General features: G+C 40.4%; 1 protein-coding gene across 1 annotated transcript; it reads right to left on the bottom strand.

The window, feature by feature from the left end:
• Positions 1-56,181: 56,181 nt before the first annotated feature.
• Positions 56,182-57,024, bottom strand: LOC145096327 (uncharacterized). Its single transcript, XM_079034076.1, has one exon. It carries the CDS (start codon positions 57,022-57,024, stop codon positions 56,182-56,184), a length of 843 nt encoding a protein of 280 aa, XP_078890202.1.
• Between the last annotated feature and the right edge of the window lie 15,065 nt (positions 57,025-72,089).

Below are 72,089 nucleotides of genomic sequence, written 5' to 3'. Positions count from 1 at the left end.
TTATTTTGAGTTGAGATATTTGACATATGGTTTCATGATATGACGATCAGTATATGATTTTTATTATTATTAAAACAAAAGATTTTGGGTCGTGTTTTTGGGACGTTTCAACTTCACTTGCTCCTTCCATCATAATGTCTTTTGCTTGCTCGAACCTGGCTCTGATACCACGTGTCACGAGATGACTCTTTTAGACTAGTCAATACCGTGTGCCACTTAGTGCTTCTCCGACTAGGTCAGGCTAACTTCGATGATCTAGATGTACTAATGAACTTAGGAAGCAAGATTTGCGAGAAGGGACACTTCAAGAAAGCTTCTATTATATAACTCAACTTCTCAATGGATTCGACAAATGAGTCCTCCCCCTATTTATAGGAACCTTACACCTCCTCAAATGGAAGTTTCTAGGTCCCGATCATTCATGACTAATCTAGACTCTTCCTATTATATACATGTGTTTTACAAGACTCTAGAATATGGTGAACTTGTCCACGATGCTCTAGAAATCTCTAGGTCGTCCTGACATTATCCAAATCATTCTTGTATGATCTAGTGTGCTCTAGATCGTTCCAAAGTCTTCAGGGTCGTTCCAGCTTCGTCTAGTGCCTTCTTGATTATTCCAGATCGTTCTCCATTGTTCCACGGACATTTATAATGTTCTAGCATCTTCCAGGGTGTCGTAGAGCATTCTTGATCTCTCCGGAGACTTATCGAGTACACTTGATCGTTCCGGTGTTCTTTAGTCGATCGTGGAATTTTCCAGAAACTTAATCTGTGACAGGCTGCTTCTATTGTTGCGACCTTCGGCTGTCGTCTGCCACTGTGTGGGTGGCGGTGTTGTGTGGGTCATTTCATGTATGGATGGGTGTTTCAGATTATGTCTCTCTGTGTGTATGTGTGAATTTTTTGGCCGGAGATCATAACGACCACCATGGAAGCCAACCATGGTGGTTGCTGCCATTTTTCTTTTCTGTCATCCCCGAACACCGCCTGTCGCCGCGGGGGTGGCTGTTTTATGAGTGTTTCTCGCATATGTGTGTAATATGGTGAAATTATGTGTGTTTAGTGGCGTGATGTTATAGGAGGTGGCTGCCACCTCATGCCACTGTTTTCCCCCACCAGCCGCCACTTTGGGGTGGCTATGTGTTTGTGTGTGAGAGTTTGGACCCAAAACAATTAGCTCCCTCCATAAGAATAGTGGTTGCCGCCTCCTGCCGGCAGAAAAGCTATGCCGATAAGCGCCGATCAGACCTAGAGTTCCAGGTCGGGGATATGGTTCTCCTGAAGGTGTCGCCATGGAAAGGCGTTATCCGATTCAGGAAGCGGGGCTAGTTGGGCCCCAGGTACATTGGACCGTTCAGGGTTATAGCCCGGGTGGGCAAGGTGGCATATAGGCTGGATTTGCCAGCCGAACTCGGTCATATACACGACACTTTTCATTTTTCTCAGCTACGAAAGTGCCTGGTGGACGACTCGGCAGTGGTGCCCTTGAAGGACATTCAGGTTGATGGCAGCCTGAATTACATCGAGCGGCCTGTGGCAATCCTCGACCGGAAGTCAAAAGATTTGAGGAACAAGAGGGTGGAGCTCGTGAAGGTGTAATGGAAGCACCGGAAGGGCTCAGAATGGACTTAGGAACCGGTGGACGAGATGATGGAGCATTACCCGGACTCGGCGAGTAGGTACTGTTCGGACAAAAACCCTAATCCGAGGGTTTACACCCTATTTAAGTAATGATATGACGGTCATATTGTCCCTTATGCTCCCAAAATACTTCTCATTGAAACCCTAGCCGTTTGTGCTTTGTTAAGGCCATTTTTGGTGTTCTTGTGTGGTTGTAAAGTTGGGAAGGAAGGAAGGAGCTTGGAACTTGAGTTGGGGACCGTAGATCTAGGGATTTTACTTCATTTTCAGTAGCTTCAAGGTATAATTCCCTTTTCTTGACTCATCTATGTGTTTATTCATCTTTAACTTGGGATCTCTTTGGATTTCTAAGTCATGTTTCGGAATTGGAAGTGTTGAGTGGGTTTTGACTTCAGATCTGGACCTTAAGAGGGGTCTCATGGCATAAAGGTTCCAACTTTAGGGCCATGAGAGCCCCATTCACATTGTAGGACACTTTATGTGGATTTTTGAGCTAAAAACCCCATGCATGTGCATCAAGTTTGGAACTTTACTTATAAAGTGGACATTTGGAGGCCAAATCTATGGTTTTGGTGTGTTAGATCTCACTTAAATCGACTGTATGGAATTAGTCAACACTGGAATCAGCAAGTCCATTCTTGGACCCGGTGAGTCCAAGGCAATCTTCTTAAGGATGAAGATGAACTCGACGAGTTGTTCATCAACTCGGCGAGGCGAGGACAGAACTTGTTCATCAGATGAAGGTCAACTCGACGGGTTGTTCATCAACTCGGCGAGTCATATGAGTTTTCATGTGATGTTCATATGAGAGAAGAACTCGTCAGGTTGACGGCCCAACTCGACGAGTAGGGTCATGGATGAGGACGAGTAAAGGGTGAGGGAATCGGCGAGTTGACGGCCCAACTCAACAAGTCGGGTCAACTTGAAGTTGACTTTGACTTGGACTTGATTGGGGGTAGAATAGTTATTTTACCCTAAGAGTAGATGTCAATTTTTGACTAAGTGTTGGTGGGGATTGTAGTCGGAGGATTTCCGGAGCAGCAGCAGGCAGAGACTTCCCACACGGATTATCAGCAGCTACTTGTTCGAGGTGAGTTACCTTCTAGTAGCGGTGGGTCTACGGCCACAATATCGGCCCACCAGTAGGAGTCGTATGTTAGATGATTGTCTTTGTGATATTCATCTAGGTTTGCTGCTACCTGATATGTTATATGATGGCATGATATGTTATATGTGATAGTAGTAGAGTTCGGTTGTTAGGACCGAAGGGTAGGTCATACAACCCATATATGTCTGACATTACGTGATGATATGTTTATATGCTGGAATGATATGTTTTATGCTGGCATGATATGTTATATGTGACAGTGGTAGTAGGCGGGGAATAGTCCCCAAGTTCGGTTGTTAAGACCGAAGTGTAGTTCGGACACCCCGGATATGTCTGGTAGTATGTTTGTGTTATGATATATGTGATAGTAGAAGTAAGGGGTGGAATAGTCCTTGAAGTTCGATTGTTAGGACCGACGGGTAGGTCAACACCCCATAATGGCTTGAGATGGGTAGGACGGCACCCCAGAATGGCCGCATGGGTAGGACGGCACTCCAGAATGGCCGCATGGGTAGGTCGGCACCCCAAAATGGCCGTACAGGTAGGTCGACACCCCAAAATTGTTGTACCTTGTAGGTCGGGCACCCCAGAATTTCCTGGCAGTATGTATGCTATGTGATTGTATGGTATGTGGTACGATGGGGGAACTCACTAAGCTTCGTGCTTACAGTTTACAGTTTTGGTTTCAAGTACCTCTTCAGCGAAGGGGAAGGAGCTGGGAGAGTACTTTAGTAATCATGTATATATGATCATCTTAATGATTAAGAGACCTTATCGCAATTCATTCTCTAAGTGCATTCTTGATAGCTAAGAATAGGAACTATGAATTGTTGAAGTGGTTAAATCAAGAAGATGAGTCATATTTCATTCCATAACAATTCTTAGAGTCATACTCCAAGATTGTAACTTGAGTGACATGTCTTAAAGAAGGTTAAAAAAAACACTTGTCAAATGTAAGAGTAAAAGTTTTCTACTCTTGTACATTTGAAATTGGTAAGTTGTGATGTTTTGGATAAAACAAAGACCAAATAAGGCTAATTGTGTTAAGTGTCTGTCTTGATTAGAATTCACACTATCTATTGAATATTTGGCAAGATAGTATTATATGTCAAGAGGACAGTGGGAGTCTTAAAGATCCTGAAAAGAAGTTCAAGATCTAATCAAGAATAAAAACTTGTAGTTTAACAGTAACACACGACGTGAGGTTTATAACCTATCGTGTTGACATTTCTGTGCCCGTTCTAGTTAAGTTGGCTATACATTTGAGTTCTACATGTTCTCAATTGTTTGCATAGCTACTTGGAAGCAATGGTAGGCCCTTGAGCTGCCAGGTGGCAAGAAGTAAAGATTGCACAAGGTCAATCCATATAAGTTAGGATTTGTCACTAACCTAGTCTTGTGATTATGGTTTTGACAAATTCACATGAATAGGAACACTTACACCATAAAATCTAAGTGTCATAAGGTTTATCTTCGATTCATGAAAATGATGGTAAGGAAACTCTTTCACTAAGTAGATTTTGAGTAGATAGCAATTATGGGAATGACAAAAGGTCTAAACATTATGATTATGACATCCCTTTTCATAATTGTTTAGACACAGCTGTGAGCTATCTAAGACAAGGTGTATGATTTTGATAAGTTTTATCAAAGCAATCTAGTATCAGAAATCTGAACTTTGGTAAGAAAGTCAGTAAAGTATTGATTTCTAGAAGTCCAGCTGATTTCTGAGTACATGTCAAAGCTAGTGGGAGTATAAGTGTTATTCTAATAATCATCATGTTAGTGGGAGCATGATAATTATGATAAAGGTTGCAAGTTAGCAATGTTAATTATAGAAAACAAAAGTTTCAATTCGTGAGGCTGCAGTGGTTGAAAAAGTTGTTTTGCTATAATTAAAGGAGAGGAAATTATAATTCATTTCAATTCTAAAAGCATAGATTGAGATTTTAATCAAATTTAGTCAAGAATATATATGAATTTCATGTTGGAATGGCTCAACATAAGGAAATTCTATATATGGGTTCATTATTTGCGTTCTAAAATTCGATTATGATTACGGCATCCTTTTTCATAATCTGAATTATGAGAACTTGGCAAATAGAAATGAAACTATTATAGCAAAAGACTGGTTTAGTCTTTATGTGAGACATCATGAATCATGTCCCATATGCTTCGGATATAGGATCGATTACATGTGCTATATTCATCCTGTCTAAAATTTTCCAGATGCCTGGGGCATTAAGAAGGGAAAAGGTCTAGAACTGGATATGACTAAAACAATTAAGCAATTGTCGAGGACAATCTAAGGTTTACCAAAGATTGGTTGCTCAGGGACAGTTGGAAGTATAGTGTTAATTGATGGAAGGACCATATTGACATATTCTGAAAAGAGGCAACTCCTGTTCAGAAGTGATAGTCAAAAAAGGAATGTGGAAATGATCCCATTGGTGGAAGTTGTTCAATAAGTCTGTATAAGATTAGGAAACTTAATGCAAGAAGGATGTTTCCAAGGAGTTGATCTTCTTTGGAATGCTCTGTAATGGTTGTTGTCAAATCTTTGTGACTTTGTGCATAATCATTACAAGAGAATCATTGCATATAAGTTGAGAATCTAACAGATTTAGGTAAAATGGCATGAATTTGGAATTCCTGCATTTTCCATAAGAATTCGGGAGTGTGAAATTAGAATCATTGAAAGTTTGGTCAATTGGTTTATTTCACAAAGTAAGGGTCATAGACAAACATAGTATGCATACTTGGTGTATGGCATGACTAGTGTTTAGAAAACATAGTGTACATGCTTGGAGCATGGGGCAACTTTTGTTTTAAATTCAAGAATAAAGTTGATAGCTGAAATAGTATATAATGAATAATGTGCAATCATATGGTGATAAATAAAAGGTGTTTTATTTATATTCGTAAGTTCTGAGACCATATTAGATTCATTTATTTTTGTTCTGAGACCATATTAGATTCAAACCATCCATAGTCGGTCATATGTTGGAAGTAGATATGAATCAAGACTGTCATGGGTTGGCTTGTAGAGGTCCAAGTTGGTGGACAAAGTTGTGCTACAACACTCATGGGTGCTCATAAGTTCTGAGTATTGGATTCAACCCGCGCTCATTTGAATCACTTCATGGATTTTATCACGAGTGATCATGAGACGATAATATCTTATATTCTTCAAACCTAGAGATATGAGTTGTTACTATGACTTGATAGTACATTGATTGCTCAAAAACGCATTAGTAACTCGATGTTATAAAACGTGCCTCTGTGTATGATTCAACAAGTAGCAGAACAAGCCATATGAGTCGAAGTTTATCCATTCCTTTTACATTCGGGATAAAAGCAATATATGTGGGCCCCTCGATGATTTAATGATGACACATGTTAGTGCTTGGCCAAGCCAGGATTGATTTGATTTGTTCAATCAGTCAGTCATCATGAATCGGAAATCGGGAAACAACAAATGGACAGAGAGAATGATTGATAATCCATGTCTCTGTCCATACGATATCCAGAATGGAGGAATATATGATCACTTATCTAATGGACATGTCATTGACAAAGGTCAGAGTTCATCGGCAAGGTCAGAGTTCGACGAAAGCTTTTGAGAGCTACGATTGCCAGTCGGTTCTTGAAGTCATACTTGCAATAACAGTTTTAGACTTATCCAAGTGGGAGACTGTTGGATTAATGTCTAAGTCCATAAATATAATTGGTAAGACTTGACCCGACCCGACATGGTCCATTTGGGTTGCATGGCATCATGCACTTGGATAGACTATAATGAGAGAAATAACACTTAAGGTTGATTAATATATTATAAGTTCTAATATATTAATAGGATTATTTAATTAGTATTGATCAAGAATTAATCTAGAATTAATTAAATGATCAAAAGAAGACTAATTAAATATATGGGTTGATTGTGTAAATCATCCATACTTGTATAGTGGGCTAATGCTCCATGGATAATCAAGCTGGGCTAAAACCCATAGGATGGTCCATGGATGCTCCATGGTGTATTTGAACCCATGGATCCAAGGAAATGGAAGGCCATGACAATTAGGGTTTACCCTAATTGTAGCAACTATATAAGATCATATTCTTTGGGAAAAATCGGCCACTATGAATTATAAGAAAGGGCTAGCCGATTTGAGGAGTGTTCAAGTTTCTCTCAAGTTATTCCAAGTGTATTTGGTGTTGTGTGAACCATTTGAGGTGTCACACTTGAGGCACTAGGCACTCAAGCTTCATGAAGACATTCTACATCAAAGAGGTATGTATTCTATCTTGTTATATTCATTATTTTGTATGCAAGATTAGGATAATACCTTGGATGTTCATAATTGCATGTATAATAGAGAAAACATAGATCCAAGGTATTTAGGGTTGCATGTACACTTAGGAGTGTTAGAATGCTCATAACCCAACAGTATGCTGGTACAGTTTCTCGTTAGGAGAATAGAGTTGCTTGAGTAGTTTCCTGTGTCCGAATGTTGCTTGCTTCATGCTTGTAGGGCTCTGAGTAATGGGAGTTAACCATTAGGTGAGTACGTCGCATCACATGTGATTAGGATTGAATAATCCCAGAGTGTTGGATTTGGCCCTATTGCGCAGCTCTTGTTTGAGTCTAACCGTTGTGGGGATGAGTCTTTTACTCAAAGGATTATCCGAGCCTCATTACATGTGTGGTATTCAGATAATGGCTAATTGGCATTACTAGGAGCCCTTCAGTAGCTAAGGATCGGTTGGGATGGAGCCAGAGAATTCCCTAGGGTAAGCCTAGGATGAGAATAAAAGAGATCAGCACGGGAAAAGGGGGACTTGGTGGAGCAAGGCAGTCCTTGAGTAAAGTACGGATAAATGTGGAAGGTAGTATGGGCCCGTACTACTAAAAGCAGAGGATCCGTACTCGAATTAAGGAGGTCTGAGGCAAGACCAAGGAACTTGTGATGGGTGTGATCCCTCTAGATGTACTAGTATCACTAACGGTTGTCATGGTGTATTGCAGAATGGTGGTACTACGTTCCAGGCCAGCAGTTGGCAGTTCTGGAGAGGGATCGGGTTCGGGTTCAGGCTCCGAACCAGTGGATGAGAGTTTACGCGAGTTCATTTTGTCTGAGATCACTAAAGGCGTCCTTGATGCGACCCCGATCATTTTTGGGTCGATCAAGGAAGGGATTGTTGAGCTGATGGAGGATCGCCTTAGGGCGTTCCGGAGCGACATGGCATCTGGCCAATCAGGATCCTGCATGCTATCCTTTAAGGACTTTAGGGGCAGTGGTGCGCCGGATTTCCATGGGGCGAAGGACCCCATTTCTGCCAGACGATGGATTGCAGACATTGAGTCCGCACAGCTGACCAACTTCTTCCCCGAGGGGCGGAAGGTGAGATATGCAGCAGGGTGTTTGAGAGACAGAGCTAGAGACTGGTGGGAGTCTATTGGTGACTCATTGGGAGCCTCGGCTGTGGAGGCTATGACCTGGTCAGACTTTGCAACCAGATTCAGGGCGGAGTTTGCGCCAGCTGTAGAGCTTCAGCAGCTGGCCAGAGAGTTTTTGGACATGAGACAGACTACGGAGACTGTGGCAGAGATCACTGCCAAGTTCCGGGATAGGGCATTGCTGGTGCCCCAGTATACGGGAGATGAGGATATGAGGAGGACCCGATATCATGACATGTTGCGAGCCGACATTCGGGAGCATGTTAGTTTTTCAGCTTGCCCTACCCTGGATTCCATGATTGTCAGGGCAAGGGAGAGGGAGATCGATCTGAAGCATGTCCGGAAAAGGAAGGTAGAGGAGGAGCAGACGATTGGGGCTTCGGAGAAGAAGCCCAAGAGATCAGATGGTAGGCCGAAAAGCCAGTCAAGACCAGGCCGCTGCAGGAAATGCGGCAGGCCACACGAGGGAGCGTGTAGATTGGGATCGTCGGACTGCTACAAGTGCGGCAAGACGGGGCATTTCAGCAGGGATTGTACCACCCCTGCACCGGTTATTCAGACGTCTGAGTTGTTGTGTTTCCACTGCAACCAGAAGGGGCACAAGAAGGCCAACTGCCCCCAGTTGACAGCAGCAGCACCGGTGAAGGCGCCAGCCGCAGCGACCCTACGGATTACTGATGGCCAGAAGGCCAAGACTGAGGCTCCAGTAGCGAGGAGCTGGGCCTCCCAGTTGACTACCGAGGAGGCACGCGCTGCACTCGATGTGGTGACGGGTATGACTTCTTATGTATGCTATTATGATATGCTGCTGTGATTTTGATATGTTATGTATGTGCTCTGTTTAGGATCGTTCCATGTGAACGGCATTCCAGTTCAGGTATTGTTTGATTCGGGTGCTACCTGATCATTTGTCTCTTTTGCGCTTAGCAAGAAGTTCCCTGAGTCTTCGGGTATGTTGGATTGCCCTCTAGAGGTCGAGATTGCGTACAACCGGTCAGTGCGAGCATCAAAGGTCTTCCGAGATTGTGTTTTGAGATTGTTCGAGGAGCGTTAGATGGTAGACCTGGTTCCTATTCCGTTGAGAGGGAACAAGGTGATTATCGGCATGGATTGGCTGAGCCCCAATGGGGCGGTGATAGATTGCGCACAACAGTTGGTGCGAGTCAGGACCCTAAGAGGGGGAGAGTTAGTGATTCAGGGCGAGAGGCCACAGCGATGGCCAGCCTTATGTTCAACAGCGAGAGCTAGGCGTTACCTTCAACAGGGTTGCGCAGGATATGTCGCTTATGTCATGGACACCCGGGAGGCGGGTAAGGTGAAGGTGGGTGATGTGACCGTGGTACGAGAATTTACGGATGTATTCCCCGAGGAGTTGCCTAGGATACCTCTGGAGAGGCAGGTGGAGTTTAGGATCGACCTAGTCCCTGGTACGGCTCCGATAGCCAAGGCACCGTATCGGTTGGCTCCTCCTGAGATGCAGGAGTTGTCTACACAGCTGCAGGAGCTGTTAGACAAGGGATTCATTAGACCGAGTAGTTCACCCTGGGGAACCCCGATTCTGTTTGTGAAAAAGAAGGAAGGGTCGCATCGGATGTGTATAGATTATCGGGAGCTGAATAAGGTAACGGTGAAGAACCGTTACCCACTCCCGAGGATTGATGACCTCTTTGATCAACTACAGGGAGCATCATGGTTCTCCAAGGTTGATCTACGTCCAGGATATCATCAGATGAGGGTCAGAGACGAGGATGTACAGAAGACTGCGTTTCGGACGCACTATGGCGACTACGAGTTTGTGATGATGCCCTTCGGGCTCACCAATGCTCCTCCCGCGTTCATGGACCTCATGAACCGCGTGTGTAGACCGATGTTAGACCGGTCTGTGATAGTGTTAATTGATGACATCTTGGTTTACTCCAAGACGCATGAGGAGCATGAGGAGCATCTGCGAGAGGTTCTAGAGACTTTGAGGAGGGAGAACTTGTATGCTAAGTTCTCCAAGTGTGAGTTCTGGTTGCGCGAGGTGCAGTTCCTTGGGCGTCTCGTCAACCAGAACGGGATTTCAGTGGACCCGGCTAAAGTGGAAGTCGTGATGAGATGGGAGGTTCTGAAGTCTCCATATGAGATTCGGAGTTTCCTAGGATTGGTTGGCTACTATCGGAGATTCATCTAGGATTTCTCCAAGATAGTCGTACCCCTGACCAGGCTAACAAGGAAGGTCGTGGTCTTTCGTTGGGGGCCTAAGCAGCAGGCCGCGTTCGAGACACTGAGACAGAGATTGTGCGAGGCGCCAGTCTTAGCCCTGCCAGAGGGAATGGAGGATTTTGTTGTATACTGCGATGCGTCCATCTCAGGTTTGGGCACAATATTGATGCAGAGAGGGAATGTCATCGCCTACGCGTCGAGGCAGCTGAAGCCTCACGAGGCGAACTACCTGACGCATGATTTGGAGTTGGGGGCTGTTGTATTCTCCCTCAAGATCTGGTGACATTACCTCTATGGGGTTCGTTGTACCATCTACACGGACCATAAGAGTTTGAGGTACCTCATGGATCAGCCAAATCTAAACATGAGGCAGCGTCGGTGGATGGACATGGTAAAGGATTACGATTGCGAGATCCTTTATCATCCGGGGAAGGCCAATGTGGTGGCCGACGCGCTTAGCCACAAGGCAGTGTCGATCAGGGATATCTGTCTGAGGATGATAGTGGTGACTCCGTTGTTGGAGCGGATTCGGGAGGCCCAGCGGGAGGCTATGAAGGAGGAACATCAGAAGAGAAAGCGGATAGTGGGGCATGTCTCCTCCTTTGACTATGAAAGCCGAGGATTATTGACACTACACCGTAGGGTGTGGGTGCCGTACCACGGGGGTGTGCGCCAGGTTCTGATGGAGGAGGCGCACAAATCCCGATTTTCCATTCATCCCGGGGCGACGAATATGTATAGGGACCTTCGTCTGGACTATTGGTGGCCCTACATGAAGCGGGATGTGACATGGTATGTGGAGCGGTGCTTAACTTGTAGGAAGGTCAAGGTCGAGCATCAGAGACCTCACAGCAAGATGCAGCCATTGGATATTCCGCTATGGAAATGGGAAGACATCATGATGGATTTTATCACAAAGCTTCCCATGACCGCGTGGGGAGTGGATTCGATCTAGGTCATCGTTGACCGATTGACCAAGAGCGCCAATTTTATCCCGATTCAGGAGAGCATCTCGGCCGAGAAGTTGGCCGACATCTATATCCGGGAGGTGGTGGCGCAGCACGGTGTGCCAGTTTTTGTGATTTAAGACAGGGATGTGTGGTTCACTTCCAGGTTTTAGAAGAAGTTTGATGACGAGCTGGGTACTTGTCTGCATTTTGGCACCGCCTTTCACCCGCAGACGGATGGTCAGAGCGAGCGGACCATCCAGACCCTGGAGGATATGCTGCGAGCAATCGTATTAGACTTCGGAGGTAGTTGGGATACCTACCTTCCATTGACAGAGTTCTCCTACAACAATATTTATCATGCGAGCATTGATCGTCCTCCCTTCGAGATGCTATATGGGAGGAAATGCAGGACCCCGATATGTTGGGGTGAGGTTGGCCACAGGGTAATGGGGAGCACTGAGGTAGTGCTCAAGATGACAGAGAAGATTAAGAAGGGCCGGAGCAGGCTTCAGACTGCTTAGAGTCGGCAGAAAAGCTATGTCGATATTTGCCGATCAGACCTGGAGTAACAGATCGGGGATATGCTTCTCCTGAAGGTGTCGCCATGGGCCCCAAGTACATTGGGCTGTTCAGGGTTATAGCCCGGGTGGGCAAGGTGGCGTATAGGCTGGATTTGCCAGCCGAACTCGGTCATATACACGACACTTTTCATGTTTCTCAGCTGCGAAAGTGCCTGGTGGACGACTCGACAGTGGTGCCCTTGAAGGACATTCAGGTTGATGGCAGCCTGAATTACATCGAGCGGCCTGTGGCAATCCTCGACCGGAAGTCAAAGGATTTGAGGAACAAGAGGGTGGAGCTCGTGAAGGTGTAATGGAAGCACCGGAAGGGCTCGGAATGGACTTAGGAGTCGGTGGACGAGATGATGGAGCATTACCTCGAGCTGTTTCAGGAACGAGCAGCAGACTTCGAGGACGAAGTCTAAAATAAGTGGGGGAGATTTGTAGCACCTGGTTCTTGGTTCGTATTTCCTTCATTAGCTATTTATATTTTTTCGCATTTTGGCCTTGGACTTGGCGAGTTGAAGGACCAACTCGCCGAGTAGAAGCGGGACAGAATGCGGGACTTAAGTGATGAACTCGGCGAGTCGGGTCCCAGACTCAGCAAGTAGGTACTGTTCGGACAAAAACCCTAATTCGAGGGTTTGCACCGTATTTAAGCAAAGATATGATGGCCATATTGTCCCTTATGCTCCCAAAACACTTCTCATTGAAACCCTAGCCGTTTGTGCTTTGTTAAGGCCATTTTTGGTGTTTTTATGTGGTTGTAAAGCTTGGAAGGAAGGAAGGAGCTTGGAACTTGAGTTGGGGACAGTAGATCCAGGGATTTTACTTCATTTTCAGCAGCTTCAAGGTATAATGCCCCTGTCTTGACTCATCTATGTGTTTATTCATCTTTAACTTGGGATCTCTTTGGATTTCTAAGTCATGTTTTGGAATTGGAAGTGTTGAGTGGGTTTTGACTTCAGATCTGGACCTTAAGAGGGGTCTCATGGCATAAAGGTGCCAACTTTAGGGCCATGAGAGCCCCATGCACATTGTAGGACACTTTATGTGGATTTTTAAGCTAAAAACCCCATGCATGTGCATCAAGTTTGGAACTTTACGTATAAAGTGGACATTAGGAGGCCAAATCTATGGTTTTGGTGTGTTAGATCTCATTTAAATTGACTGTATGGAATTGGTCAAGACCGGACTCGGCGATTCCATTCATGGAATCGGCGAGTCTAAGGCAATCTACTTAAGGATGAAGATGGACTCGACGAGTTGTTCATCAACTCGGCGAGGCGAGGACATAACTTGTTCATCAGATGAAGGTGAACTCGACGAGTTGTTCATCAACTCGGCGAGTCGGATGAGTTTTCATGTGATGTTCATATGAGAGAAGAACTCGCCGGGTTGACAGCCCAACTCGACGAATGGGGTCATGGATGAGGACGAGTAAAGGGTGAGGGACTCGGCGAGTTGACGGCCCAAATCGGCGAGTCGGGTCAAATTGAAGTTGACTTTGACTTGGACTTGATTGGGGGTAAAATAGTTATTTTACCCTAAGAGTAGATGTCCATTTCTGACTAAGTGTTTGTGGGGATTGTAGCCGGAGGATTTCTGGAGCACCAGCGGACAAAGACTTCCCACACAGATTATCAGCAGCTACTTGTTCGAGGTGAGTTACCTTCCAGTAGCGGTGGGTCTACGGCCATAATATCGGCCCACCAGTAGGAGTCATATGTTAGATGATTTTCTTTGTGATATTCATCTAGGTTTGCTGCTACCTGATATGTTATATACTGGCATGATATGTTATATGTGATAGTAGTAGAGTTCAGTTGTTAGGACAAAAGGGTAGATCAGACACCCCATATATGTCTGACAGTACGTGATGATATGTTTATATGCTGGCATGATAAGTTATATGTGATAGTGGTAGTAGGTGGGGATTAGTCCCCAAGTTCGGTTGTTAGGACCGAAGGGTAGTTCGAACACCCCGAATATGTCTGATAGTATGTTTATGTTATGATATATGTGATAGTAGAAGTAAGGGGTGGAATAGTCCCCAAAGTTCGGTTGTGAGGACCGACGGGTAGGTCAGCACCCCAGAATGGCCGCATGGGTAGGTTGGCACCCCAGCATGGACGTACGGGTAGGTCGACACCCCAGAATGGCTATACCGGGTAGGTCGGGCACCCCAGAATTGCCTAGCAGTATGTATGCTATGTGATTGTATGGTATGTGGTACGATGGGGGAACTCACTAAGCTTCGTGTGCTTACAATTTACAGTTTTGGTTTCAGGTAGCTCTTCAGCGAAGGGGAAGGAGTCAGCGCGGTAGCGGCACATCATACACACACTCTTTGTTTTCCGCACTATGGTTATTCTGGGATTGTACTCTGACATGTTATTATTTTGTGACTTGGGTTTTCAGACATGATACATTGTTTTATGAGATGATGTAATTTCACAGTATTTCCTCATGAACGCTTTTATGAATCAGTTAATTTAAAAAGAAATTTTTGGACTTAAAATTTGGGTCGTTACACAGGGGATGCCCCCCTCGCTTGGCAAGAAAGACCACATGGCGGCCCGTGGCATAATGGCAAGACTATGTGCGGCACATTGCACCTTATTTGGTTATGATGTATGTATGGCTCTTGGTTATGTATGGCATGTATGGATCAATTTATGTGTATGGTATGTGGTATTTGGGGAACTCACTAACCTTCGTGCTTACGGTTTTTAGTTTTGGTTTTAGGTACTTCGTTTTCAAAGGAAAGGAGTCGGCGATCGCAGCGCATCACACTATGTTTTCCTCATATGAGATCTTTGGGATTACTCTAATATCGTTTTATGATAACTTGTTTTGATTATTGACACTTCGGTTTTTATATAAGATGTTATTATAGATGTTTATATACTTATGGTTTTATAATAACTTATTTAAAAATGAAATTTTTTGCCTTGAATTTTATGATGTTACAAGTTGGTATCAGATCCCTGGTTTGAGGGATTCAGACACATTCTCGGGTGTGCCTGGACTCAAATCTAGGGTTTGAAAGATTTTACAAGAAAAATAATTTTTCTAAAATTAAAATGAATGGTTTTTAATAAAGAATAAGGAGTGTGATGCGTGCAATCATCCGAGCTCAAGTAAGTGGTTCCCAAAATACCAATAGATGTTTGTTACATGATATGATATGATTATGTGATTCACATGATAGATTAGGGCTAAGGATCTAGGAAGGATGCTTTATATGCCTACTATATGTGCTTACTGAACTGCATCCTAGTACTTATTAGTCATTGATATGATGGCCTGTTTAGATTATGCCTGATCGTATGAGCCTTAGAACTGAATGCTAGTATAGACTCCTGACAGGAGGATAGAATGATTTGGTTGGAGTATGTTGGTTAGATTTTCCATTGTCTGAATGGTGCTTGCTTTGTGCTTTGTGGGACTCCTAGTAATGTGAGCTAGCTATTAAGTGAATATGCTAAGTCACATATGGCACATGCTGGATAATCTCAGAGTGATAGATTTAAACCTATTGCGCAACTCTTGTTTGAGTCCGACCGTTCTAGGGTTAAGTCTTTTACTCGAAGGATTATTTGATCTCTGTTGCGTGTGGCTATATTCATGAGGTAGCTAATTGACATTACTAGGAATATTTCAGCAGCTGAGGACTGGGTGGGTTTGGGAACCTAGGAAAGCCTAGGATATGCTGTAATGGGTTAATATTATGGTTCAGTGAGAACTGGCATAACGGTTTGAAGAATTGACTTAGAGGATTTAGGAGGATTTCTGAGGAAAGTATGGATAGGTGTGGAAGGTAGTATTGGGCCTATACTACTGAAAACGCAGGATCCATACTCGAATCGGTGAGAGTCTTGGAGAATCTAAGAAGCTTATGAAGGGTGGATTCTTGAGTATGACCTGATTATTAGGTTGTCACTTTTCAGTTGGGAGATGAGCTCCCAAGGGAATGGTTCAGGTTCGGGTTCTGGCTCAGTTGCAGGTGTTGATCCGATTCACGAGAAGTTGCAGGAGTTCATCTCATCGGAGATTTCTTGATGTGTTACGGAGATAGTGGATGAGCGCTTGGGCGCGTTCCGTGTGGAGGTTATGTCTATCACTGGAGCTCGCACACTGACTTTCTAGGAGTTCCGTGCTTGTGGAGCTCCTGCGTTCCATGGGGAGAGGGACCCCATTGTCAGTAGGAGGTGGTTAGCAGATATGGCTAACACGTTCAGGATGAGTTTTTGCCTCGAGGAGGCGAAGGTCAGATATGCTTCTTGCCTGTTGAAGGATCGAGCACGTGATTGGTGGGAGGAGATCTGTAGTGAGTTGGGTGATGATCCGGTCGATGCTATGTCATGGGATGATTTCTCGACCAGGTTCTGAGCTAAGTTTGCACCGGCGATTGAGGTGCAACAGTTGGCACGATAGTTCCTGGATCTTCGCCAAACTACTGAGACAATGGTAGAGATCATAGCCATGTTTCGGGAAAGGGACTTAATGGTACCACAATATGTAGCAGATGAGGAGATGAAGAAAGTGAGGTATCATGATATGCTGCAGGATAACATCAGGAAATTCGTGAGTATTTTAGGGTGCGAGACCCTGAATGATATGATCTCTAGAGCTCGAGAGCGGGATATTAATTTGGAGCACATTGAGAAGAGGAGGTCAGATCAGGTGCATACTTTAGAGGGTCCTGGAAAGAGACCCAAGACTTCTGATCAGTTTTTGAGAGGCCAACAGGACCGGATTCTGTGCAGCACGTGTGGGAAACTGCACGATGAAGTTTGTCGCTCCAGGGGTTTGGGCTGCTACAAGTGTGGCAGTGTTGGTCACGTCAGCAGGGATTAGCCTCAGGGGGCAAGCACATTATGTTTTCACTGTGATCGGGTGGTGTCACAATTAGGAATTTGTGTGCCTTGTAACCAACACTTAAACCAATTTATGAATCAAAAACATAAAAGCATGAATGATTCATACTCTATGTTAGCAAAATTTCAATCAAACACCCATGCAAGCAATTTAAATAGTCATTAAGCAATTGGAAACCCTAGAAGTTCTTGTTTAAGTCCATTTTGGACTAGGACTTCCTTATTGGGCCCAATGGACCAATAAGCTTCCAATTTGGCTATCTTGGGCTTAGAACTCTTAAATGGGCTCTAATTGGACCCAATTCCATTTAATTCAATATTTTGGGCCATATTGGGCCTAGAATGAGATAGATTAATTATATGAACCATTTTGGACCATAATTAACCTAATCTAACCTAATGGGTCATAAAAATCATATTTATATTTTTTTAGGCCAAAAATCATCCAACCTAGCTATAACATGGGCTTAAGGGCAAAAAGCCCAAAAACCTCCTCTCACCCTCCCCATTCTCGGCCCAAGCCCAAAAGAAGAGGAGAGTTGACTTTGTGAGTGACACCTCACAATTGTTCAAGGGACATCCATGCATGAAGACTCAAACATCCATGCACTCACATACTTCCAAGTCTAGCTACTCTTTTTCTCCCTCTCTCTCTTGCTCTCGGCCGAGTTCAAGCACACACACACACATTTCACTCACTTTTCTCTCAAGGAAACACTTTCATAACTCATCCATATTTCGAGATCTAAGAAGGAATTAAGGGGATTTTTACACAAAAATCATCATCTAAGCACCTAAGAAGCATCCAAGTTCGAAATCTTCCAAGGAAGGTTGCTAAGGCCGAAATTCTTCTCATTTTCTTCCAAAAACCGAAATAACACCCAAAGGTGAGCTTCATACCCCCTCTTTTTCGGTTTTTATAAGTTTTGTGGGGGAGAATACAAGCAAATGTGTAGATCTATGAGTATATGTATGCCCTGTGTGATTTTTATGCTTATATGTATGGTCTTATGTGATTGTGATGTTTATACTAGCCAAAAGAACCTAAAAACCGAGATCTACAATATGATGAATGAAATAAGTATAACTTATACCATTTCACATTAATCAAGTCTAGAAAAATAGCCAAGTTGGTTAATATGAACATTTTTGGACTTCAAACCCATTTTTGGGCTCAAAATGCTAAAATACAAAACTAAGGGGGCCCAAAACGACAAAATATAGATTTTGAAGGTTGAGATGAGACTAAACAGTTTCTAATATGTATTTTCTGAATATTAACACTTTTGAAGGGTTAAAAATGTGAAATTTAAACATAATGGGCCAAAATGGGCTTTTCGGCCCAATGAAGCCCCAAATTGCGAAATTTTTGAGTTGGAGGGGCTGAAATTGCAAATTTCTGTAAAACAAGGAATTACTAGTGTACCAAATCTATTTCAAGGGTCAAAAATGCTTTTCCAATTAAAAAGGGACCAAAGATGCAAAAAATTTCCATTTTGGGTCAAAATTGTAAAAGTTGCGAAAATGGAGGTTTCAACCGAAAAAAATTTCATTTTTGAAGGACTTAAGCTGTTTATCAAGTAAATTTGTGCTAAAAATGTCTTTCCAATAAGTTTTGATACTAAAGTGTCAAGAAAAATAGTTTAAGGACTAAACCGGAAATACTTTTATACTCAAAGGGTTAAAAGTGTAAATTTTATCCGAGGAAGGGCTTAAAAAGATAAAATCACATTCTTAAAACAATGGATCCCTTAAAATAAAAATACGAGTACTACGTCTACCGGCGAAACGTAATAATAAATACACCTTCAACACCAAAATCGTTACCAAACGAATTGATTCGGTCTCGAGTCAATAACGAATCAAAAATCAATAAACAATGATACTCCAATACACACGCGGAAATTTAGGAGAAGTCAATACACCATCTTTGGGCTCGAAAGTTTCAAATCGTGCTTGTTGGGCCTAGCTAGCCCAATGACATGATCTTTAGGCCCGAAGGGAACGTGCTTACATGTTATTGGGCCTACTATGACCTAATTCCGTGTAAAAGGACTTTCAATAGCTTTATTGTGCTGTTGGGCCCCCAGGGTCCTTGGGTATTGCTAGCAAAGTCGAGAAGACAAATGCGAGTCAGGCCAAGTGCCTTTCGCATTCACGATAGCCTTGAACGACTTATGGAAATAACGGGGGCTTCATACCCTCCTTTCTCCTCGATTGTGGGGCTATGAGAAGTCAGGGTGGTTGGATTAAGCGAGTAGTACGGACGACGCCTAAGGGATCGTTTGTATTTGTTAGTTGTAAACTAGTCATTTTCATTAATGTGTGATTATAACGACTCAACCCATAATTAATCCAATGTCACCTGGAATTATCGAAAACAACGTCGTATCGGAATAACACAAACTAAGCCGCGTAATTTGATGTATTGGGAAAACATCGGGTTTTCCTTGGGGAATTCAACACTCTTAACTATGTGATATATACAAAGTCTAACAATTATTCACGTTTATAATAATCAACAAGCATACTTACGGATCTTCACACTTTTTCTCATATACAACATTTTTTTATAGAAAATATCGGATTTTCTGAGGTTTTCAAAACTATACAAATCATTTGTTTTCAAACCTTACTTATGAACTCACCAACATTTCATATGTTGACGTTTTTCCAAAATACTTGTATTCTCAGGTAACAGGTAAATCGAAGAAAAATGTGTCCAGCTATGTCATGATGTTTGTTTAAATAATATCGAACGGTTTATGTTTTGGAATTGTAATGTTTTGAAACAATGTACTGAATGTAAACAATACCGGTTGTAATATTTCAATGCATGGTGATGAATGATGTTATGATTCATGTATATTCATTGTGATGGTATTCAATTGAGTCACAATAGCCCTCGGACGTCTCCGCCGTCTGGTTCGGGGGTGTGACAGGTGGGCCACAAGAAGGTCGACTGTCCGACGTTGAGGGGAGGATCAGTAAGCGTGCCTGCTCCGGCTTCTTTAAGGATCACTGATGGACAAGATGGTTGGGAGGGAACCCCAGTAGAAAGGAGTTGAGTTCTACAGGTATGTATCTTTTGCCTTCTTTCGGGACTATTTATATATGTGATTATGGTTGTTGGAATCTTGCATCAATTCGGGTAAAACATATACCCGATTCATTTCCTTGCTCATGTATGAGTCATCAGTATTGCTGGAGTTCGGAAAGTGTTCATCTAGTCTTCAAGGGTCGTATGGTCTTTTAAGTTAGCCTAGTAATTGTAACGACCCATTTTTTACAAAGAAATTTTTCATTTTTAATTAATAAACATACTTGCATAAACCATGAAATTCCATCATATTTGTTTTCTAATCCACATTTATTACAACTTGTTTAAATTATCAGAGTGTCCTAAAACATAGTAATAAATGAGAGATAGAGTGCACACCGCACCATCACGCCTTGCCCTTGCCCTTGGGCTCGGATGTACCTGAAAAAAATCCACAAACGGTAAGCTTGAAAGCTTAGTGAGTTCCCCAGAGCACACCCACACACAAAAGCATATAACATATCATGCGAGCTAATCAGCTATACAGAACATATAAACCAAACATGCCAGTCACATAAGGAAGCCCTAGAAAACCTCAAGGGTCTTACACCGGGTGTCATGGGAACCCCCACATGGTCTTAGCCCAACACCTCGGGAACCCCCCGAGGTCTTTGACCTAGGATGCCAAGGAAACCCTCCAAGGTCTTACACCTAAGTGCCTCGGGAACCCCTCGAGGTCTTTAACCTCGGATGCCAAGGAAAACCTCCAAGGTCTTACACCTAAGTGCCCCGGGAACCCCCCGAGGTCTTTCATGCAGGCATAATCACAAAGCATATAAATTCACAGAATGGATAACACACATATCGTAACACATAATGGGCCGGACTTGGTGCCTTAGACCCATTGGTATGGTGAGGAGACTCACCTCCAACTGCCGAATACCAAAGCTGCTCTCCTAACAATCTGAAATCTCGTGGGCTGAATGATAGTATTAATTAACGTTAGATCCTTAGATTAATCAAAGGGAAAAACCCAAGCCCCAACTCTATCCATGAGGCCCAATTATTCCATCCTAGATAATGGGCCCAAAATCCAAGTCTAAAATTACTAATGGGCCTCTTGGCCTCTTAAGGCCCAACTAAAAAGTCCATGGCCCAAATCTGGTGAGATAGGCCATATTTCACAGAATACAGTCAGCCCAATAATCAAATGAGGCCCAAAAGTTCGCCAGCCCAAAACAGAAACGACCCAATCTGCCATGCGTACGCACAACGTACTAGGGTCTCAAGGACTACGTGTAACGTACACTGAGTACGCTCAGCGTATGTCCAGGTTAAGCACTTTCTCCATTAAGTGCTCAATATCCAATTCTTTTACGTCCAAAAGCTATATATGAGTTGTTTAATACGTCCTAAGGCATAAAGTTGCTAACTTTATGTCTTTGCATGTTCCTCATACCCCCAAAACCATCATTAAGACCTTTCCAAAGTCTTTAGCTCATGCACAACACTACTAGAAAAACAGCCTTTTACGACGCTCATTGCGCGTCGTAAAGGGCTCAGACGACGCGCAAATGCGCGTCAAGGAAGGCCCTGTCATAAAGAGAGACGACGCGCTTTTGCGCGTCGTCTATAGACGACGCGCATTTACGACGCGCATTTATGACGCTCATTTACGACGCGCGGTTATGACACGCAATGCGTATCAAGGAAGGCCCTGTCATAAAGGAAGACGACACGCATTTGCGTGTCGTAACCTTACGACGCGCGTGTTTATAACACGCAATGCGTATCAAGGAAGTCCCTGTCAAGAAAGGCCATGTCATAAATGAAGATGACACACATTTTTGCGTATCATAATTTTAAATGTTCAAAAAGAAAATATATTTATATATTTATTAATTTTTAAATTAAATTTGCATATAATGTCTCATAATAGAAAGAAAATATCATATACAAAAAATACAATCTATTGCATAAAATTTAATGTCATACAATTCTATTTTTTACAATATCTAAACTTGCATCTAATCTACTCTACATCAAATTCCTACTAAGTAAAGTTGCATCTTGCCTTTCATAATTCTTTAAGACTAATGCTCCAAGCAGCTGATTATATGGATAAGCAGTTGTACATTGGCCCATCTCACTCAAGAACGACTTAGCCAAATTCAACTCCAAGTGTTTACTGCATTTTGCTGATAATGCTGCAAGATTTGAATCAAGTGGCTTCATATTCCTTTCTTCCATCAACTTTACCTAATGCACAAAATACACAGAAACAAAAAAACATTGTAGAGGAAGGGGTAATTTGGGAAAATATGAGGGGTATCCTTTGCAAAATAAAACAAAAATATCCTTTGCAAGATTTTCTCTTTAGTGTCCTCTGCAAAACAAAACAAAAAATATATATCAAAAAATGAAATTTTTTATAGTTTTATATTATAATTACTAGGTTATAACCCGTGGACACCACGGATAAGAAATTAAAAAAATAAAAATAAAATTATAACTTAATTATTGAGCAATATAATGAAAAATTTAATAATTAGGAAAGCAAAGTTGGTAGATTATTCAATCGGCAATATTTTTGAAATGACCAAAACAATTGACATAGCATGAACCACGAGCAAACAAGCATTTCAAACAAAAAGCTTGTGCACATAATTGTTTCCATCATGAGATGTCTAAAAAACCTAAACCATTTGCCATTTTGCCAATGGCACATATCATCCAACCACATACTCATCTTTACTCTTCAAAATGCATTTGGATTCATACATTACATTCATTATAAAATGTAATTTTTTCAAATGTTTAAGATATGTACAGCAAAGCCATAATTTCTGAAATGTTTAAGATATGTACAACAAAGCCATAATTGAAGAAAGCAAGATTGAAGGTAAGAAATAATCAATTGATTGTTAATCTTAGTTTTTTAACAGAAAATACATTATGTGGAAGAAATTTTACCTATTTTTTTTTTCTTTCAGAAATGTTGTATATGAAGATATAAGCGAAAACTGAAGTCGTTCAAAAGAATACCCTCACATTCGTTAAGAGCGGAAACACAATCAGGTAGATATGATTTTGGTTCGAATTTTGAAATTTGGTTATTTGTTTAAACATTTGAATTTTGAATTTGCTAAATTTTAGACAAAATTTCGTGCATGATTATTCAGGGGATCATATGAGTAAATAAAATGGATGAATATACCCCTGCAGTTTGAAAATACATGACACAGTGACTGTTTCTGGAATGAAAGTAACATTTATCTGCGCCATTGATCTGCAAAGAATGTATAAAATGTGCACTTAGCAATTAAAATAAACAAATAACAGATATAAAATGAATTAAAAAATAACAATAAGTGTGATGTTAAAATAAACAAATAAGAGATATAAGATGAATTACAAAATAACAATAAGTATGATGCTAAAATAAACAAATAAAATGTGAAAGACTATAGTTGTAAACTTGTAAAGCAATCCGAGTTTGAACACGACGACAGGAAAAAAAAAAGGAACAAAAATATATGAAAAAATAGAAACCAATGTGAAGTTTATGTTAAAAGAAACGAATTAGAGTTTGAACACAAATGACAGAAAAAAAGAGAGAAAAAAAATATATGAAACAATAGAAACCGGTGTGAAGTTTATGTTAAAAGAAACGATTTAGAGTTTCAACAAAAATGACAGAAAAAAAAAAAAGAACAGTATCAAAACTTTGGCAGGTCATCAATGCCTTTAAAAAAACTATAAGTCATAGCTTTTGTGTAATTTGGCTTTTACTTAATACGTATAATATGTTTATATATTCATACTCTTTTAAAGAACTAAAAGGCAATCTTTACTAATATGAAAGTATATTTCTATGTATACACCCGATTTCAAAGACAAATGCAAGCAACTGCTACAATTAGAAGAAAATTTATTTTTCATTATGTTACCTGAAAAATCAAAATGTACAACAAAGCCATAATTTCCGAACTTTGAACTTATTCAACATATGCGAACATAAAATTATTTTCAGCCCACAAACTTTACATTTAATAATCTGATGCAATTTATAAAACAAAAATGATGAATCACAGAACTTTAATTCTTATATCTCTGAAAGAAAATGTATATCAGTATAACAATGGACCTTAATGCTTCAAGACCAAATTTATATTAAGTTGTTAAATAATGTTTTGTACTTAATGTTGGGCAAGATTTTGCTTGTTGACTGACTGTATAATTGGAGTTTGAAAACAAAGACAAAAAAAAGAACAAAAAAATATGAAAAAAAAAACTGAAGTGCAGATTGATTTTAAAAGAAAATACTACTAGAAAAGAATGTATTACTAACCTTTAAGAAATCGGTAGAATTACTAACTTTTAAGAAATCTGTAGAGCAGAGCAGAGAATTTCACTCAAATTCGAGGGCATAGCAGTAGAAAATGATATGCAATTCTATGGGTTCATATAAATATGCAGAGAGTAATGAGGCAAAATAATTTATTTAATTCCGGAAAGGTATTTTACTTTGGAGATTTTATTCCTGATTTTGTGGATTTAATTAGTGGGTAATTGATTTAAATTTGAAAATCAGTAGATGAGATATAATCTGAAAATAGTTGGCAGAAAGAATAAAAACGAACTTGTAGTTTAAAGGATATGAAAGTAGAAGTCAACGATTTGGTAAAAATTGATATGCTGATTTAGAGGAGGTGATAATTTCGATTTTTATGTCCAAACATGTTGTGTAAATGGATAAACCGATCACAAAGCAAGGTAAAGACTCGAGACGCAGGAGATGTTTCATGTTTGTTGTTTACCTTCCAGATGCAGCAGCAGCAAAGAATTTCTCTGTTCTACATATGGGATCAGGGACAATGAAATGAGTTGCCTGATATGTTCCAAAAATCAGCAACATTAGTAATGATAATACCAAAAAACACTTATTACATATACTATAATAAAAACCACAAAAAATGATTACAATTTTAAATTTCAGGCGTATTGAACCTCTATTATCAAATAACATTTCAGCAGCAACAGTTACAGCTGCAAGCAAGACCTGAGCTTCCGTGTGGCTTCTCTATTTTCTCCCCTAATCCTTGACTTCTCTAACCTCATAAAGATATTGGCTCACCAATGCAGTTCCTTATAAGTTATTAACTCTAACGAATCCTTGGTTCAAGCATTTCATCGAACAGTTGGACTGCATAGTAAAACACCCTTTCAAATCTCAATATAAAATGGGCAAGACAAAGTAATGTAAAAACAAACCAAAAACATAATCGACACATAAACCCTTGGAAAAAAAATACCTGGTGGGAAAACATCTGAATAACCACTGCCATCGGCCCATGAATAAGCTCTAATCTCAAGCTTTGTGCGCACCGAGCGGGGTACAGAGGAGGTCTTCAAACAACAAAAGAAGTGTGATGAAAGAGTCATGGTAACGGAAGAGAAAAACAGGAGAAACTTTAGGAAACATAATTGGCTGAAGAAATATTCAATGAAGCAAATAATTCTTACCATTTGTTTGGGACAAAGAAAAGCTCGTCTCTACTCTTTGAAACCTTCATCATACGTGTGTCACCCTAAATCTTCTTGTTCGTCTTTCTCCTTCCCTCTCACTTTCTGGTAACGGTGGGTTCAATAAAAATAGAAATTCATGTGAGAACAGATATAAACATTAAACATATATTAAAAATGGGGATTAGGTTTTGAGAGTGAAAGAAGGGGGGATCATGCTGGTAAACGACAGAGAGGCGGACCAACCAACTTCTATTGTGGCCGACTCCATCTCCATCTTCTCCGATTGTCACCTGGTGTTGATCAGTGGAAGAAAGTGGCCCCAATCGATTAGAAGATGTGGAGGTTAGACTGGATGAGGGTTTTCCACAAGGAGATGGAGATAATTGTGAATGGGCGGTGGATTATCAGAAGAGGTTTGACATCGATCGGCAGAAGGTGTAAGGATTAATCCAGTTGGATGAGGCGGTGAATGAAAGAAGTCAGTGATGTTAGTCTAGTAATTTGGAAGATAGATGGTGGTGGGGAAGAGCGGTCGTCTTTCATTGGAAGTCGACGGCGGTGAGAGACAATCAGAAGGGTCGAAGAAGCAGCATATGGCGGAAGGTGAATGGAAGTTTGAGAATTGAGAGATAAGAAAGAAAGAAAGGGGGTTTTCGGTGGGGATGAGCTAGGGTTTTCAGCCGATGGAAACAAAGCGGGCTTTTTAATTTTTGGGTTTCATTTCCCCCTCAAAATGAAACGCGCGTTTCATTCAAATTTATAAAGCGACATGGTTAGACGACACACATTTTATTTCAGGTGCCCTCCGTGTTTTTTTTTATTTCTTATTAGACACTAATTTTAGGGCGCACAAAAATGCGTGCCCTCTATGCTTCATATTTTGGAAAACTAACATCAATTTTTAGAGCACGCTCAAATGCGTGTCCTCTATCAGCGCGTGTCATTGATTGCGCGTCGTAAAAGGCTGTTTTTCTAGTAGTGCAAGGTCAATACTTCCATCAAGACCCCATTTTTATGCTTCTAGATGACTAAGGGACCTCAGATCTGTCTTTCTTATCATGTGGGGGTGTTTAGCTCAACAAAAGAGGTCCAAAGTTCATCAAAGGGACAAACTACAAAAACTCTAGCTAGATCTAGAGAGTAAAAAGGAAAGATGCAAGCTTTTTACCTCCAGAAGCTTTGCAAGATGATTATGATGTAGGATCTTGAAGCACCTACTTGATCCAAGCTTGCTTGACCACCTCTTCTTCTTGAAATGAACACTAAAAGACCACAAATGCACTCTTTAAGGCTCAAAAATGATCTCACAAGGTTTCCAGAAGTGTAAGGACGTTCTAGGGCTGTGAAGGATCTCTAGGGTTCAGTCCAAGGGACTTAAAGTCGTTTATATAGGCTCAAGTCTGGAAATTAGGGTTTTGGATCCCTGGCGTTTATGCCCCGCATAAATCAAGGTACGCCCAGCGTACCTCAATTCTTCTGCGACCAAAATAGATGTAGTACACTAAGCGTACACTTAAGCACGCCCAACGTACTTAAGGGACAATTCATGCAAAAATTATAATTCTTTAAGGTTCAAGACATACCATTAAATTTTGATGTAACAACTCTCCCCCACTTGAACTAGACTTCGTCCTCGAAGTCTGTGGCTGTAAACAGTTCAGGATAATGTTCCCACATCTCCTCCTCTGGTTCCCAAGTCCATTCGGAGCCCTTTCGGTGTTGTCATTTCACCTTCACCAACTTCACCTCCTTGTTCCGAAGACCCTTCGTCTTCTGGTCTATAATGGTGACTGGCCTCTCCACGTAGTTCAGGCTCCCATCTACCTGTATATCATCCAAGGATATAACTACGGACTCGTCAGCAACACACTTCCGAAGCTGAGACACATGGAAGGTGTTGTGAATCTGGCTAAGCTTTTCTGGCAGCTCTAGACGGTATTCCACATTGCCCACCCGGGCCGTGATCCTGAACGGGCCTATAAACCGAGTCCCCAACTTGCCCCGCTTCCGAAACCTGATAACCCCTTTCCAGGGCGATACCTTCATCAGTACAAATTCTCCTACCTGGAACTCCAGGTTTGATCGCCAATGATCAGCATAACTCTTCTGACGACTTTGCACGACTCGCAACCGCTCGCACACCAGCTGAATCAATCCGGTAGTCTTGAGCACTCCCTCAGTGCTCCCCATGACCCAGTGCCCAACCTCATCCCAACACACCGGAGTCCTACACCTCCGACCATACAACATTTCGAATGGAGCCCGGTCAATACTGGTATGATAACTGTCATTGTACGGAAACTCTGCCAGTGGGAGATACGAATCCTAACTCCCTCCAAAATCCAGCACGCATGCACGAAGCATATCCTCCAGCGTCTGGATTTTCCTCTCACTCTGGCCATCTGTCTGAGGATGGTATGTCGTGCTGAAATGTAGCCGAGTACCCAGTTCCTCGTGGAACTTCTTCCAAAACCTAGATGTAAACCGGACATCCCTATCAGAAACCACAAACATTGGCATCCTGTTCCTAGCCACCACCTCCCGTACATAAATATCTGCCAACTTTTCCGTGGATATGCCCTCAGAAATCGGAATGAAATGGGCACTCTTCGTCAATTTGTCCACGATAACCCAAATGGCATCTACACCCCTCACTATCCTTGGGAGCTTCGTAATGAAGTCCATGATAATCTCCTCCCATTTCCATATAGGGATGGACAACGGCTGAACCTTGCCATGAGGCCGCTGATGCTTGGCCTTGACCTTCCTGCAGGTCAAGCACCGCTCCACAAAACAGGCGATCTCCCGCTTCATGCAAGGCCACCAATAAATCAGTCTCAAGTCTCTATACATTTTCGTAGCCCCTGGGTGTATAGAGAACTTAGACTTGTGCGCCTCCTCTAACAGTCTCTGCCTCACTCCCCCTGACACGGGTACCCACACCCGACTACACTGCGTCAAAAGGCCACGGCTGTCCTTAACAAACAGAGGATATTGTCCCCGTATTTTCTCTATCTTCCAATTCTCCTTCTTCTCCCCCATCGACCTGAGCCTCCCTAATCATATCCAACAATGGAGAAGTCACAGTCATCCTCAAACAGATGTCCCTAATCGGGGACCCCGTCACCTTGCGGCTCAATGCATCGGCCACCACGTTGGCCTTCCCTGGATGGTATAGAATCTTGTAATCATAATCCTTTAGCACATCCAGCCACCTCCTCTGACGCGTGTTGAGGTTCTGCTGATCCATCAATATTTCAGACTCTTGTGATCGGTATAGATAGTGAACCGCACTCCATACAAATAATGTCTCCAAATTTTGAGAGCAAAAACCACTGCCCCCAACACCAGGTCATGCGTGGGATAATTCGCCTCATGAGGCTTCAGCTGCCTCGAGGCGTAGGCAATCACATGCCACCTTTGCATCAACACCGCTCCCAACCCTGATATCGATGCATCGCAATATACCACTAAATCATCCAATCCCTCTGGTAAAACTAGAATCAGAGCCTCGCAAAACCTCCGTCTCAGGATCTCAAAAGCCATCTGCTGATCCACACCCCATCGAAAAGTCACATTGTTCTTGGTCAAGCAGGTTAATGACACCGCAATCTTGGAAAAGTCCTGGATAAATCTCCGATAGTAGCCCGCTAGTCCCAAGAAACTATGGATTTCCGATGCATTCCTAGGTACTTCCCATTGCATCACGGCCTCCACCTTGGCTGGGTCAACCGAAATACCCTCTTGATTGATGACATGCCCCAAAAATTGTACTTCCCGCAGCCAGAACTCACACTTGGAGAACTTTTCATAAAGTTTCACCGCCCTCAGAGTCTCTAATACCTCCCTCAGATGCTGCTCATGCTGCTCTCTAGTCTTGGAATATACCAGAATGTCATCAATAAAAACGATTTGCATGAACACTGCGGGGGCATTGGTGAGCCTAAACGGCATCAATACAAACTCATAATGCCCATATCGGGTCCTGAACGTTGTCTTTTGTATATCGTCATCCCGAATCCTCATCTGATCATATCCAGACCGAAGATCAATCTTGGAGAACCAAGATGCACCCTGAAGTTGGTCAAACAAGTCATCGTATCCCCATCAGGAAAGGAAAGGTGGCCCAAGAGGCTACTTGAATGGAGGATAGTGTGAATTGGAAGTTCGGGAAACTTCCCAACTTTGGGACTACATCCGATTGACATGTAGCAGACTATGGGAAACCAAGTCGAGAATCCCAGTCATGACATGAGTTCAGTGTGAGATGTTAGACCGTGTGGGTGCTCAACTTTGGGTGTGTTCGGATTGGTAATCAGCGGTAAGACTATGGTCAATGGTTGAGTTAGCGTGGGAGGTGATGTAAGACTGTGGGATAGCCGTAGCATTCACCAGCAGCCAGATAACATGGAAGGTGTTGTAAGACGATAGGATAACCGTAGTATTCACCAGCTGTAACATCCCAAAATTCAAGGCCAAAAATTTTGTTTTTAAATAGGTTACTATAAAACCAAAAGTATACGAAAGCATCCATAATGTCATGTTATGTCAAAACAAAAGTAGAAATAACCAAAACATGTTATCATAAACAATATCAGAGTGTAATCCCAAAGATCTCATGTGCGGAAAACCATAGTGTGATGCGCTGCGATCGAGCCGACTCCCTTCCTTTGAAAATAAAGTACCTGAAACCAAAACTGAAAACCATAAGCATGAAGCTTAGTGAGTTCCCCCATCATACCACATAATGTCTATCCCTCGGTATCTTTCAACCGGTATCTGTCTGGCATAACTGGGAGTTGAACTCCTCTTCGGTATCTTTCAACCAGTACTCGGGAACTAACTACCCCTTCAGTATCTTTCAACCGATAACCGGGAGCTAACCTTCCCTTCGGTATCTTTCAACCGGTATCCGGGGACTATTTCACCCCTATCAATATCACATAATAACAAGTCATAAACATATTGGTTCCATGATAACATAACATAAACATATTGAATCAGATAATGGCATATCATAACCATACTGGTTACATAATATCATATCATAAACATATTGCTCATATAATGGCATATCATAACCATACAGGTCACATAATAACATATCATAAACATACTGCTAGGCATACATGGGTTCTGTCCACCCCTTCGGTATCTTTCAACCGGTAACCGTCTTCGGTATCTTTCAACCGATAACTGGAGACTATTGCACTCCTACTACTACTACTAGCACATATCTCATAGCATCCCAGCACAATAAGCATATCAAATAATGGCAACTAGATAATTATCACAAAGACAATCATCTCAAACATAATCACCTACTGGTGGGCCGACATTGGTGCCTTAGACCCACCCCTACTAGAAGGTAACTCACCTCACACTGCTGAAGTCCTGTAAACACAATCCCACACTGCTAAAGTCCCGCAGACTCAACCCCACCCGCTGGCTGACAGATTCCTGAACTATCAATACCAAAATAACACCCAATTAATAATTGGGTTCCACTACATAACCATGAGTACATACATTGGATAATTAATACATTACCCCAAGCTTGGCTTTATGCAAGCCCAAGGCCCAAACACAGGCCTAAAAGTCCAACTATGGCTCAAAGACCACCATATGGCCCAATTTTCCAAATTGGGCCCAAACCTTTATAAGTTCTTACCATAAGGCCCAACTATTTAGTCCATTCCAACATTCAATATTCTAATGGCCCAATATCACATAATCATAAAGGCCCAAACCATGGCCCATCTATGGCCCAATTTTCCAAATTGGGCCTAAACCCCTTACATGGGCCTTACCCTAGGCCCATATTATTATTCTACTCCAATTGCTTGACTTTGGATGGCCCATTGATAACCCAATCATCAAGGACCAATAATAAACCCAAATGAAACTAGGGTTTCACATAAAATGACAATTAGGGTTAAGTGTTTCACACTTAACCCATTAAGTCCACCACTCTTTTAAATAACTCATATGGTGTGATTGGGCTTAATACACACTTCCATTCTAATGGCCCAAATGTGGGTCCCAATAAGTCCAAGCCCATAAATCCAATATTAGTGTTTTCTAAACCCTAATTAGGGTTTCCAATCCCATCTTAGCCCAATCGGCCCGATAACTAGGTCCTTAAGCCCATTAGGGTTTCCTAAGGTCAATTAGGGTCCATTAGACCCATTAGACACATGTTTGGGCTTTAATGTCAAATAGGGCTTCATTAGGCCCAATAGAGTTTCACTAAGCCCATTACGGCTTCTTTGGGCTCATTAGGGTTTCAAGCACCCTAACCGAATCGAACTCAACAAGGCAAGCACACCGCCGCCGACACGGTGACTGGTGGCAGCAGGAGACGGTAGCCACCACCCTATGGTGGTGGTTTTAGCTTTCTTTTCATTATTCAAATTGTAATTTACACTTTACAATGTTGAAACTCAAAATAAACACACACACTAAACAACATAAACACACACACAGCCACCCTATGGTGGCCGATGGTGGTAGAAGGTGGCAGCCACCATGGCTGGCGGCCATGGTGGGTATTTTTCCAATTTCCAGCCATCAAATAATCCCCACACAACACCCACTCCATTGTAGAAATAAACAACACACCCCAAAGCACGCACAACCACCTTCCACAGTGGCTAGTGGTGGCAGCAACGGCTAATGATCGGACAGAAGCGGCAACCACCATCGCTGGCGACCATGGTGGTTCTTCTAGGCTGTCGGCCAACAAACACACGCCTAAACCATCTTGCAAACGGTAGCACCACTGCAACTACGAGACGTAACCAAAAACTCTCACACACCTTCGCCATCTCGGGGTGACAGACGTGACCGGAGCACCGCAACAAGTGGTCGTTTGAAGCTATGGTGGCGACGGAGCATGAGCAGGAGCATAGCAACCGATGGCGGAGAAGGTACTGAGCTTGAGATCGGCGACAGCAGTGTAACATCGGAATAGAAACGGAGATAAGATGGGAGAGGCTCACTTCTCCGACCACGAACGGTAATAGCAACAATTGAGGTTTGTCGCCATAGGCGGCCATGGCATTGTGGTAAAACGTCTTTGCTGGTACACTGATTGCATCCTTGACAGCGGAGGGAGAGATGGCGGCTACCGGAAGTGAAGATGGAGAGGTTTGCGGCTGTTGCACCTTAGGGTTAGGGTTAGGGTTATGAGACAATGAAACAATTAAATACCCGATTCCCTTAAGATCTATCCCATAAACGCATAAATGGTCTCTCCTTCCATTATTCTTTCCAAATAACATCCGAAATTTATGATTTAGCCCCTCCAGCTAGAAATTATTTCAAATTAAACCCCATATTTACCTTTTCAGCCCACAGTCTTAAAATTCCTTACAAATTGAGTATAGTACTTACCAAACAACCCCCCTCTCTTCAAGATCTTTCTAAATAAGGTCCATATGTTACTCTTTTAACCCCCAATCTCTTAAAGTGTGACAATTAACTCCTCGAGACCAACCTTCGACATATAATTATTTATTTTAGGGCTACTATTCGTTTATTTATTTATTAAATAAACGGGGTGTTACACCAGCAGATCGATAGCGTGGGGAATGTGGTAAGATTGCGGGGTGGCCCATAGCAGTAGTCAGCAGACAATGTAGAAGTGTTGTAAGACTGGAGGGTAGCCCGTAGCATTCTCTAGTTAGTATGTGGTGCGGAAGTGTTGTAAGACTGCGGTGTGGCCTATAGCATTCATTAATTGACAGATAGAGTAGAAATGTTGTAAGACTACGGGGTGACCCGTAACATTCGTTACTTAGCCGTTAGTATAGTGGTACAATAAGATTGCAAGGGATGGCCCGTAGCATTCACCGGTCCCCATTCGACAGTGAGAATGTGACAGATTTGTGATCCACTCACGGATTCCTTCAGATGATTTAGATCGGGCCGGATCAGCCGCATAACTGTGAGTAAGCCACAATATGATCGAATTTGGGAAACGGTAGGTCGTTGGAGACCAGGCGTAATGTAGGACTACAATGATTCTGGTAGCATTTACTTTACGTATTAGATTCGATGGAGACAGGTAGTCGGACTGTCATGATCGGGAAGATCAGAAGGAATAATGGAGCCATGAATGGCAATATGGTTAGGGTGGATTTCGATGGCTGAAGTTCTCTTCGGAAGTCGCATGGAGTGACTGTGAGGTTGCTCTTGGCTCAGCAACGTATAGGAATCCAATATTTCAGATAAGTTGGGGACCAGGGAGGTCTCAGTTGCCTTTGGAAAGCCGATATGAGGCGATGTGATGCTTTAGACAGTAGTAGCGATTTGGTTCGTGTATGTGGGGTAGTTTGATGATCGAAAGTGCTAAGTCGCTTACAGTGGGATTAAATAATCTCAGAGTAATTGATTTAACCCTGTTGTGCAGCTCTCGTTTGAGTCTAGCCGTTGCATGTTGGATTAGTGTCTAAGTCCATAACTATTTTGGTATGTACTTGACCCGATGGTGCATGGTCCTTTTGTGTTGCCTTCACCAAAGCAACTTGATAGGATGAATTATGGAGAGAAAGGATTAAATATGATTTATTAATATATTATGGGAATAATATATTAAAGGAGAAATCATATTGTTTAATTAATATTAGTCAAGAATTAATAAGAATTAAGTTTGTGACTAAAAGAGATTAATTAAACTTAAGGGACTAAGATAATTGCAATTTGGGCTATGGATTGCCTTATATTAAGGAGTGGACGAATTCTATGGGAAACCCGTTAGAAATCGTCCAAGGCCTTTAAGGAAAGGAGTCCATGGGTTGCTTAGGTCTTAAGCATCCAAATTAGGGTTTCCTTGTTAGATAACCCTAATAGCCTCACTATATGTAGAGCCCTTATGCCCCAAAAACGTGGACAAGCTTCCTTCTAGGGTTTCCACATGTTTTGGGCAGCCTCCTTCTCTTCTCTTCTTCATCCTCTTGCTCTTGGTGTTTGTGAACCATTAGAGGAGTGACATTTGTGACTCTAAGCTTTCTAAAGTCAATAGAAGAAGGATTTGAGATTGTTATTGCTACATAACAATCAAGGTATGATCTAAACCTTAATTATATGTTATATTGATTATCATATGCTAGATCTAGGGTTTATAGTCTTGAATAACTTGCATGTACAATAGAGAAACCTAGATCCAAGCATTAGGGTTTGTATGAGCACATAGGATGTTCTTATGACTAAAACCCATCAGTGGTATCAGAGCCTAGATTGGTTTCTATTGTATTGATGCCTTGTATGTTGAAAAAATTCGTTTTTTGTGGTTCTGCATGATGGACTCGGCGAGTCCCACTATGGACTCGGCGAGTTTCCCCTACTCGGCGAGTTCGAGCGTCAGATGGAGCTATTTTCGGGATTTCTTGCTGTTTATCTTTGAGATACTTGCCTTTATCATATTAGATCAATATAAATCCAATTTTTTGATATATATGAGTATATTCTTGATCTAATTGAAGATATTTATCAATTAATAAAATATTTATTTCCTTATGTGATAATTGATTAATTATTGTGATTAAATTGGTAAATTGTTTTGCAAGAAACCATTAAATAAATCAAATATGGATAATTATGTAATTAAATGTTAATTTAGATTATTTGTTATTTGATCCTTGTGTTATGAAATGTTTCATATTTTCCCCTTTAGGTTTTATAGTTTAAATTTGAACTCAAAAGTTTAGTTTTGAAATTTAAATAGTTGAAACCCTAATGTTTTGAAAAGGTTTCAAAACTTGCCCTCAAGTTTTGGAATTTAAATTTTGATTAATAGTTTAATCTTGATGTATATTTAAATTCTAAACCCTAATGTTTTGAAATGTTTCAAAACTTGCCCTCAAGTTTTGGAATTTAAAAGTTGATTAAAAGTTTAATTAGGAATGTTAAATTCTAAAACCCTGGTATTGTTTTGAAAAGTTCAAATCACACCCTTCTGGTTTTATTAATTAATTAAGGTGTATAATTAAAAGAGTTTTAATAAATCCATAAAAGTTTTGGTTTACAATTTAATTGAATTAAAAGTATAATTGTTAAATTTGACCACATAGTATTTTAAAAGTGTAAAATACACCCTATACTATATATAGCATTAAAAGTCTAACATTATATATATGTATGAGTAAAAGTCAGTCAAACGGGTAGGATAGGACGAAACCTTCCATTATAAGTATAATGAAGTACAAAAGTAACTAAATGTTTTGCAAATTCCCAATCTTAGTTACTTAGGAAAAGTGAATTGATGCAATTCCATGAAATTACACTTTGTGCCCTTACGAAGACGTTAGTGGAGCGTGTGTGGTTTACCGGCACACTAAATGGTTCTAAGCAAAGGTAGCAAAGGGTGACTCAATGTTTGTCATAGTTTGGTGGAGCGTGTGTGGTTTACCGACACATCGAATAGGTGACTGTAACATGTGAGGGCACCATGTAAGTTTGCATGGTTATTCACACCCGCTTTGTGATCCTCGGCATCCCAGTCACAAACTAGAGGGGCATATCGAGATTTAAACATGCCATTCAAATGTTCAATGAATCTCAAAGGATCTAGGAGTTGTCATAGATTTAAAAAAAAACTTAGATTTCTTTTTATTTTTTCGTTTTTCATGGTGGAAATTAGTGAATCGTCATTCACTTACCTTCAAATATTCTGCAACTAGATTACGACATCCCTTTTCGAGGTTGTAGCATATTGTGTTGGGTCCTAGCCTTAGTATCTCATTTGGGTGATTTACTAAGGACTCAATCAATCAACTAACTTGAATTTGTTTCTCCCGTTTTGTAGATGTCAAAGTTCGACAACAATGGTCTTCTCAAATCCCGTGGAACAAGCATTCCACATGAAGATGGTATTCCACGATTCGATCGAGGAACAAGAAATCATGTTTCACTTCCTCCTCCTCCACCAATTGTTCTCCCTAACCCACAAGATCGAAGAATTAAAAGGTTCAATATCACTAAAGCCCTATTGGAAATGAAACATGAAGATGGTAAACCCGTGTGTGCCCACGTTCTAGGAATGAAATCACACATCGATAGGTTGATAATGTTGGGTGTGTCATTCCCGGATAAGTTGGCTGTGAATTGGGTTTTGCAGTCACTCCCTGAATCATATAATGAGTTCAAAAGAAAGTATTATATGATGGATCATGACGATAACCTCATTGACCTAACTTACATGCTCATTGTTGCTGAATCAGAAATGATTTGGCAAAGCAATGGAGCGTATTTGTTGGGAAAGTCAACCGACCATGCTTCCGAGGACGTTCTAGGAGAACTGACCTCGTTTGTTGCCAAGAGAAAGGGCGTTGTACTTCAGGTAAAATCCACTATCTAACTCCATTAGGTTCCTATTCGTTGACTCTTAATACATGATGTGATAAGATTGCATTTGAATGTTTTGCAGGATCGGTGAAAAGAATGGAAGCTTGATGAAAGAGCAAGATGAGTCTAATCACAAAGAAATGGATCTCGATCGCATGGACTTGAAGATTAGATTTTGAGCTTAGATAGTTATGATAGAATTGTTAGGAATCTTTGACTACATAGTTTTTGATGGATTTTGCATTGTAAGGATAAATGTTTTTCGCTGCTTTTATAAATAAAATAAATTTTGGTTTGACATATTTATTTATTTGGTTATTTCCTTACAATCAAATCGTTATGAAAATTGCTGTTTGCATATTTCTACAACAAATGGATATGATTCTTATTTATGTTAATTATGGAAATATCGAGAATTTACCAAATAAGGAGAGTTTCTCATCGCCCAAATTTCAATTGGACAGAAATTTGGAATCACACAACTTGGTTGCATGATGAATGAGAAATTTCATATTTGGAAATTAGACTAATTCGTTGACAAAGTGTCAAGTGAAGGACTAAGAAATCGAGTACACAAAGTTGTGTGTTGATTAAGTCCACCACAAGAATAACAAAGATATTCGTCATGATTTACTAAAGTTTTAATAAATATGATTATACTTATAAGAATAAGTGTAATTCTGAATTGATTGAAAAGTTTAAATCAATAGCGGAACGGATAAGAAGAATCAAGTAGGCAGAAAGATAAAAGTTTCTCCATTCTAAGAAGAAGGGAGAGTAACTTTTATGCTTTATGATAGGTCTTAATGATTAAGAACCATATCTCAATTGATCATCTAAGTGAGTCTTAGTACAATTGTATGTCTAAAAAGAGGAATCAAGAATTGAAGAAATGGTTAAATTAAGAAGTCAATCATACTTCGTTCCAAAACAAGTCTTAGAGTTAAGATTGTGACAATAAGTGACAAGTATTAAAAGGTTTATAACATTCATCAAATGTGGAAAGTTGTGATGTCTTGGATAAGACAAAGACCAACTCGAACCAATTTATGAAGTGTTTTGATAAAAGCTACACTAACTCTTGAATATTTATTTGTCAAGAAATGGTTATTGACAAGAGAATCTTATATGTCAAGGAGTCAGTGGGAGTCTTAATGGTCTTGAAAGGTTTCAAGAACAAATCAAAATAGACCTTATCGATCATCACTAGCACACGAGTTGAGGTTTACAACTTATCGTGTTGACATTATTTTGTTTCTGTGCTATCCAATTGAGTTAATTATGCATGTGAGTCCTATGAGTTCTCATTTGAATGCATAAAAGGCAAGGACTTTGATCAATGAAAGGTACATTGATAGGAAAAGGTGAGCTGCTTAACTACTTGGAAGACATGGTGGGCAGCTGTGCTACCATAAGGCAAGAAATTAAGATTAAGAAAGTTCGGTCCATATGAGCTTGAATTTGTCGTAAACTTTGGTTTTGACAAATTCACATGGATAGGAACACATACACCATTAAAATCTAAGTGTCATAAGATTCCCTCCTTCATGAAAATGATTGTGAGGAAATGCTTTCACTAAGATAGATTTTAAGTAAGATAGTGATTGTAAAAAAAAAATGTATTCTCGAATTCGATTATGGTTACGGTATCCCTTTCCATAATTCGAATTGTGAGATTTGGCAATTTGTCTGAATTGTTTAAGACATGCATATAAACTATCTAAGGCAAAGGTGTATGAGTTTAAGAAGCCTTGATAAAGGATTATCAAAGCACTAGGTAATAGAAACATGAACTTAAAGACATTCAATAGGCATTGTTTTTCTGAAAGTTAAGCTGTTTCTGAATACATGTCAAAGCTAGTGGGAGCATAAGTGTTATGAATAATCATCATGATAGTGGGAGCATAAATGTTATGATTGTATGATTATTAAGGCAAGTATTGCAAGTTAGCAATATTAATTATAGAAAAACAAGCGTTACACCTTGCGAAGTCGTAAGGGTTGTAAAGTTGTTTTGCTATAATTAAGGGAGAGAATATTATGCTTCATTTCAAATTTAAAGGCTTAGGTTGTGTAATGATAATAAATATTAGTCAAGGAAACATAGTGTGTTCTCAAACTTCAATTATGATTACGGCATTCCTCTTCATAGTTCGAATTTTGAGAACGTAGCACATAAAGTATTATGGTAGAAGATTGATAAAGTATCAAATCTTTATGTAAGACATTATGCATCGTGTCCCATACGCTTCGGGTATAGGATCGATTGCAAATGCTATAATATTTAACCATTCTAAAAAATTTCCAAATGTCTAGCGCATTTAGAGGGAAAAAGGACAAGAATCGGTTTTGACTAAGATAATTAAACAACTATCAAAGGACAATCCAAAGTTCGCCTAGGATTGGTCGCTTGTGAGTAGTTGGAAGTATAGTGTTGGATGGACCATATCGACATTATTATGAATAGATAAGATTATATTAAGAATGAGTTGTCATATGGAAAATATGGAAACGTGTCCATATTGAGAATTGAATATTGAAAATCTATGTCTAGATTAGAAACTTTTATGCAAAAGGATGTTCAAAGGAATGTACTTTGAGTGAGAGAAATCATATCTAAGGACTTTGTAATTTCATTAGTAATAGTCATTGTGACTTTAGTGCAATGACATTACAAAAGGATCGTTGCATAAAATGTTAGAATCTAGCATATTCCATAAGTGGCAAGAATTGATATTCCTTCGCTTATGAAAAAGGATTTGGAGTTGTGAAATGAGTATGATTGAAAATGTGTTCATTTGATCTATTTCACAAAGAAAGAACCATAGGTAAACATTGTGTGCATGCTAGGAGCATGGGACAAGTGTAGTAATAATTCAAGTAAGAAGTTGATTAACCGAAACAACAAATAATGAGTAATCGATATGGTGATAAATAAAAGGTGTTTTGTTTATACTCAAAGGTTTGATGCCATGTGGGATTAGTATTATTCTTGTGTGTCACTTTGCATGTTTTGACTTCCTGAATAATTTAATTGGTTGAGAACAGTCAAATTATTCGAACGGGCCACAGTCGTTCATATGTTGGAAGTAGGTATGAATGAAGACTGTCGTGAATTGGGGTGTGGATTGTCTAAAGAGTATTAGACATAAGCAAATGTTTGATGCAACGTTCATGAGTGCTTATGAATATGATTTGAGCATTGGATTAAACCCACGCTCACTTGGATCACTCCATGAATTGTATCACGAGTGATTGGTGAGACGATAACATCTTATATTCTTGAAACCGAGATGTGTGAGTTGTATCTTGCAAATCGGTTGCACATTGATAATATGTAAACGCACTAGTAACTTGGTGTCATAAAACATATTGTTGTGTGTGATTTGGTGAGTAAGTGAAAGCGAGCATTGAATCAAAGTTTATCCATTCCTTTTATCCAAAGTAGGATAAAAGCGATATCTTTGGGCCCTCGATGATTTAGTGATGACAAACGTAAATGCTCAGCCGTGCTAGGGCTAATTTGATTTGTTCAATTGGTCAATCGTCATAAATCGGAAGTCGAGAAATAATACAAAGAGAATGATTAGAAATCATGTCTTACGATATCTAGAATGGAGGAATATATGATCCCTTATCTAAAGGACATGCGTATCTGATAGGATCAGAGTTGACAGCGGCTTTGGAAAGCTACGATTGCAGATCAGGATCTGAAGTCATACGCATAATAGTTATTAGACTTATCCAAGTGGGAGACTGTTGGATTAGTGTCTAAGTCCATAACTATTTTGGTATGTACTTGACCCGATGGTGCATGGTCCTTTTGGGTTGCCGTCACCAAAGCAACTTGATAGGATGAATTATGGAGAGAAAGGATTAAATATGATTTATTAATATATTATGGGAATAATATATTAAAGGAGAAATCATATTGTTTAATTAATATTAGTCAAGAATTAATAAGAATTAAGTTTGTGACTAAAAGAGATTAATTAAACTTAAGGGACTGGAATTGTAATTATAAGATAATTGCAATTTGGGCTATGGATTGCCTTATATTAAGGAGTGGACGAATTCTATGGGAAATCCATTAGAAATCGTCCAAGGCCTTTAAGGAAAGGAGTCCATGGGTTGCTTAGGTCTTAAGCATCCAAATTAGGGTTTCCTTGTTAGATAACCCTAATAGCCTCACTATATATAGAGCCCTTATGCCCCAAAAACGTGGACAAGCTTCCTTCTAGGGTTTCCACATGTTTTGGGCAGCCTCCTTCTCTTCTCTTCTTCATCCTCTTGCTCTTGGTGTTTGTGAACCATTAGAGGAGTGACATTTGTGACTCTAAGCTTTCTAAAGTCAATACAAGAAGGATTTAAGATTGTTATTGCTACATAACAATCAAGGTATGATCTAAACCCTAATTATATGTTATATTGATTATCATATGCTAGATCTAGGGTTTATAGTCTTGGATAACTTGCATGTACAATAGAGAAACCTAGATCCAAGCATTAGGGTTTGTATGAGCACATATGATGTTCTTATGACTAAAACGCATCATTGCAGGGATGAGTCTCCTACTCGTAGGATTATCTTATTAATTTCAAGTAACCTAGAATTAATATTCAATTAAATAGTTACAAATCAACCTGTGTGCTTCTAATTAATTTCAAGTAACCTAGAATTAATATTCAATTAATTTCTTATTAATTCTAAATTAATTATTATTATTTCTAATTAATATATTAATCATCATATATTAATAAATTAGTTTATTTCTATTCTCCAAATGTCTTTCTAAGCTATTTCTAGTTATAAGGACAATCCAAATATAATTTTACTTTCAATTACTAGATTATACTAATTTAATTAAAATGGTAAACACTTTAATCGCACAAACCCTTTTAATGATTTAGTTTTATCATCAATACATTTTATTTATTTTTAGAAAAAAAGCCTATATAGAAGGGAGAAAGGACACTCGAGTTCTTGGAGAAGGGACTCCACTCACATGGTGACAGTGAAATCTTTGGTGTGATGATAATTTTTTTTTCTAAATTCGTATTAAATAAATTTAATTATCATCGTACAACAAGTGAGATGGCAAACAGGCAACAAGCTGCGCCGCTACGCCTTTTTGTATAGCAAAGCTCAATCTTTTAAAGACTACGTTCATAGAACTAGGGGATATACCATTGCAATGCATGATCCGTTGTACTCTATTAAGAAGCTCTACCGCATCCGGTGCGAGGAAACCAAACGTATCAAACGCAAATGGTATGAACACGTGTTGATTTTCCATGCACAATTTCTCATGTTTGTTGACTTTGCCTGTAGCAGCTTTTAAAGCAGCCAGTCCTGCCGTGAAACCCCCCGCCCTCAAGCCCACGAGAGGGGATACCCCTGTAAGGTCCACATATGCATGTTTCCCTCCGACCCATCCAAAAATCAAAATGTCAGCCGGTCTAAGGGTTGACCTTCCTTATGATAATTTATAAATACAATTGTATATATTATTAATTGCTAAAACCATGGTGAACAAGAACTTTTCCCGCTTTTCATTTTTGCCACATCTTTTCCTTCATTTACTGCTTTTGCCACCCTAGGAAGCTTATAGAATTTGTTAAAACACTCAATAAACTTTTCCCGCTTTTCATTTTTGCCACATCTTTTCCTTCATTTACTGCTTTTGCCACCACAAGAAGCTTACAGAATTTGTTAAAACACTCCATATTCCATATTAGTTTTACTTCGCAGTAACTTTTATTTTAAACTCTTTTTTTTACACACCGCCTTAAAAAGTTGCTAATCGTTATCTTCTACACCGCCTTAACAATTTTGTGAACATTCTCTTCTATTTTGTGTTTGCGATTGTCGCCTTCAGTGTTCATTTGTTGGTCCCTTTGTCGCGATTATCTGGTCCTCTATTCTGACCTATCTGTTTTTTGTTCTTTAGGTATGTATAATTCCTCTCATACGCTTATTTGATGTCTGTGATTCCCTCACTTCATTCAGCAAACTTTGTTTCTATCTCTTTCTCTCTCTCTATCTCTCTCTCTCCCTACAGTTTAGGGTTTTCAGTTTCTTTCCTCAAGAATTTGAGGTCAGATTCGGTGTTGACGCAGAAAACCCATTTTGTTGACTGTATCAGTTTTGTTCTATCATAGCAATCGAATATCCCATTAACTTCGGGTTTTGATAAATTTTTCGTACGTTGGAGGAGGTTTCAAGTCTACAGAATGGGTTGAGAGTTTCGTGGGTTCATTAGGTATATCAAACCAGCCATCACAAAAAGAGTTTATTTCTTGCTTGAGAAATGGATTGATTCCTTGCAATGCCATTAACAAAATTCAACTTGGGTCGGTTCCAAAGGTACAAATCATACTACTTATTATATAGTTACTTTTTCTGTTGTTCTAGACAATTTCTCGATTATTGATTTGGTAGATTTGATAAATTGTTATAAAGGTGATGGTATTGAAACTTCAGTTTTCGAAAGGGTAAATACCTTACAACATGATTCAATGCATTTGGCTTCTTTTTTTTCTTTCCAATTTTAAGTTTTAATTATATTGTAAGAATTTTCCAGGATAACGTGATTTGTAGTCGTTTCCTCTGCGCTTTCCACAGAGTCATAACCTGCTACCTTCCCTCACTATCTCAGCTACAATTGATTGAGCTAGGGTCTCCAATGGCCTCACGTAAAGAAATTTATAATGAAGACTAAAAATGAAGCAGCAGTGAAAATCAGTGAATTGACAAAGGTAAAACCCAAAGATTGCCATATTTTGTAAATTTAACAATATGTATTTGATTATAGTATCAAAGTATATTGCAACTATATATAAGCAAACGTTATATATATATATATATATATATATATATATATATATATATATATATATATATATATTTCTATTATTAGTAAGGAATGTAATTATGTTGTTATCATTACAACATATCCTCTCTAAGGAACATATGCTATTCATATTTACCTTTTTGCCCTCAGTAACCTTTGCTTCATATTCAGGCTCATTCTTCATGGCTACCACATTGGCTTGCAGCTCATTTGGCTTCAAGTGAGGTACTTTCCTTTTAAAATTTTCCACAAATATGTAAAAAAACCATATTTTTCACTTTATTTTTTTTTAAATCATTACTTATCAGTTGTATGCTGAGGCTAATTGGAATAAGCATGGAAAACCTGCTCTTGACACTCTTTCACTGAAGGTAATTATTATAATATATATATATATATATATATATATATATATATATATATATATATATATATATCCCCTTTTTTTGTCTCATTATTCTATGTGTATTTAACTTCAAATCATGTTATTGTTATTTATTTTTTTTAACCTATTTTTTTCATCTTCATGAAAAAAGAACATTTTTTTTCACTATGGCAGACTTTGGAGAAGAAGGGACAAGCTGAAAAGTGGGTTGAACCGAACCTCATGTAGAAACAATCAAAACCGTAAGAAAAATTCTCCATTTTTGTCAAATGACAATTCTACCCTTTTACCTAAAGTTGGTGGATTTTGACATAACATTTACCTCCAACAATCCAACCAGTAAAATTTTAAAAAAGTTAGGACTTCATGGGAAAAAGCCTCTTTTCAGATGCTTACAACTTCTAATTCACTTCAATTCAAAACATTTAGATTATTATTTCAAATACTTAATATTTAATACATTGTTTAATTATACAGAAGTGGATCCCTAATGCAAAGGAACAATGGGTGATGATGATAACTACTGTTGAACCACTTGTGCAATTATTGACCAAAAAGACCAAAGAGGTTTATAGCCAATCAATGGAGGTTGTAACTCCTCATGTCATCAAAATAAAGCAAACTGTTCACCCTCATTTTCAGGTATAACTTTTATTTTCAATGAGGGTATTATCGTCTTTTTGGGACAAGAAATTGCAACTTTTGTCCCATTGGTCCAGTGCATATCAAATCAGCAAACAAATTGCCCATTACATGCCAACTACAACACATGTCGCGTAACATAAAAAACCTTAATTAAAAACCAATTATAAATAAGATATTGGAGAGCAAACACAACCACAATCCATAGAAATCTTGGCAAAAAAAAATGCCACTACACCATGAAACACTCCGAAGTTAAACAGATGATCAGCACAATCATCCATCAGAAAAAAAAAACAGATGACGAAAACTATTCGTACACTAAAACGCAACATTAGAGCAGTCAAAGGTATCCAAGAAAGCTTAGCAAAAACATTAACGAAAGCACCACACTTTCTGAACTACGCAATATCAGCCCAAATATTGGACACCAGAGACGCCTTCAACAGAAAAGCAACCAACATAGTCGTCACATTGGAAGAAGAGATTAATGATACCATCGCAACACTAAAGAAAGTCCCGGACAATCTTCCGGTTAAGTAAATGTTTACATCGACCTTTTATCTTATGACGCATGTAATGTTTTAACTTTTAATTATTATGCTTCTATGAAAAATAATATTTCAAGTGTTTAATAGACGTTTTTATAAATGTTTTCCTATCATACTAAAACGGAACTACAACACTGTAACACCGTGAATTTCAAAATAATTTTTCTCATAATATAAAAACATATTCATTTAATTTTCATAAAAACATTAGTGTTTGAAACTCCAATCCATGTCATACAAAGAATCCCAAGATCACATAACATAAAAATCCCATGTGTGTGTACTGATCAAGTCGGCGCCTTCCCACGGTCATCACTAGTACCTGAAACAAATAACACCAACACTGTAAGCACAAAGCTTAGTGAGTTCCCCCAAATACCACACATAACACATGTTAGCCACTCGAGGCTATAACTCTGTGGGTCCGTGGACCCTACTCTGTGAACCCTCTGGTTCTAACTCTAGGAACCTTCCGGTTCCAACTCTATAAACATGCACAACATAAATCACATAGAAATAATGCAGTACAACACATAACATACATATAGCATACAAATACTCTGTCACATAACTCTGGTTACCTACTCAAGGTAAAGTATAGTGAGAAGACTCACCTCGTGTATCTCGATAACTCGCAAATCCTGGAAATCACTCGCGCTCGATCCTCCGAGCTATAATCCTCCTATAACACAATATATCTCTAATTAACACTTTCACAACTAAGGTTGACCACCCCTATCAAGTCAACACTGGTCAACTCTGGTCAACGGTCAACGGTCAACTTTGACCGGACTCGGCGAGCGCACTAGAGCGACTCGGCGAGTCTATACGTGTTCACTGACTCCCTAGGATCATCTCTTGATACGTCGAGTACTTCCCTGACTCGACGAGTTCCACCTGGCATGAATCGCGGGGCCACCACGACTCAACTCGCCGAGTCTCAAGAACAACTCGGCGAGTTCCAGCTTGACTCAGTCCACCTGTCAACCCTCTCTGACTCTCCCTGACTCACTGAGTCAACCCTTAACTCGGTAAGACCACTCGCTGAGTGGTTATGGACAATCTTCATGCTACTCGCCGAGTCTGTTCTTCAGACTCGGCTAGTCCATGCTATGCATCAACTCAAACTCGCTCCTGAGGTCAGATCCGTCCCAATGGTTCATAGATCTAGTCCTTCCAAGTTCATTCATCACGTAAAGTCAGTATCTTGGCTACCATGCGACGCCTACAAGGCTTCTTTTGGTGAAATGACATCTAAAATGGTAACCTAAGTCCACAACTCAAAAGGAAAGGCATAAAGCAGAGCATTTGGGACTCTCTGGACCTACTAAGGTCCAGATCTAGGTACCAATTCCCCATGGGACCTCTCACACTCCAATTACAAGGTAAACAAGGCATGAAGAAACCCTAGATTTGACTATATCAATAAAAACACGAGAATAAGCTCTGAATATTACCTCAAGTAGCTTCCTCTGCCGAAATGAAAGTAGATCCAAGCTCCCCAACTCTCCTAGCTTGGCCTTCCTCTTCCCTTCTTGTTAACATACACAAGGATAGTGAACAATGGCCTCTTTTCTCACTCACAAGGACTCTCAGGTTCTCTGGTGCTCTCAAGGTCGAAGGTAGCCGCAATGAAGGGTTATAAGGTCCTTTAAATAGGTCTCAGATCTGGGAAATTAGGGTTTCATTAAACAGCGTGGACTCGCCGAGTCCGGACGCGAACCCGCGTCCAAATCCGCGATCATACTCGGCGAGTCTAGGCTCCAACTCGCCGAGTCTCCTCACAACTTACCAAAAATAATAAATGAATAATACCTGGGAATCCGGGCTGTTACAATTCTCCCCGACTAGAAATAGACTTCGCCCTCGAAGTCTCGCTCTGCAAATAACTCGGGATGCTGCTCACGCATCTCACACTCCGGTTCCCAAGTCATCTCGGACCCCTTCCGATGTTGCCACTGAACCAAAACCAAGGGTACCTCCTTGTTCCGCAGAACCTTGACCTTCCGATCTCTGATTGCCACTGGTCTCTCAGCATAATTCAGGCTCGCATCCACCTGAATATCCTCTAATGGAACCACTGCCGACTCATCAGCTATACACTTCCGCAATTGCGACACGTGGAAAGTATCGTGAATCTGACCCAACTCTGTTGGCAAATCCAAACGATAGGCTACCCTGCCTACCCTCGCGACTACCCGGAATGGACCAATATATCGGGGCCCCAACTTGCCCCTCTTCCTGAATCGAATCACTCCTTTGCAAGGAGAGACCTTCAGGAGCACAAGGTCGCCGACCTGAAACTCAAGCTCGGACCGGCGTTTGTCTGCATAACTCTTCTGACGACTCTGAGCGGTCAACAACCTCTGTCTGACCTGTTGGATCTGCTCTGTCGTCTGAAGCACGATCTCTGTACTGCCCATCACACGCTGTCTAACCTCTCCCCAGCAAATGGGGGTCCGACACTTCCTTCCATACAACAACTCAAAGGGCGGCATATCAATGCTCGAATGATGGTTGTTGTTGTAGGAGAACTCTGCCAAGGGCAAGTACGTATCCCAACTCCCCCCGAAATCCAACACACATGCCCGAAGCATGTCCTCGAGCGTCTGAATCGTCTACTCGCTCTTTCCGTCTGTCTGGGGGTGATATGCGGTACTAAAATGCAGTCTAGTACCCAACTCCTCGTGAAACTTTTTACAGAATCTGGAAGTGAAACGTACATCACGGTCTGAAACAATTGAGATCGGCACTCCATGTCGTGACACCACTTCCCTCACATACACCTCTGCCAATTTCTCTGCCGAAGAACTCTCGCTGATAGCAAGAAAGTGAGAGCTCTTCGTCAACCTGTCCACAATCACCCAAATTGCATCGACTCCCCTGGCAGTCCTCGGCAATTTGGTGATAAAATCCATGGTGATCTGTTCCCACTTCCATTCGGGAACCTCCAACGGCTGCAACTTACCATGCGGTCTCTGGTGCTCGGCCTTAACCCTACGGCAAGTTAAGCACCTCTCAATAAACCACGCAACATCCCTCTTCATATAGGGCCACCAATACTCTTTCCTCATGTCCAAATACATCTTAGTGGCCCCAGGATGAATCGAAAATTTCGACCGATGAGCCTCTTCCATCAAAGTGGTACGCGTTCCTCCCACAAACGGCACCCAGATACGCCCCTGGAATGTCATAAGTCCCCGACCATCGGTAACAAACTCTGAAATCAATCCAACAACTCGCTCTTTCTTCTACATCCCAGGCTGCACAGCCTCGGCCTGTGCCCCACGAATGGCGTCCAACACTGGTGCTATCACGGTCAATCTCAAACATACATCCCGCAGCGGGGTGCTCTCTGCCCTGCGGCTCAGTGCATCGACTACAACGTTAGCCTTGCCTAGGTGGTACAGGATCTCACAATCATAATCCTTGACCACATCTAACCACCTCCTCTGTCGCATGTTTAGGTTGGGCTGATCCATCAAATACTTCAAACTCTTATGGTCCGTGTATATCGTACACCGAACCCCATACAGATAGTGACGCCAAATCTTGAGGGCGAACACCACTGCCCCCAACTCTAGATCATGGGTGGGATATCTCATCTCATGAGGCTTCAGCTGCCTCGATGCATATGCTATCACATGCCCTCTCTGCATCAGCACCGCCCCCAACCCCAAAATTGATGCGTCATAGTATACCACAAAGTCCTCCATCCCTTCCGGGAGGGCTAACACCGGGGATTCGCATAACCTTTGGCGAAGTGTCTCAAAGGAGGCCTGCTGCTCGGGGCCCCATGAAAAAGCAACACCCTTCCGGGTCAACCTGGTGAGTGGCACTGCGATTTTAGAGAAATCCTTGATAAATCTCCGATAATACCCTGCCAACCCTAGGAAACTCCTGATCTCGGAGGGTGACCTCGGCACCTCCCAACTCATCACCGCCTCAACTTTGGCCGGGTCGACCAATATCCCTTTCTGGTTAACGAGATGTCCTAAGAACTGAACCTCCCGCAACCAGAAATCACACTTGGAGAATTTGGCATGAAGCCTCTCCGATCTTAGAACTCCGAGAACCTCTCTCAAATGCTCCTCATGTTGCTCTCTAGATCTCGAATATAACAAAATGTCGTCGATAAATACAATCATCGACCGATCCAGCATCGGCCTGCACACTCAGTTCATGAGATCCATGAACACTGCCGGGGCATTGGTGAGCCCAAAAGGCATCACCACAAACTCATAATGCCCATAACGCGTCCTGAACGTTGTCTTCTGGACGTCCTCATCTCGCACCCTCACCTGATGATATCCAGACCTCAAATCGATCTTGGAGAACCAAGATGCTCCCTGCAACTGATCGAACAAATCGTCGATCCTCGGCAACGGGTAGCGGTTCTTGACCGTCAGCTTGTTCAACTCCCGGTAATCAATGCACATCTGGTGTGAACCATCCTTCTTTTGACGAACAGGATAGGTGCTCCCCATGGCGAGCTGCTCGGCCGAATAAACCCCTTTCCCAGCAGCTCCTGAAGCTGCGAGGATAACTCTTGCATCTCTGGAGGTGTAAGGCGATAAGGCACCTTAGCGATAGGCGCGGCCCCCGGAACCAAATCGATACTGAACTCCACTTGCCTCACAGGAGGCACACCCGGCAACTCCTCAGGAAATACATCAGGGAACTCACGCACTATCAGAACCTCCTCAACAGACCTCGGTCTCTCGAAATCCACCTGTGTATCCATCACATACGCCACAAAACCCTTACAGCCCTACTGTAGACACTGTCTTGCCCTAGCGGCCGAACAAAACGCTGATCCAGAACGGGTACCCTCGCCGTACACCGTAAGAACTCCCCCACTAGGGTCTCGAATGGTCACCAGCTATCGCTCGCAGTCGATAACCGCACCAAATCTGTTCAACCAGTCCATGCCCACAATGACACAAACGTCACCCATCGCAATAGGAACCAGATCAATCGGGAACTCAACACCGAAAATCTCGACTACGCACCCTCGGAGAACCTCCGTGGCATATATCACCCTCTTGTCAGCTATGGAAACTCTCAGAGGCCGACTCAACGCCTCACGACTAACACTGATATGCTGACTAAAAGCCAATGATACAAAAGACTGACTCGCACCCGAGTCAAATAACACCAAGGCAGGTACAGAATTCACAAGAAAAGTACCTACGCATAACATAATATAAGCATAATATCTCAACATCAAAATAAATACACGAAAGAATACATACCAGTCACGACATCGGGTGCTGTACGGACCTCCTCCGCGTTCAACTGAAAAGCTCTCCCTCGTGCTCTCGGCGCCTCGGCCTTCACTGGCCGACTCTCGGTAGCTCTGATGGTGGCATGGGCAGATCCCTGAGGTGCTCCCTGAGATGATCCTCGCAATTGTGGACACTCTGCCTTCCGGTGTCCGGTCTGGTTGCAGTGAAAACACACCGCAAACCCCTTGGGGAAGTCCTTGGCCATGTGCCCCTCCTTGCCACACTTGTAGCAAGATCCCGCTCTACAGACTCCATCATGACCCTTGTCACACTTCCCACAAGTGCGGCCCTTCTGGATCCCTGGTTTGGGATCAGCGGGCTTGGCCCGCTTGGCTACCGGCTGAGACTGCGCCGGTCACAGATCCCTCCCCTGAGACTTTGCCTCCTCCCTGGCCTGAGTCTCTAGCTCAATCTCCCTCTTCCGAGCATTTTCCTGAAGCTCGGCAAATGTCCGGTACGAGGAGTTCGCCGCGAACTCCCGAATGTCTCGCCTCAAGATACTCAAATATCGGCTCATACATGCCTGCTTAGTGGAGACGTGCTCAGGGCAGAACATCGCCCTCTCGTGGAACATCCTGGTAATCACCGTAACAGACTCGGTACCCTGCTTGAGGGTCAGAAACTCCTGGGCCAAATGCTCCCTCTCCACCTGGGGAACGTACTCATCTCGGAACATGGCAGTGAACCTCTCCCAGGTCACTGTCGCAAGCTCAGCATGCGTAAAGTGTGCCGTCACAAACTTCCACCAGTCCTTCGCTCCCAAGCGAAGCTGGTTCAGCGCGAACCGAACCTTCAAATGCTCAGGAGTTGAGCAAGTGAAGAAACACCCCTCTATGTCATAAATCCATCTCATAGCCGCCACCGGGTCCTGGGTCCCATCAAACTCTGGTGGTTTTGTGTTGCTGAACTCTCGGAACAGCAACGCATCACCACCCTGCGGCCTCGCGGCAGCAATAGCTGCGGTAGCCGCTGCAACAACAGCCTCAGAAAGAGCGGCATAACGCTCGTCGAAGGTCTTAATCAACGTGGTCTTAATAGACCCGAACATCTCTGGTATCTCTGCCCTGATGGCCGCAGCCACCTCCTCATGGATGATCTGGCGGATCTCCTCATCACTGGTCTCACTGCTCTCAGGCATCAAACGTGTCCTCACCATGATCTACCTCTGAAATACAACATACGATAAATTAGAATCCATTCGATCATACTCACACTCGACAACTCATCCCTCCTTGATCCTTGGTATTCCAAAGATTCCTACTTGGGTTGTACACCGCTCCGGTGCTTTCAGTAGTACGGGCCCAATACTACTGTCCGCACCGTATCAGAATACACCCCAAGTCCTCCTCTTCGGATCCCAAATTCCAAGTACTCTATCATGCACAATCCATTCTCTAACAGATCTCTCATAACCCCCTCGCTGCTACCTACTCACTCTCAAGCATCTCATAGCAGCTCACCTCTCCCTAGGCTAAGGCATCACAAATCAGGCCACTCTAGTCCTAATAGGAGTACCTAGCCTACTCTAGCATGAGAATACATCATATCAATATCAATATCACATAACATGAGGGTATTTTGGGAAATCACCGTTCGGGCGCGGACTGATCGTACACACAACTCTGCTCTGCGTTTTTCAAAAAAATCTTTTACTCTTTTTGAAAATACTTCTCAAATCCTCAGTTTGAGTTCAAATACGCCCGAAGGTGTACTCGAATCCCTCAAACCAAGGCTCTGATACCAACTTGTAACACTGTGAATTTCAAAATAATTTTTCTCATAATATAAAAACATATTCATTTAATTTTCATAAAAACATTAGTGTTTGAAACTCCAATCCATGTCATACAAAGAATCCCAAGATCACATAACATAAAAATCCCATGTGTGTGTACTGATCAAGTCGGCGCCTTCCCACGGTCATCACTAGTACCTGAAACAAATAACACCAACACTGTAAGCACAAAGCTTAGTGAGTTCCCCAAAATACCACACATAACACATGTTATCCACTCGAGGCTATAAATATGTGGGTCCGTGGACCCTACTCTGTGAACCCTCTGGTTCTAACTCTAGGAACCTTCCGGTTCCAACTCTATAAACATGCACAACATAAATCACATAGAAATAATGCAGTACAACACATAACATACATATAGTATACAAATACTCTGTCACATAACTCTGGTTACCTACTCAAGGTAAAGTATAGTGAGAAGACTCACCTCGTGTATCTCGATAACTCGTAAATCCCGGAAATCACTCGCGCTCGATCCTCCGAGCTATAATCCTCCTATAACACAATATATCTCTAATTAACACTTTCACAACTAAGGTTGACTACCTCTATCAAGTCAACACTGGTCAACTCTAGTCAACGGTCAACGGTCAACTTTGACCGGACTCGGCGAGTGCACTAGAGCGACTCGGCGAGTCTATACGTGTTCACTGACTCCCTAGGATCCTCTCTTGACATGTCGAGTACTTCCCTGACTCGACGAGTTCCACCTGGCATGAATCGCGGGGTCACCACGACTCAACTCGCCGAGTCTCAAGAACAACTCGACGAGTTCCAGCTTGACTCAGTCCACCTGTCAACCCTCTCTGACTCTCCCTGACTCACTGAGTCAACCCTTAACTCGGTAAGACCACTCGCTGAGTGGTTATGGACAATCTTCATGCTACTCGCCGAGTCTGTTCTTCAGACTCGGCGAGTCCATGCCATGCATCAACTCAAACTCGCTCCTGAGGTCAGATCCGTCCCAATGGTTCATAGATCCAGTCCTTCCAAGTTCATTCATCACGTAAAGTCAGTATCTTGGCTACCATGCGACGCCTACAAGGCTTCTTTTGGTGAAATGACATCTAAAATGGTAACCTAAGTCCACAACTCAAAAGGAAAGGCATAAAGCAGAGCATTTGGGACTCTCTGGACCTACTAAGGTCCAGATCTAGGTACCAATTCCCCATGGGACCTCTCACACTCCAATTACAAGGTAAACAAGGCATGAAGAAACCCTAGATTTGACTATATCAATAAAAACACGAGAATAAGCTCTGAATATTACCTCAAGTAGCTTCCTCTGCCGAAAAGAAAGTAGATCCAAGCTCCCCAACTCTCCTAGCTTGGCCTTCCTCTTCTCTTCTTGTTAACACACACAAGGATGGTGAACAATGGCCTCTTTTCTCACTCACAAGGACTCTCAGATGCTCTGGTGCTCTCAAGGTCGAAGGTAGCCGCAATGAAGGGTTATAAGGTCCTTTAAATAGGGCTCAGAGCCAGGAAATTAGGGTTTCATTAAACAGCGTGGACTCGTCGAGTCCACTCTTGGACTCGCCGAGTCCGGACGCGAACCCGCGTCCAAATCCGCGATCATACTCGACGAGTCTAGGCTCCAACTCGCCGAGTCTCCTCACAACTTACCAAAAATAATAAATGAATAATATCTAGGAATTCGGGCTGTTACAAACACATGCACAAAGTAAATCGTCAAGATTCTGAAACACCGGCCATACATTACATCATGCATCATTATCTTCTCGAAAACTAACAGTCACATTAAACACCCAACAACCATATTAAATACAAAACTCTATATTTAAAAACCATCCTCTCCCATCAACATTTCCAAACCACCACTATCCATATTCCAGATACAAGTTACAGAACAAAAATGAAGCCACAACAAATGGAAAACATCCAATGGAAAACATCCTAACCAACCTCATTGCTCACTATGAAGCTGAAAAACTATCACTAAAAAACATGCAAGATGAATGCCGGGAACACCAAATGTACAAAACTGAACTCATAGCAGAGATGGATTCCAAACGATCATATGAAAACTACCTGAAGATGCAAAAGCTATTGTTGGAGGCGTTCAAGTATTTCCTTTTCTAAATTTCTATGTTTGACCTATATTAAAATACCTTGTATGCGAAATATATGTTTATCAATATAATGTTATGTTACAGTATATATACAAACTAAAAGAACCCAAAAAAATTTTGAGTTGGCGCCAACAGGCGCACGTGATTTCATCTAATTATATATTAAATCTTAAAATAATAAATTAAATATTAAAAATAAAATAAATTTTGTATTAAGTTGAAACAATATAATAAATTACATTCTTAGATGGACCGCCACATAAATAACTCTATGCTAGATAAGTATTTAAGCGATTAAAAATTAGTAAAATTAAAAGAAAAAGTTTGGGTTTAGGATAAGTGTTTATAAAAACATTTTAGTGATAAAAAGTAAACTACTAATAAAGTTGATTACCTAATATATTTAAAACTTTAAAACCTTTTATTTATATATATATATATATATATATATATATATATATATATATATATATATATATATATATATATATATATATATATATATATATATATATATATATAAAACATGCATTAACTTTAATATAGATCCTAGGATGAAATCTTATTTGTTTCTTTTTTTTTAATCATCACATCAACAAATATTATTAAAATTTAGAAAATAATAAAACATTAAACAAAGTAAAATAGTCTTATTATTTCTTATTTTACATGATTTTAATTTTGATTTTCTAAACATGTTTGTTAGAAAGATCAGCGATACAATTAATAAGACAGATTGTTTGTTCTCAAAATTTCATTAAGTTGGTCAAAATATTAAATATCTGTTAAAAAAACTATGGCTTTATAAAAAAAAAATCCAAATCTTTTCTACATAAAACCCTAGAAACGTTGTACATAAGTTAGGAAAAACTTGAATTTTGACAAACCAAATTCTCTTTTTTAGAATGGCCATTAACGTATTCTTTCATAAGTTTAGGATTAGTATTTTTTTTATATACTATATATACGATGTTATAAAATTAGCACTAATTTGTCTTTCACGCTTATGGTCAATATGGTCATCGACCATAGAAAAATTGATAGAGTGTTAGGCATGGGTCATCATAATACCATTATGGCTAAAGTTGCAACCCATAACAATACCGTCTCACCATCATATTATTGTAAAAGGTTGTGGTACGAGGATCATAGGCAAAACCATTTTCTAACCAATCAAATATCTCTTTCTCTCTCTCTCTCTCTCTCTCTCTCTCTCTCTCTCTCTCTCTCTCTCTCTCTCTCTCTCTCTCTCTCTCTCTCTCTCTCTCTCTCTCTCTCTCTCTCTCTCTCTCTCTCTCTCTCTCTCTCTCTCTCTCTCTCTCTCTCTCTCTCTCTCTCTCTCTCTCTCTCTCTCTCTCTCTCTCTCTCTCTCTCTCTCTAACCTAGTTATTATAACATATGAACACCATCCTCATTTCTAGTAGGCTTAAGTGTTTCATGTTGTTTTGATGCTTTTATACAAATTTTTTTGTTTTTTTATAACATCGTTAATGATATTAATTATTTTATCAATAACAAGTGAACAAAAAGTATTATTTTTCTTTGTGTTTTTAAACAACTGTTTTATAAACTAAATGTTTGGCCTAGAGAAAGTGATACATTTTTTCATAAAAGAAATACACAAGAATTATTTAATTTTCATTCTTTCCATTTGCTTCCATATTCAAGAACACACTTCACACTAAAAAACATTTTTCGATATTAAAATATCAAGAAAAGAAAACAAGAAATCATGTAATAACTACGAATATATTTTCTTTTTCGTATAAGATAAAGTTTTGAAAGTGTAGGGTCAAAACGGTGATTGACCTCACTGTCAAGTTTCAACTACCAACGAACTGTAACCGTTAATCCAAATCTTGACCGTCCGTTTCAATATTCTGATCTGACAGACCAGATCTTCTCTGCAACGTCAACCCACACAACAAACTAGCACCGTCCGATTTCCGTTCTTTCTTTCCCGCCACTATAAGATTTGATCTGACGCCGTTACTGTCGCTAAACGCCGTTACGGTGGTAGAGCACGACGAGTTAGAAGCTATCGACTCCGTGTCATCGGAAAAACAAACCGACTCTTCACACGATGAATTGCAAGATTCCGGTTCAGAAGATTGCTCGTTACTTTTGACTCCGACATGGTTGAGACGCCGTGAGACTTGCCGTGATTGATTGAAGATTTTGTTGTGTTTTCCCATTAGGTCACGGAAACAGATGGCGGAGATTCCGGTCAAGGAAGCGAAATCGGAGCTGTTGTGAACGGTTGCAGCGATGTTAAGAATGCCGCAAACTCTACCCGAAGGACGACGGATGTGCAGGGCGGAGAAAGCTGGAACGTCGATCGTCGGGCCGGATTTGGGGGTGTAATTAGGGCTGCTGCTTAACAGGTAACGAACGGTTCCGATAAAGTAGTCCCGAATGTATCCGACGGCGTAGATATGGAATTGAACGGCGGAGGTGTCGCCTTTGACGAAATCCTGAGAAACTCGGAATATGAACTTTTCGTTCCACGTAGGGTTTTCGCCACCGACGCAATCAAGATCGCTACAGAGTTTGGTGTTTGAATTCACCCATGCGAGAGCGTAGGTGTGCATACGTCGCATCATAGCCGATGGAGGAATCTTCAACCCTTGTGCTGAGATCAAGTTGATCTCTAGAATCATCGTCTCTGGTTCATCAATTTGAGCCTCCATCTGTATGTATCTCTGATTCTCAATAACGCAACAACAAACTGATAACAGATGTTATTATCTTCCTTTGTGGTTTCTTATTACGAGAATCGGAAAGATTGACGATTCAATATCAAGATCAGTGAGAGTGATCAAGGATTGAAAGTGAGAGCGACCGGAGAGATGGAATGAAATGAATCTGTTTCTTCTCTCTCGCCGGCGAGACTTCTTGATGGTGCTTTGGGGTTTTATGCGGGGTTTACAGCGGAAATTACTAAATAGCCCTTAAGAGTAGAATGACCCGGGGTTCGGTGGAAATTACTAAATAGCCCTTAAGAGTAGAAATTGACGATTCAATTTTTTTTTTTTTTTTTTTTTTTCTTAACTTAAAGGCTAAAAACATTTTATTCAACTTCTGTTAGGTCATAAACTTTTTAATAGGTGTCACAAAAAATATCAAGCGTCTCTAAAACAAAGATAGCTTTCAAATTTCAATACACCATTACCAAAACTATAACACATATATCCAAAACTATTCCAAAGTTTGAACATAGTCATTTTAAGTGCCTCCACTATCACCCTCGATCATAGAACATGAGACGCATAATGTTAGGCTTGAAAAAACTAATGAACAAAATAGGGGTAAGACTTCATAAAACATACATAAGTCCATTATTGTAAAAATATTATGAATAAATAAATAGGTGTAATGATAACACGAGCCATCGCAAGTGCCTCAACTATCACCCTCGGTCTTAGAACATGAGACACATAATGTCAGGATTGAAAAAAATGATGAACATAGGGGTAAGGCTTCATAAAACATATATAAGTACATTATTGTAAAAACATTATGAATAAATAAATAGGTGTAATGAAACTCCATGTAATTATGTAAGTAATACACATAACGACACACCCAAGCCTGATCATCATATTCATAATCCTAAACTTGTAACCAGGGTCGGCTCAACGAGTTTGGAGGTTTTAAACGAACCAAAAATTTGGGGCCCTTTCACATTTATTATATTTAATGTTATAAACCCTCCTCATTTATCCGGGTTTGGGACCGGCAATAATAAACTAAAAAGTTTACAAATGGCGGAGTTAAATTTTTTTTTATGTATATGTTTTTTCTGAATATATTTTATGACCTAAAGTTAATTTTTCTAGCTTTTTTAGATGCAAATTATTTAATGAAATTTTCATAATCAATTTCTTTTACTAACTGTTTTTCAATTAATAAAATTGTTAATCCATTTAATCTTTCTTGTGACATTGTAGATCTTAAATAATTTTTAATAGTTTTAATTTAGAAAAACTTCTTTCTGCAGAGGCAACGGTTACAGGAATAGTTAATATAATCCTATATGCAACATATGCATTTGGAAAGAACTAAACTTTTGAATTTAATTAAGTATATTAATAATTGTATCACGTTCTAAATGTACAATATGTCTTAAAGTTTTAGTTCATGAAATAAATCTAAACCATTAATATCTAAGTTATCATCATGCTTTAAAGTTTTTTCAAGATTTAAACAATGTTTTTTTAAAGTATTTTCATCAAATGATTTTAATTTTTCTATACTAAATAGAAAACCAAAAATATTTTTAAACTCGTTAAATTGTTCAAATCTACTTTTAAGTGAAGTAATGACTTTATCTACTATATATAAAAAGTAATCAGTTTTAAATAACTGAATAGGAGTTTTAATAGTTTCATTAGCAACATTTTCATCATATCGTCTATTTCTTTGAATGATATATTTTTCACGAAATTCTGGTTTTACATTCATTTCTAAAGCCAATTCTTTTGCATAATCTAAAGCCTTTTTCAAATCCGTTTTCTCTATATTATTCAAAGAAACACAAAAGTCCATTTAGTTGATCTATAGCATCATCGATACACATATCATTTGATTGAAAGCTTTTACTAACAGTGTTAATAGCAAACAAAACATCATACCAAATAATCATTCTTAATAAAAATTCATAGTTTTCAAATTCATATGTAGCTAAACATTTAGCCTCACTTTTAATTTTTGGATCTCCACAATTTTTAGATAATTGTAAAAGTGTTTTTCTTAATTGTGGTGCTTGAAATCTAATTGTTTTTACACTTTCTACCCTACTTTCCCAACGAGTTTGCGATAATGATTTAAGTGTTAGGTTTGATATATTATTTTGTAATATTTTCCACCTTTGAGTTGATGAAGCAAATATCGAATATATACGTTGTATAACTCCAAAAAATTCACTAGCTTTTTCACACGAATTAGCCATATCACAAATTACTAAATTTAAACTATGACAACCACAAGGAGTGTAGAATGCTCTAGGGTTAATATCTAACAATCGTTTCTGTACACCTTGATGTTTTCCTTTTATATTTGAACCATTTTCGTAACCTTGACCCCTAACATCATTTATATCTAGTCCTATATTTTTAATTTCATCAACTATAACATCGTATAAGCCTTTACCGGTTGTATTAGCTACAACTAAAAATCCTAGAAAGTACTCCTTAACTTCTATTGGAGTTGTTGAAAGATCTAAACATCGTAAGATAATTGACATTTGTTCCTTATGACTTGTATCAGGAGTACAATCAAGTATTATTGAAAAATATTTAGCCTCTTTTACCTTTTTAATAATTTTATTTTTAACTTCTTCTCCTAATAAACTAATAAGTTCATTTTGCATATTATGTCCAAGATAATGATTATGAATTTCTTTGTCATTAATTCTCCTAATATGTTCTTGCATAATAAGATCAAATTCAACACTCATTTCAATTATAGTTAAAAAATTACCATTATTTTCTTCATAAATTTTTTCATTTATTCCACGAAATGCTAAATTACTTTTTCCTAAAGTTTTTACTACAGCAATGATTCTTATTAACACATTTTTCCAATGTTCTTTTTCTTTATTTATTTGTTCTTGGATTTGCTTGTCAATTGTTTTATTATTTGTTAATCTAGTTTGTAAGTCAATCCATGACCTCATATTAAGAATGTGTCCGTTACTTGCTCCATGTCTTTTTTGTATACTAGAAATATTATTCCAATCATTGTTACCCTTATGTGCTAATGAACATGTAAATATATTCATATTAAATAATTTACAACAAAAACAAAAAACTTTATCTACATCTATGGAATAAACCAACCATGTTCGTTTGTATTTTTTTTCTATTTGGTATTTTTTGCATATAAAGAGATGTACTAAAGCTTCTTAAATGTTGATCTTTTGGAAATTTAAAATCATAAATTTTAATAGGACATTTTTCTACAATTAAATCTCTTAAATTAGTACTAATATTATTCCATCTACTTGGATCATATATGTTTAAAGGCGTGTTATTATTTTTACTATTAGTTTGTTCGTTATCAATTTCAATATTGGTTTGTTCGTTATCAATTTCAATATTGAGTTGTTCGTTATCATTTTCACTATTAGTTTGTTCGTTATTAATTTCAATATTTCATTTGATAACAAGTGTTGAACTTGTAATTTGAGAAATTTTAAAGATAATTATGTCGTTGAAAAATGAAAAATTGTTTTGAAAACTTCCGTTGTTACAAAGAGATTCTCCAAGCAGATTACAAGCACATAAGGGTAACAATGATTGGAAATTTAAAATCATAAATTTTAATAGGACATTTTTCTACAATTAAATCTCTTAAATTAGTACTAATATTATTCCATCTACTTGGATCATATATGTTTAAAGGCGTGTTATTATTTTCACTATTAGTTTGTTCGTTATCAATTTCAATATTGGTTTGTTCGTTATCAATTTCAATATTGAGTTGTTCGTTATCATTTTAACTATTAGTTTGTTCGTTATTAATTTCAATATTTCATTTGATAACAAGTGTTGAACTTGTAATTTGAGAAATTTTAAAGATAATTATGTCGTTGAAAAATGAAAAATTGTTTTGAAAACTTCTGTTGTTACAAAGAGATTCTCCAAGCAGATTACAAAATGTCACCACTAGCTCTTAGGAGCACCTAGTGAGCAACACATACATCCATATGGTTGAAGTCCTCATGGATATAGATGAAAAACAAAGACGTTGTACGTTGACACCCACCGGCGTTGGACAATTATATAGATGGTAATATTCACACTCGATATGAAAACAAGGATGTTTCATTACTGTTTGTTCACTGTTTTCTCATGTATATATCGATGATGGAGTTTTGGATGCACGTTTATTGGGACATTGACTCGAGCTAGCTGGAATGTGATATAAGTAATATATACATGTGAACATTACACATTAATCATTCACTTAGGTTACTTTATTATGTATGTGTGTTAATTGACAGCACATCATGATCTGGATTTTGTTGATGATAGAGCAAAAATCGGATGATGCTTGGTGGACATTTGTACCGACAACTTTCAACACAGATGTAGAGGAGTGACATGACATGGCAGTATGTTCTTATTTTTATTTTGAGTTTTTGGATTGAAATGAAAACCATTGAACTTAATTTCCTAAGTGCTTAGAAGGGTTTGGGGATGAAATAGATAAAAATCTTCAAGATTTTGCAAGTTTTTTTCATCGACATAGCTGGTTTAACAGGATACGTTAGTGCAACTCGTACATACTTAGTTGATTGGCTATGGGAAGGAGAATATATAGTAAGACCGTGCAAATTGTATGTGACATCGATCGTGTATGAGAGGTATGTACTATATGGATCAAATCCTAGAACATACGAGACCAAACACTAAGGTTTTGAGAAGTTTATGTCTATAAGGTGTACGACTGCAAAAATAAGTCTATATACACGTATATAACACACATGGTTATCCATGAGGATGGGTGTGCCGCTACAAGTTTGGTAAGTATGGGGGTCCAATGAGAGAAATATGTACGGTTATACATAAGCTTCTGCTAGTCTATATATGACTCGCACACTTCTATACAACCCTTATCCAACGAATACCATAATGATCTTTGGACTTTGTGTTAGACCTTTATTGGTAATTATAGATTATGAAAAGGTAATTCTGAGTGGTCAATAGAATCGATTTCAACACCATTTTTTGTTAGTTTAGCCAATTTATCATAAGGGGTAAAAAGATTAGAAGAACCATGTAGCACCTGGTTCCTGGTATGTATTCTTGATTATTAACTCTCCTTATATATTGCATTTTAATCTTGGACTCGGCGAGTTGAAGGACTAACTCGTCGAGTAGAAGCTGGACTAGACGCGGGATCTGCTATGTCTACTCGGCGAGTAGGCTCGTGGGACTCGGCGAGTAGACCCTGTTTGGACTAAAACCCTAATCCGGGTGTTTGCACCCTATTTAAACAATCTAACCCAGCCTCCATTTCCCCTAGCACTCCCAGAGATCTGTAGAACGAAACCCTAGCCCCTTTGTGTCCTTGTGGGTGATTTTTGAGCATTGTGAAGGTGGTTTGGAGCTTGGGAGAAGAAGTAGAAGGTTGAAGAGTGCAAGAAGGGAAGAAGATCCGGAATCTACTCTGTGAAGGGCTTCTATTCAGGTAGAAAAGTTCCTACCTTGATCTTTAGTTCATTGAACCCCCCTTTTTGTCCCTAAAAAGAGGTTTTAAGCCCTAAGGACCCAAATCTCTATGTGTTTATGGTTAATGTTCAGCAAGGACTTTGGATTTGGACCTTTAGGCATCCCAGTAGCATAAAGTCTCTGTGGTTGAGGTGATTGAGGTCCCTATTGAGTGTAGGACCTCTTAAAGAGCTTGGAATTGCATGTTTGAGCTCATAGGGTCGTGCATGCACGTAAATGGGTCGAGGGACTCGGCGAGTCCCAAAGTGGAACTCGGCGAGTTCTAAGAAGATGGTTTTAGACTCGGCGAGTTGGATGAACAACTCGGCGAGTCCTATGAAGATTGCCTGGAGCTCGCCGAGTTGTTCTTCAAACTCGGCGAGTCATATGAACTTTCGTAGAGAAAGAGGGGTTTAAGCGTTGAAGGATCAACCCTTTGTACCTGCACGCGGGATTAACCGTGTAACGAAGTCCCCAAAAAGGTGTGTTATGAATGTAACGAAGAGGGGCACTTCAAGCAAGACTGCCCAAGGAAAAATCAAGCAGCATGGCTAGAGGCGCCGCCAAAGCTAAAGGCAAGAGCATTTCAAATGATCCTTGATGAAGCAGATGGCAATGCAAGGAATCAGGAATAAGGATCTTATATCTAAAGATCAAGTTATAAAGTAGCGATATGAAAAGTATCATGTATGTAGCCTATTAGAGGCATAGTATAGGATGAACTTGAACTTTTGTGTAATCGTTTCAGGGAATTAATATAAACCCTAGTTTTGATAACTGATATGTTGAATGATTGTCTGATTTTCTTGTATGGTGACTTGGTCGACTGCGGGACAATACTTGGGACGAGTATGAGTAGGTGTGAAAGGTAGTAGATGCATATATTACCAGAAGCACAGGACTCGCACTTGGATCAGGGAAAGTCACAAGGTTACCAAGAAGCTAGTAACTGATTCCATTTTATTTTGGTATGTCATTACCATTGTTTCGGTAATGACTAGCAATATGGTTCGTGTTCCGACCCTAGTGGTCATGTTTAAATTTGAGTTCGACTACGAGGAGTATGTTATGTGGTCTAGAGGACCAAGTTAGATGTAACATCTGACTTAAGTCAGAAGGTTGAAGTTAATGCGATTGATAGTGTCGCGCTCGTTGTTAAAAGAAGTTTGTAGGTAGAAATGCTTCATGTTGAAATGTGATTATATCACATTAGAATATGAAGGAAGGTATATTCCATTTTGGAATTTTACTCTAAGAGACCTGAGTCTAAGCATTGCATCATTCGATGAGAGGTCAGTAGAGCACGACCCATCGGTTTGTTACAATAGATAAAGGAAAGTATTTATCCTGAGAAGAAGAAGGAATCCATAATAACGACTTATTTGGTAACTAGAGGGTTACGATTGAAAGTACAACATAGTATGATAAGCAGATGCAAGATTGGGCATCGTCTACGGTCAAGAAAGTCATGGAGTTAAATACTCTTTCGAGGAAACATAGAATTTACAGTTATTACCTAGGATGAAGAGATAGCATATGGAATCATTATACAAGTTCTATTTTCGTTGATGATTCCGGGACGTAATCATCCTAAGGGGGAGATAATTGTAACGCCCGTAGATCAGGGCTAGTCAATTTAGAGACGATAAGCGTTAAAAATGACTTTTTGATAAAAGATTATTTAGAATGAATAACCTTAACTAAGTTGTAGTATATGTTACAAGGATTCCGTACATATAAAGAACGCCGAAATCCGAGTTATAACGAAGAAGTTATGACCTGTCGAAGTTTCGCGACAGAACCGGCACGACACAGCGCGACGTAAAAAGTGAATTTACGTTAGAGCGATATTTAGCCTTAGCAATCTAAATGAAAGTCGTAGAATACGTTAAACCGAGAGCGTGCATAAAAAGAACGCCAAAATCTGACTTCGTATGAGGAAGTTATGATTTTTCGAAGTTTCGACTTAGTGGTATGCAGCCCGAATACTCGATTTGAAACCGAGCGGTTTTTAGCCGAAACAATCTAAATGAGAATCGAAGATCTCATTAATTGTAGTAAAACGATAAAAAGATAGGCGAAAACGGACGTCGGATGAAGAAGTTATGATTTTATAACGGAGTTTTCCTGTCTCGGCCTACTAAAAATAAATAATAAAAATAAAGTCAAAATTAGCCGACGGAGTCTAAACGAAAGTTGTAGATCGTATTCTCACCTACGCGTGGATATAAAGAACGTCTAAAACGGAGTTCGTATGAGGAAGATATGAATTTTTGAAGTTTATTAAATATTTTCGATATTTTATTTAAATATAAATTTCAATATTATCCAAGGGGGGAGTCAACCGGGCTTATCCAGGTTACGCCCCGCGTAACCTAAGATTACGCCCCGCGTAAATCGCAAATCCAGACCCTATAAAAGGGAGTCGAGTGCAGCCGACTCATTTGCTTATTTCTCTTCTTTCTCTCGCGTTTTTGCATCGTTTTTCGTACAAGAATTATCCCGAAGCCCCGGTATCATTCCCGAGCCCCGAAGATCCCGAGAAGTGAAATTCCCGAGCCGAAGCTCTGCCCGCGAGGAGCCCGGTTTTTGTGAAGATCTTCCAGATCTACCGAAGAATACTACTTCTACAAGCCGTAGTGTTGTCCGATCATCTTCTGATCAAGTGAGTGTGTAGTTACTTTCTTCTAATGCATAAATATTAAGTATTTGCTATGAAATACGTGCTATGTGTATAATATAAAGTTGTTTATATGTGTGGGTGTATAGTCCCTTTCATAAACACGAGTATAATACAAGTATTGTTTGAATGTATTAAGTATATGTTTGGGTGAGTGTTGGTTACTTTCTTCTGACACATAAATATGAAATATTTGTTATAAAACACGTGCTATGGTTTTATATATATATTGTTGTTTATTTGAGATGAGTGTGGAATGGATGTTTTATATAGTTTTAAATGGGTTAAACTGTATATGTATTTATATCTACAAATATGTTGAGTAGAACATGGGTAGATGAGATAGTTGGTATGTGATAAAATGATGAGGTATGAAAGATGATTAAGAATGATATTGGCAGATGCACCAATTAGAGAATGTCATAATGCTAGCAGATGCGCTCAAGCATAGTATTGGTAGATGCGCCAAATAGAGAATGACATAATACTAGTAGATGCACTTAAGTATAGTATTGGTAGATGAACCTAAAAGAGCATGCCATAATGCTAGCAGATGCGCTTAGGAATAATATTGGTAGATGCACCAAATAGAGAATGTCATAATACTAGCAGATGTGCTTAAGGATAATATTGGCAGATGTGCCTAATAGTGAATGTCGTAATCCTGGCAGAGGCGCTTAAAGGATAATGTTGGCAGATGCGCCTTATGTAGCAATGGAAGTTTGTGCTAATTCCTTAGGTCAATCCTTATGAATGAAAGAATGACGGGTAGGTGAATTCCTAGGGTAAAATCCTAAGGAAGATAATAGGGATGGGTAATTGAGTTGATTATTTGATGGTTGAATATAATAATTATATTATTGTGGGTTGAAAACCCTATATGCTCACCAAGATCCCAAGCCTGACCCACTCAGTTTCCTTTGTATCACAGGTATCAATACGAAGACATATTTCACAGAGAGATTTAAAGGAGATATAAATCATTAGTGTAATTGAATGTAAGTTCTGTTTATTCTTATATGTCTGTATCGGAACATGACATCCCGAGGTTTTATTAATAAATGAAAATACATTCTCTTTGAGAAATGTTTTGATAAGTTATTATCATATCTTGTATTGGGAACAAATTCCGCAACCGTTTTCTTTAAACGATTACTCTGATTTTATAAAACAAAGCATAAACAAATCGGTCTTTTCTGGCCGTGAAAATGGGGATGTCACAATCACCAATGCTCCTGCCGCGTTCATGGACCTCATGAACCGCGTATGCAGACCGATGTTGGATCGGTCTGTGATAGTTTTCATTGACGACATCTTGGTTTATTCCAAGACACAGGAGGAGCATGAGGAGCATCTGAGAGAGGTTTTGGAGACCCTGAGGAGGGAGAGCTTGTATGCCAAGTTCTCCAAGTGCGAGTTTTGGTTGCGCGAGGTGCAATTTCTCGGACACCTTGTCAACCAGAACGGGATTCTAGTCGACCCGGTCAAGGTCGAGGTCGTGATGAGATGGGAGGTTCCTAAGTCTCCATCCGAGATTCGGAGCTTCCTAGGATTAGCAGGATACTATCGGAGATTCATTCAGGATTTCTCCAAGATAGTCGTACCCTTGACGCGGCGGACGAAGAAAGCCGTGGTCTTTCGGTGGGGACCCGAGCAGCAGGCTGCGTTTGAGACGCTGAGGCAGAGATTGTGCGAGGCGCCAATCTTAGCCCTGCCCGAGGGCGTAAAGGACTTTGTGGTATATTGTGATGTGTCGATCTCAGACCTAGGTGCAGTATTGATGCAGAGGGGGCATGTCATTGCCTACGCTTCGAGGCAGCTCAAGCCTCACGAGGCGAACTACCCGACGCATGATCTGGAGTTGGGGGCAGTGGTTTTTGCCCTCAAGATTTGGCGGAATTACCTCTATGGGGTTCGGTGTACCATTTACACGGACCACAAGAGTTTGAGGTACCTCATGGATCAGCCTAATCTGAACATGAGGCAGCGTCGGTGGTTGGACGTGGTGAAGGATTATGATTGCGAGATCCTCTACCACCCGGGGAAGGCCAACGTAGTGGCCGATGCGCTTAGCCGCAAAGCGGCGCCGATCAGGGATATTTGCATGAGGATGACCGTAGTGACTCCCCTGTTGGAGCAAATTCGGGAGGCTCATCAGGAGGCTATCAAGGAGGAGCATCGGAAGAGCGAGCGTGTGGTGGGTCAGGTTTCCTCCTTTATTTATGATAGCCGAGGACTATTGACACTATACTGTAGGGTGTGGGTGCCGTATCACGGAGGCGTGCGCCAGATCTTGATGGAGGAGGCGCATAAATCCCGATTCTCTATTCATCCAGGGGCGACGAAGATGTATAGGGATCTTCGTCTAGATTATTGGTGGCCCTGCATGAAGCGGGATGTGGCTTGGTACGTCGAGCGGTGCTTGACCTGCAGGAAGGTTAAGGCCGAACATCAGAGACCGCATGGAAAGATGCAGCCGTTGGACATCTCGTTGTGGAAATGGGAAGATATCACGATGGATTTTATCACGAAGCTTCCCAGGACCGCGCGTGGAGTAGATTCGATTTGGGTCATCGTAGATCGATTGACCAAGAGTGCTCATTTTATTCCGATTCAGGAGAGCATTTCGGCCGAGAAATTGGCCGACATCTATATTAGGGAGATTGTGGCGCGGCACGGGGTGCCAGTATCTGTTATCTCGGACAGGGATGTGCGTTTTACTTCCAGGTTTTGGAAGAGGTTTCATGACGAGTTGGGCACTCGTTTGCATTTTAGCACCGCCTTTCACCCGCAGACAAATGGTCAGAGCGAGCGGACCATCCAGACTCTGGAGGATATGTTGCGGGCGTACGTGCTGGACTTCGGTGGTAGCTGGGATACCTATCTTCCCTTGGCTGAGTTCTCATACAACAACAGCTACCACGCGAGTATCGACCGCCCTCCATTCGAGATGTTGTACGGACGGAGGTGTCGGACCCCGATATGCTGGGGAGAGGTTTGTTAGAGAGTTATGGGGAGCACCGAAATGGTGCTCAAGACTACCGAGAGGATTCAGCAGGTTCGGAGTAGGCTGCAGACCGCGCAGAGTCGGCAGAAAAGTTACGCCGACAAGCGCCGATCCGACCTGGAGTTCCAAGTTGGGGATATGGTTCTCCTGAAGGTGTTGCCTTGGAAGGGCGTCATTCAATTCAGGAAGCGGAGCAAGTTGGGCCCAAGGTATATTGGGTCGTTCAAGGTTATAGCCCGGGTGGGCAAGGTGGCGTATAGGCTGGATCTCCCAGCCGAGCTCCGTCAGATACACAGCACTTTCCATGTTTCTCAGCTGCGGAAGTGCCTGGTAGACGACTCCGCAGTGGTTCCGTTAGAGGATATTCAGGTCGATGGCGGCCTGAATTATGTTGAGAGACCAGTAGCAATCATCGATCGGAAGTCGAAGGATTTGAAGAACAAGCAAGTGGAACTCGTGAAGGTGTAATGGCAGCACCGGAAGGGATCAGAGTGGACTTGGGGGCCGGTGGAAGAAATGATGGAGCATTACCCCGAGCTATTTTTGGAGCAAGCAACAAACTTCGAGGACGAAGTCTAAGTGGGGGAGATTTGTAGCACCTGGTTCCTAGTATGTATTCTTGATTATTAACTCTCCTTATATATTGCATTTTAATCTTGGACTCGGCGAGTTGAAGGACTAACTCGCCGAGTAGAAGCTGGACTAGACGCGGGATCTGCTATGTCTACTCGGCAAGTAGGCTCGTGGGACTCGGCGAGTAGACCCTGTCTGGACTAAAACCCTAATCCGGGTGTTTGCACCCTATTTAAACAATCTAACCCAGCCTCCATTTCCCCTAGCACTCCTAGAGATCTGTAGAACGAAACCCTAGCCCCTTTGTGTCCTTGTGGGTGATTTTTGAGCATTGTGAAGGTGGTTTGGAGCTTGGGAGAAGAAGGAGAAGGTTGAAGAGTGCAAGAAGGGAAGAAGATCCGGAATCTACTCTGTGAAGGGCTTCTATTCAGGTAGAAAAGTTCCTACCTTGATCTTTAGTTCATTGAACCCCCCTTTTTGTCCCTAAAAAGAGGTTTTAAGCCCTTAGGACCCAAATCTCTATGTGTTTATGGTTAATGTTCTGCAAGGACTTTGGATTTGGACCTTTAGGCATCCCAGTAGCATAAAGTCTCTGTGGTTGAGGTGATTGAGGTCCCTATTGAGTGTAGGACCTCTTAAAGAGCTTGGAATTGCATGTTTGAGCTCATAGGGTCGTGCATGCACGTAAAGTTTGCAACTTTACGTGGTAAACATGCCCTAGGACCATAGATCTGTGGTTTTGAAGCATTGCATGTCTCAGATCTGGCCTACTCAGGAAATGGGTCGAGGGACTCGGCGAGTCCCAAAGTGGAACTCGGCGAGTTCTATGAAGATGGTCTTAGACTCGGCGAGTTGGATGAACAACTCAACAAGTCCTATGAAGATTGCCTGGATCTCGCCGAGTTGTTCTTCAAACTCGGCGAGTCATATGAACTTTCACAGAAAAAGAGGGGTTTAAGCGTTGAAGGATCAACCCTTCGTACCTGCACGCGGGATTAACCGTGTAACGAAGTCCCCAAAACCCCAAACCCTCGTATGGGGTGTTCTGGTGTGGATTGGAAGCAAGTAGGGGATCCGCTCGAGGAACTCAGCGAGTTGCTCGTGGACTCGGTAAGTCGGGACTTGAGTCGGCCCCCTATTCCCGAGTGGTGAGTCATGGGTGACTCAGTGAGTGGGGAGAGGGACTTGGCGAGTAGGACCAGATTAGTAAGGGAAGGACTCGGTGAGTTTCTCGTGGACTCGGCGAGTCTAGTCAACTGGAAGTTGACTTTGACTTGGATTTCAACTTGGTCAAGGGTAAAATGGTCATTTTACCCTAAGTACATCTAGCAGTGTTTGACTGATCGTTTTGTGGGAATTATAGTCGGAGGACGTCCGGAGCAGCAATAGCAGCAGCAGCAGCAGTAGACAGTCAGTTTCCGACCAGATCGGCAGCTACCTTGAGGTGAGTTTGTTGGATAACGTGTCTAAGTCCATAACTTATTTGGTATATACTTGACCCGACCCGACATGGTCCATTTGGGTTGCACTTCACCCGAACTATTTATGGATAATTTTATGAGAGTTATAAACATATGTTTATTAATATATTATAAGTTATAATATATTAATATGAAGTCATGTTATTTAATTAGTCTTAGTCTTAAATTAATTATGAATTAATTTAGAGGTTAAAAGGAAGACTGATTAGATTGTGGGCTATTGATTTTATATAGTGTGGGCTAACACTCATTTGTTAATGGGCTAGGCTTGTATGGAAGTCCATGGAGGATCCATGGAGCTTTTAACCCATGGATCCTTGGAAAAGGAAAAGTCATGGGTTATTAGGGTTTCACCCTAATCATGTACACTATATAAGCATGCTTATGTTGCATGAAATAGCCACTAGTGACACTAGTGTGTGTGCTTGTGTGTGGCCGAAAATTACAAGTGTGTGTACATCTCTCTAAAGTTTTCCAAGTGTTTGTGGTGATTTGTGATTTCCATTTGAGGCATTCACACTATTGGTGCTTGGCTCTCAAACACCAAAGGAATCAAACTCATTAAAAGGTATGTAATCTCATCTAATTCTTTTATGTTTAAAAGTACCCCATGCCATGTTAGATAGGTTATGAACCTTGGAAAATTATTATTTTGCATGTATTTAGACAAACATAGATCCAAGGTTTATTAGGGTTGCATGCACACTTAGGAAGTGTTAGATTGCTCAAAACCCAACAGTGGTATCAGAGCCTAGGCTTGTTTTCTTGAATACTTGATGCAAATTGCTGAAAATCGAAGTTTATGTGCTGTCTGCACAGCAGACTCGACGAGTCCAAGACAAAATTCATCCAACTCGACGAGTTGGTTCATGCACTCGACGAGTTGGACCTCCAGACAGCATATCTTCGAGTTTTGGTGCTGGAATTGGTCTAGAATCATTACCTTAAACTGTTTTGGACTCATAAAACCTGTTTTTGATGTGGTAATGATGATGGTGGACCAATTTCAAAGTTATAATCAAAATTTCAAGTTTATATGTGTTCATATGATTCTTGAAATTGTTGATGTGGATGTTCATGTTCATATGAGTTTTGTTAGATCATAGGAATTATTTGCAAATTGTTTGTTAGTTAATTCTTGATATTAATGTGTCTCAATGGAATTCATAATTTGTCCTCAAGTTATGGAATTCCAAAAGTTTTTTTCTTTTAAATGTTTTTTAAGAAGTCATAAGTTACACTTTTGAAGAGTTTTTCTAATAAATGCTTTTATGGACTTCATAACTTGTCCTCAAGTTATGGATTTCCAAGAGACTCTTCATTAAAAGTTTTAAACACTTCATTAAAACTCATAAGTTATGAATATCCAAAAGTTTATGAATTGTTCAAAACTTGCCCTCAAGTTTTGGAACTTGTAAAGTCTCACACAAACTTTAATTCCACATCCTAGAGTTTTAAAAGTTAAAATTCAACCCTTATACTATTATAAGATTAATGGTTAATTATATATATATATATATATATATATATATATATGTATAAGAACAAGTCGTTTTACCGTTAGTAGGCCTCATTCACGAAGCCAGTCTATAAGGTGGGTATAAGGTTGTTGCCTATAAAATGGCAACTTAATGGGTGTCCACTCTCCCTCACCGCTTGCTTGACTGGTGGAGGGTCGTTAGCCGAACGGGTAGGACAATGACTTTAAATTCTCATTAGAAGTATAATGATTATTATAAAGTAACTAAATGTTTTATTTAATTCCCAATCTTAGTTACTTTAGAAAAAATGTGAATTT

The sequence above is a fragment of the Lactuca serriola genome, chromosome 3 (assembly GCF_051521515.1).
Source record: "Lactuca serriola cultivar US96UC23 chromosome 3, Lser_US96UC23_V15, whole genome shotgun sequence".
NCBI lineage: Eukaryota > Viridiplantae > Streptophyta > Magnoliopsida > Asterales > Asteraceae > Lactuca > Lactuca serriola.
This window is presented reverse-complemented; position numbering and strand designations above follow the sequence as displayed.

Bases quoted from the DNA above. Each gene is read 5' to 3' on its own strand.
- LOC145096327 (XM_079034076.1), bottom strand. From the start codon at position 57,024: ATGGAGGCTCAAATTGATGAACCAGAGACGATGATTCTAGAGATCAAC.